At 33.8% G+C, this 54,101-nt stretch overlaps 9 protein-coding genes across 10 annotated transcripts; 3 read left to right on the top strand and 6 right to left on the bottom strand.

The window, feature by feature from the left end:
• Positions 1 to 3,274: 3,274 nt before the first annotated feature.
• Positions 3,275 to 5,419, bottom strand: LOC142552452 (UDP-glucuronate 4-epimerase 3-like). Its single transcript, XM_075662192.1, has one exon. It carries the CDS (start codon positions 4,929 to 4,931, stop codon positions 3,627 to 3,629), a length of 1,305 nt encoding a protein of 434 aa, XP_075518307.1. The 5' UTR covers positions 4,932 to 5,419; the 3' UTR covers positions 3,275 to 3,626.
• A 3,114-nt stretch (positions 5,420 to 8,533) lies between these two features.
• LOC142552436 (3-phosphoshikimate 1-carboxyvinyltransferase 2-like) lies at positions 8,534 to 13,075 on the bottom strand. Its single transcript, XM_075662191.1, has 9 exons — positions 12,915 to 13,075; positions 12,476 to 12,820; positions 11,057 to 11,301; positions 10,703 to 10,856; positions 9,982 to 10,196; positions 9,786 to 9,903; positions 9,225 to 9,435; positions 9,067 to 9,128; positions 8,534 to 8,925 (listed from the first exon to the last, which is right to left on the bottom strand). Exons 2-9 carry the CDS (start codon positions 12,806 to 12,808, stop codon positions 8,707 to 8,709), a joined length of 1,557 nt encoding a protein of 518 aa, XP_075518306.1. The 5' UTR covers positions 12,809 to 12,820; positions 12,915 to 13,075; the 3' UTR covers positions 8,534 to 8,706.
• A 1,060-nt stretch (positions 13,076 to 14,135) lies between these two features.
• Positions 14,136 to 18,100, bottom strand: LOC142552420 (transketolase, chloroplastic). The gene is made up of 7 exons (XM_075662189.1): positions 17,535 to 18,100; positions 16,867 to 16,957; positions 16,666 to 16,771; positions 16,282 to 16,564; positions 15,951 to 16,099; positions 15,724 to 15,877; positions 14,136 to 15,456 (listed from the first exon to the last, which is right to left on the bottom strand). Exons 1-7 carry the CDS (start codon positions 18,018 to 18,020, stop codon positions 14,497 to 14,499), a joined length of 2,229 nt encoding a protein of 742 aa, XP_075518304.1. The 5' UTR covers positions 18,021 to 18,100; the 3' UTR covers positions 14,136 to 14,496.
• Positions 18,101 to 19,355: 1,255 nt separating this feature from the next.
• Positions 19,356 to 22,893, top strand: LOC142552408 (protein GRAVITROPIC IN THE LIGHT 1-like). The gene is made up of 2 exons (XM_075662187.1): positions 19,356 to 19,511; positions 21,268 to 22,893. Exon 2 carries the CDS (start codon positions 21,324 to 21,326, stop codon positions 22,593 to 22,595), a length of 1,272 nt encoding a protein of 423 aa, XP_075518302.1. The 5' UTR covers positions 19,356 to 19,511; positions 21,268 to 21,323; the 3' UTR covers positions 22,596 to 22,893.
• A 1,230-nt stretch (positions 22,894 to 24,123) lies between these two features.
• On the bottom strand, positions 24,124 to 24,939 carry LOC142520161 (uncharacterized). Its single transcript, XM_075623161.1, has one exon. It carries the CDS (start codon positions 24,799 to 24,801, stop codon positions 24,274 to 24,276), a length of 528 nt encoding a protein of 175 aa, XP_075479276.1. The 5' UTR covers positions 24,802 to 24,939; the 3' UTR covers positions 24,124 to 24,273.
• Positions 24,940 to 27,097: 2,158 nt separating this feature from the next.
• LOC142552402 (vesicle-associated protein 1-3-like) lies at positions 27,098 to 31,429 on the top strand. Its single transcript, XM_075662178.1, is given in 9 exon segments — positions 27,098 to 27,335; positions 27,616 to 27,686; positions 27,793 to 27,874; positions 27,994 to 28,109; positions 28,189 to 28,269; positions 28,271 to 28,348; positions 28,429 to 28,473; positions 29,582 to 29,659; positions 31,067 to 31,429. Coding segments are annotated over 9 exon segments (714 nt in total). The 5' UTR covers positions 27,098 to 27,283; the 3' UTR covers positions 31,178 to 31,429.
• A 338-nt stretch (positions 31,430 to 31,767) lies between these two features.
• On the bottom strand, positions 31,768 to 34,056 carry LOC142552390 (flavin-containing monooxygenase FMO GS-OX-like 7). 2 transcript variants are annotated; one of them, XM_075662165.1, is made up of 7 exons: positions 33,482 to 34,056; positions 33,224 to 33,294; positions 32,981 to 33,130; positions 32,807 to 32,889; positions 32,566 to 32,701; positions 32,229 to 32,399; positions 31,768 to 32,027 (listed from the first exon to the last, which is right to left on the bottom strand). In XM_075662165.1, exons 1-7 carry the CDS (start codon positions 34,041 to 34,043, stop codon positions 31,860 to 31,862), a joined length of 1,341 nt encoding a protein of 446 aa, XP_075518280.1. In that variant the 5' UTR covers positions 34,044 to 34,056; the 3' UTR covers positions 31,768 to 31,859. The 2 variants fall into 2 exon arrangements, with proteins under 2 accessions (XP_075518280.1, XP_075518286.1); XM_075662171.1 differs by having other exon boundaries at positions 32,229 to 32,335.
• Positions 34,057 to 38,522: 4,466 nt separating this feature from the next.
• LOC142552385 (scarecrow-like protein 6) lies at positions 38,523 to 41,477 on the top strand. The gene is given in 3 exon segments (XM_075662160.1): positions 38,523 to 39,692; positions 39,804 to 40,474; positions 40,476 to 41,477. Coding segments are annotated over 3 exon segments (2,199 nt in total). The 5' UTR covers positions 38,523 to 38,956; the 3' UTR covers positions 41,268 to 41,477.
• A 7,112-nt stretch (positions 41,478 to 48,589) lies between these two features.
• LOC142520156 (putative expansin-B2) lies at positions 48,590 to 50,380 on the bottom strand. The gene is made up of 4 exons (XM_075623156.1): positions 50,156 to 50,380; positions 49,863 to 49,975; positions 49,574 to 49,761; positions 48,590 to 49,019 (listed from the first exon to the last, which is right to left on the bottom strand). Exons 1-4 carry the CDS (start codon positions 50,334 to 50,336, stop codon positions 48,695 to 48,697), a joined length of 807 nt encoding a protein of 268 aa, XP_075479271.1. The 5' UTR covers positions 50,337 to 50,380; the 3' UTR covers positions 48,590 to 48,694.
• Between the last annotated feature and the right edge of the window lie 3,721 nt (positions 50,381 to 54,101).

Raw genomic sequence — 54,101 nt, 5'->3', positions numbered from 1 at the left:
CCTATTTTGTTATTAAATGTGGGATAGAACACCGAATTGCAATTTTGGCTGACACGCAAGATGCAGTCCACGTATTGCATGGGGCTACGGTGAATATTTGTTATTTGATGATGTCTCAGATTTTGAATCAACACGAACCAATAATTGCCCATTTCAAAATTGATCGTTTTTTAAATATATTTTATGTTTCATTTGGTAAATCTAAGTAAAAAAACTTATGATAATTTTATAGATTAATTTCGTGAAACAAAACTTTAATTCAACTCGATATGCAAAAAATTATAAATTTTTATGTTAAATATATTATTTTTAATTGAATATATGGATTGAATCGACCAGTCTCACGAATTTATGTGCTTTGAGAGATGTATAAAATTTGCAAAGAAACATGTAGGGATGTAATCGAGTCGAGCTCTTGAATGTTTGAGTTTGGTTCGTTTATAATCGAGCCGAGCTCGAGCTTTATTTAACAAATATATGCATGGCTCACTAGCTTATTCAAGCCTTTATAGAGCCTAAACAAGTTTAATAAATATGAATTATACATTTAAATTTTCATTAAATTAATTAAAAAGTAAAATACATATTTAAAGAAAAATATATTATTCTTATTAAAATTTATAAATTTATTATAATAAATAAATTTAATAGATTTTTCTATATATTTCATAAATAATATGCAAAATCAATAAATCAAATATCAAAACTATTATTTTTTCATCTAAAAGATTACTCATGAACTTACCAACGAACATATTCACGAGCTAACGAGCCGAATACTGTAAAGCTTGAGTTTGGTTTGTTTATCTTAACGAGCCTCATTAAACGAACTCAAACGAGCTTTTATCGAATCGAGCTTCGAATAGCTCACAAACGATTTGATTCGTTTACATCCCTAGAAACATGATACAAGAAAATAAAGTTTGATAAAATTTGCAATCAAATATAATACGAAAAAATAAACTTTGATTTAAAATAATTACTGAAATGGTACTTTTCAAATTTAAATATGTAAAAGATTATTATAGCCGTTCGGTGCGACTAAATTTAATACTCGAACCATTGGAATCTGCATATATATTTTTATTTTAGTAATTTTTAAATATATAATATGGAGTTCTCGTTATTTTTAATATTCACCTATTTATCTGACAATTTTTTTTTTTATCCCGAACAACTCATGTTTCAAAAGTTTATCGCATTGGCTTAGGGTCTCCATCATTGTAAAAAAATTAGTGGATTGAAAACATATTTACTTTTTGACAAAAACTTATATGAGACGGTCTCACGAGTCGTATTTTGTGAGACAAATATTTTATTTGGGTAATCCATGTAAAAATATTATTTTTTATTCTAAGACTATTACTTTTTATTGTGAATATCAGTAAAGTTGACTCGTCACACAGATAAAGATTCGTGAAACCATCTCACAAGAGACCTATTATTTACTTTTTATTTCAAGTTAGATTAGCACAATACTTTACAAATCAGCGATATCCAAATAAAACATGACATACACCATCATTTTATTTATTACACATATTGGGCTGGATGAGAAAGTTTTGAGATTCCAAAATCAAAGTGATCAAGGAACATGCTCAAAATTTATTGAGTTTACATTAATCAACCCAATCATATCCTAACATTAAAAATAAGAATGCATTTTATGTATTTTTGTTTATTTGAAGATAAAATTGATGTCATGTCGCGTGTCTCCTTTGCCACACGATCCTCAAAAGCTAACGCACCAAATGCTGAAATGGTTGGTCCATGCCACGCGAAATCAATATTGTAACAGAGATATGTAGAAATTAAACAAAATTTAAATTAAATTTTTATAAAAAGAATATCTAAATACAAGAAGCACAATATAGTTTCATCCATATTTATTTAAAAGATCCTACTCGATTACATAAAGTCAAAAACTTACGTGAGAGTAAGACGATCTTACAGATCGTATTTTGTGAGACAGAACTCTTATTTGATTCATCCATGAAAAAATATTACTTTTTATATTAAGAGTATTACTTTTTATTGTGAATATTGGTAGGGTTGACATATCTCACAGATAAAGATTTGTGAAACCGTCTCACGACAGACCTACTCTCGTAGAAAATCTAAGTTAGAAAACTATAGCCTGGTTTCTATTTCTGTACTACATCGAGTAATTGGAGGACTGGGTGCTTTGGCCAAAAACAAAGGAGAAAAAAGGACTACTGCCACCTATTATCATATTTCTGAGTAAATATAGATAGCCTGTATTCATTCACATGTTCTTGATACCTGTATACAGTGATTTAAATGGTAGTTCACCACATTTAGAAATCCATCATAATTTAACCCTCTCGGTAAAAGAAACCGCGAGCACGGGGCCGGCACCAAACTTTCACAATGTCATTTTTTTCACCTCTAAAAATGTAAGTTTGGCCACCCCATATTGGACATGTTTTCTCAAGATCGTCACAAAAGAGCACTTTTATTGAAACTAAACTCGAATTCACCGACGATTTCATACTTCTTGCCATCACTTTCCAATACATCTTTCCTATAGGATCAATTAGCCCTTCATCACAGATTGATAAACAAAACATAGCATCCATGAGAAAGTAGGATGATTGAAGCCTAATTCCAGAATAAATCCTTCAAGCCTTCTGGTTTGTTCCCACAAATGCTCAACACTTCTTGACCATCTAGTACATTGCCTATGATTTATTAATCGACAATAATACACCTTGAAACCAACAGCATTAGATGATGTGTTCAAGGCATCTGATGATTGTCCATCCGTCCTGAGTCATACCAAATATTTATGTGTAACAATGTGGTAGCCATTACATCAAGATCCTATGGAGAATGTTCTCATAAGATGATTGTTTATACACAGCACATATTTCACTTATGTTCCTATGTATATGTAAATAGCTCATACCTGGCTATCAAAAAATGGAAATCTACTTTGTCTAATATAATGCATCAACAGATCTAACACTTTAATAAGAAATTCTCTGCTTCCAACTCTGATACTAACGAACGGAAAACATAAACAGATTACATAAACTCAAACATCAAATGTACCTAAATATGCAACCCTTTGAATCCATTATTAGTCCAAAATCATAGAAGTGAGTGCCCGAAGAGCAACTAATCAACCAGCATAGATTACCAATTATGGAAGAACAAGCAGTTAAAAAGCTGGCATGTACTGCGTACCCCCAAACACGATATGGAAATTAAATTACTTCATCAATAAATCCGCCGACAATAAACGGTAATGAATCTAAAAAAAGTTTGTAATAGCAAAACTATCTTGTGCTACTTTATTTAGATCGAATTCAGATGATACAAGTCCATGAATTAGCAAATTGCTCTATTGGTCATGAATTATACAAATTATATAAAACTACAACAATTACGATCCCATGAGTGAAAAATGGAACACCGGGGGAACCAATGGCCTCCAACCACAAAAGCTTCTTCACCATGAGAGAGGAATTTCCTCATTATATCACACTCAAGACTTGTGGAAACAAGAGAATTGCCAACAAACGGAAATAGCTTAAAACAATTGTAAGAATTGAAATGAACCAAGAATGGAATGATCCTACCGCACAATTGAAAAAATCGTATTACTGTGCGCTCTTCTTCCCGTTTGCAGAGTAACTGAGGTACCACCGAACAAATTTCTTCAACCCTGTCTGAAGATCAGTCGATGGTTTATAACCAAGCTCTTTCTGAGCTAAGCTTATGTTGGCATGCGTAAATTGTACATCACCATTCCTTGGCAACTTCATAACCAACCTCTTAGCCTTCACCTTGAGTAGCCTCTCTAAAATACTCACAAGATCCGAAACTGGTACGGGGGATGTGTTTCCCAGATTGTACACCCGCAATTGAGCCGGCCCCTTCTTCTTGCCACCACTGCCGGTACTTTTCTCTGCGGTATCTAATGCACCCAAACAACCTTTTACAATATCATCAACGTAGGTAAAATCCCTGGCCACCGTTCCATGATTTGCAGCCTCAAAGATTGGGATCGACTTCCCCTTCAAAATATCCCTAGTGAAAAAGAAGTATGCCATGTCCGGCCTACCCCATGGTCCATAAACGGTGAAGAATCTCAATCCAGTAAGAGAAAGCCCATATATATGATTATAAGTATGTGCAATCTCTTCACCGGCTTTCTTAGTAGCGGCATACAGGCTTGCAGGCTGATCAGTCCTGTCCCTCTCGGAAAAAGGAACCTTAGTATTCAATCCATACACAGAACTACTCGAAGCCCACACGATTGCTGGCTGCGGATTCGCATTCTTGCAAACCTCAAGCACACTAACTAGGCCGGCAATGTTGCTATGCACGTAGGAGCTAGGATTCTCCATTGCATAGCGAACACCGGCCTGCGCAGCCAGATGCATAACATGAGTAAAGGGCACGATATCAAAAAGTTTCTTTAATAGAGCAGCATCATTGATATCACCCTCCACAATGTACACCCCGATTCTGTCTAAAAGTGCTTGTCTAGCCCTCTTCAGGGAGGTATCGTAATAATCATTGAAATTATCAATCCCCAAGACACCGTCCCCCCGCCGTTTGAGGGCGGAGGAGACATGAGTTCCCACAAAACCAGCAGCCCCTGTAACCAAAACCGAAATCCCATTTGTAGACCTGGTTTTAGCAGAGGCCCTGACCCTTTTTTCGAAGTTAGGGCCTTCATAAGAGCTTCTAAGGGACCTTCTAGAGAGATCTGAAGGAACAGGGGATGAAGAAGAGGGTGATCTATAGAAGAACAAAAAGATCAAGCCAAGGAAAACAAATGACCAAAAAGCGAGCTTGGCCAGAGAAGAATGCAGCCTCACCCTATTGTACGGAGACTTCTCCATCTTGAACTTTCCTGGGGTTGAAGGGGCGCTGTCAATGTGCTTCATCTGTGACATTAACTGAAAACCCAAAAAAAAAATTCGAGATTTGACGAGTTCCCACGACCAATCTCCCTGCCTTTGCGGCCTATCTGCTGATTTTCTTGGATATTCTTGAAATCAGAATCCAAGGAATATGGCCTGGGCGTATAAACAAAATTTTGATAAATGCGGGTGCTGAGGACTGAGGATTACGTACCTAAAGATGGTTGTGTGGAATAGTTCTACGGTTTATTCATGGGGAATCTTTGGTTTCTTGTAGAAAATGTTAGATGGTGGCGGTGGACGGTGGTGATTGAATTATTTTATTTTATTTTTTTAAAAAATATCACTTTTCTTTCTGCGGGTTCCTATGATTTTTACAGTGGAAAAGAGATTTGAAAATTGATGATTGAATAAGAATGGTGATTGGAGAGAGGGCCAAGAGATTTGGGGCGGAACTAAACCAGAGGAGGGAGTGAAATGCGGTCTCAACAAAGTTTAAAATAGATCAAAGCAAGAGTGGTCTTTGTTTGGATGGATGGATGGATGGATGGATTCAGGGCTTGTCTTCCGATATCAGTTAAATTTATTATTTTTAGTTTAGTATGACTTGTGAGTTTAATTATTATTACTATTATTTTAGCTTACAAATATGATATTGTTTAGACTACAAAAATATAATATAATTGTGAGCATAAATACGAAACTTGCTTATCTCAGATAAACGTACAAAGAAACAATTAAATCTAACAAATTAGAAAACTACATGCAATCAACCACTTCAATTTTAACCATTGGACTAAGGTCTAATTACCTTCAATCACCAAGACTCGAACTTGAGACAAATAAGTTCAAGGCTTCAACCTTAACCATTGGACTAATGTCTAATCGTCTTATTATAGAGTAGATTTATTGTGAGAAGCTCTCACGAATCTTTATCTGTGAGACATATCAATCCTACCTATATTCACAATAAAATGTAATATTCTCAGCATAAAAAATAATATTTTTTCATGGATGACCCGTGAGATCGTCTTGCAAAATATGACATGTGAGACCGTTTCACACCATTTTTTGTCCTTATTTTATATATATATATATATTCACAATAAAATGTAATATTCTCAGCATAAAAAGTAATATTTTTTCATAGATGACCCGTGAGACTGTCTCGCAAAATATGACATGTGAGACCGTTTCACACAAATTTTTGTCCTTATTTTATAAATATATATGTATGTATATATATATATATATATACATACTGGATTAAATGAACATGTCATGAAATGAGAAAAAATATATAAATCAAATTATTAATATATGATAGCTCGTGCTAAATATCTAGTCAAATACATAATGGGGTAGTTTCAAAACATTGGATAATTAAATTTTTCTTGAAAATGGGGTAATTTCAAAAAAGAGTTAATAATTAGCTATGGTTGGTAGTAAAGGTAAAATTTTATCTCACATGGTCTTGAACCCATAAAATATTTTGTGGGGGTTATTTATTGTGGCGAGGATTAAGGTTGGGAATCTGTTGAGGCTCATTTGTGGAGGAGGTGGTGTGGTGGAGAGATTTTGGGGGTAATTATTAGGGTTCTTAACTCCATGGCCATTGGATAGTGTCAAGGGTATGACATTTGTGGGGATTTGTTTTTCTCTTCTTTTTTTATTTAAGTATTTATTTTATTCTCTCATATATATATATATGTGCGTGGTTACTTGTTTTTTTTTATACAGATTTTAAAAATAATTGAAAAAAAAAATTAAAAATGTTTCGGAATCTAGAAACTACATTATATGTTCAAGACAACTGAAAAATGTTATGTATGGAGTAGGTCTACTATGAAACAATCTAAATGATCTATATTCGTACAACGGGTCGACCGATTTTTAGTTTAAAAATAATATACCTCTTTTGACGGATTCGTATCACAAAATTGACAAATGAAATATTATTATAATAGTTTTTGTGATATCTGAGATGGAGGAAGTAGTTATTATAATTTCAAAATTTGTTAGATTAGATATAGTATCGATGTAAATTACGAAAACAATATGATAGTAATATTATTAATTCAAATCTAGAGCAATGATTATTTTTTTCTGATGCAAATATAATCTAAAACTGTGCCAAAGATTTAATAAAATTCGTTACAGCTGTGAAAGTGATTTTTCGATGTCCTTTTTTTTAGATGTTCTTTCGCAGGCTCCTTAGTCCTTACCGTAAATGCTACTGCATTGTTTTTCTCTATTATATTTTTTTATTGATAAAAAAACTTGTCTGAGATGATTTCACGAGTCGTATTTTGTGATACAAATTTTTTATTTGTGTCATACGAAAAAAATATTACTTTTTATGCTAAGAATATTACTTTTTATTGTGAATATCGGTAGGGTTGACCGGTCTCTCAGATAAAGATTCGTGAGACCGTCTCACAAGATACTTACTTTTTTTATTGATAAAAAATATTTTTATAATAATCTCTTCATTTTTGTTACACATTATTATTTTAATCTTAAAAAGATAGAATTACCTCATCAAAATAATACACTTAATGGTAGCTTTATTGAAAATAATGATATCGGAGAACAATCTTGTTAGTTAACACAAAAACTTATACGATCCGATCTATTAAAAAATATTAGTTATTATGTCAAAAATATTATTTTTCATTTTAGATACGAACTGAGTCGATCACTCACATTAATATAGATATGTGAGATCGTTTAAATAAAATGAGAACACTAACCATGAAGCAAAGGATAGATTTTGCTAGATATATACTTGTATTGCTAATTTTTTTTACAAACATTTTCTTAGCATGTTACGAATATTATTCAAAAACCTTTTTTTTATTATTGAAGTTTAATAGATAATCATTGAAATTAAAATGGTATATTGTGAAAAAAAAAGAGGAAAAAAACTAAACAAAGAAAGAATTTGCCTCCACATGTTTCTCAATTCTCATCATTCTAAAAAACAAAAAGGGTCCGGTCCCTAACATCATTTTGATTTGATTATAAAATTAAAAAAAATGACATAATTACTCAGACTGCATAAAAGTACATCAAGAAATTATAAAAATTACAGCTAGCAAATGGCACTAATTCTCATGTTCATGCCATGGTACAATCATGCACACATTTAGGGGCCATAGCAATTAATACTTGGTGGTGATTTTAAATGCTTGTAGAGGGGACGAAGTGAGGTGAGGGTTGGAGGAGTCACATTTACAGTGCAAACAAACTTCAAAAACAGGGCAACAGCCTTTTTCAAGAACCGCCCATGTCCCATGTTATTAGGTTTCTACATGTCAATCAATATATTTTTTTGTGTGTATGAACCTGCGACGGTGTATATTCGAAAAAGTTGGAAAAAAGCGAGAATTTTTTTTAGAAGCCATTTCAGTTTTTCGTGAAAACAATGTTGAAGACGTTGAAATGAAGAGGGTCTGGTCGAGAACAGTCAGAATTTGGGGTAATGAGAGGAAATCATAAACCCGTGTTCGAAACAGAAGAAGGGGAAAACATGTTTGATCATGGAATATAACATTTATGATTGACACACTTGATGATCAAGCAAATTGGAGCCTGCTTGGAGGGGAAGTTATTTAGTTAGTTGCAAGTAATAGTAGTAATATTCAAGAGTTGATCATTAAAACTTATCTGATATCACAACAATCTCAACAATCTTAATACACACAGTTTACTCAGAAAATTATGAAGGATTCCCATCCATCTCTTCCTCACATCAAGGATAGATTATTCGATCTTTCTGAATAATCGTGAATAACCACATTTTTTCTCAGCGCTGTGAGAAAGTAGCAAGAACGTCGAAATAATTAGGGAATGTTTTGCGCGTGCAACCAGGATCTTTTATTGTGACGGGAACATCAGCACAGGCAGCGAGTGAAAAGGCCATGGCCATCCTATGATCATCATATGTATCGATGGAGGTTATATTTAGTTTCTCCGGCGGAGTAATCACACAGTAATCTGGACCTTCTACAACTGTGGCTCCCAACTGAAGATCAGAACAAAAAAGGAAGAAGATATCAAGGGACAGCTTTGTAGATAAATATTTAATTGCTTACTTTTTTCAGACTTAATAAAGGTTCAAGTTGATGAGAGTTGAAAATGAAGTGAAAGCTAGAAAGCGAGGAACCTTTCTAAGTTCTGTGCATATGGCGATCATTCTCTCAGTTTCTTTCACCCTCCAGCTAGCAACTGCAAACATATGCATAAAAAATCGGCTTGCTTCCTTTTTTCTTTGCTTTTTTAGATAATGATGGTCAAAGATTATATTTTAAGTTGATGTAGTACCATCTCTTATAGCAGTCGGCCCATCAGCGAAAAGCGCTACAACAGCAAGAGTCATGGCAACATCTGGCATTTTATTCATGTTGATATCAATGGCACGCAAATGCTTCCTTCCAGATGAATCACGCGGAGGGCCTTTAACAGTGACACTATTCTCAGTCCACGTAACTTCGGCACCCATTTTTTCTAGAACCTCGGCAAATTTGACATCACCCTTCCAAAGGAAAAGTTTGAAGACAAGAAGTTACAAAAGATCACTTCATAAGAGCATAAACAATAACTGATTCCGCCAGAAAAATGTGGCATCATTCTACATAATGCTGTGAGAAATCAACTTCGTACTAGGTGGTTAACTTGTATAACCCTATTCTTAGAGTTCACGTTCTGATCTAGAAAATCTACTTTTCAGATGCTCCTGGGATTTCGGGTTGTTTCCGGTGCAATATTTAAGTGATGATGAGAGTCGCACACGTGGATAAAAGTGTCAAAAAACTAACTGAACTTCTTATGTCACATGGAGCACAAGAATACGTGAAAATTTGAGACTTCTGGAGCAATAGGTACCTGTAAACTACTTGTCCCACAACCTTCAGCGGTAACAGTTCCACCAGTAACAGCTGCACCAGCCAAGAAGTAACTGGCACTTGAGGCATCGCCTTCGACATAAGATTTTCCAGGAGACCTAATGAAAAATTGTCCTTAAACTTCCACGATACTAAGTTTATCGAAGCCTTAAAAACATTAGAGTATTGGGACTCACTTGTACTTTTGACCTCCACGAACCAAGAATCTGTCCCACTCATCACTGTGCTCTACAGAGACACCATACCTTTCCATTAACTTAATGGTCATCTCCACATAAGGAACCGAAATTAGTTTGTCAATTATCTCAATTTCCACATTGCCTAGCGCCAGTGGAGCTGCCATGAGCAGAGCAGTCAAGTATTGGCTACTGATGGACCCAGAGAGTTTCACCTGCCAAAAGAGATTAAACCATCACAAATCTTAGTCAAAGAACAGTATACATTTACCCCCATTTCATTTGGACTAGAAGGCAACTGTAGGGCCAGGGCCAACTAACAAATAAGTATATAAACAAAGATAAATTTTAAATCACCGGGCAATTTGACTGAACATCTTTATAACTTCTTCCGTTCCTGGAGTTAATGGGGGATAGCAAATTGGACTAAAGGCCTAAATTTTGGACGAAAGGTTAAGTTACATGGAGTATAATGGCAAATAAGAAAATTTCGGCAGAGACATTCTCCAGAAATAACCACCCATTCAATATTCTACAAGGCACATAGCTACTTACTCTTCCGCGAATTTGCAAGTTATAACTTTGCTTCAGTTTTTTCTTTAATATTTTCATTCAAAAATGAGTAATGCGGCAATCAACGTGCCTTGTGATTAAGCTGATATAACATTCATCTATCCATTGAAACCACCCACAGGAGCTCTTTAAAGAAAGTAAGACACACCTTTCCGCCTGGAAGACCACCCTTTCCAACAACACGAATTGGGGGACAATTCGTCCCCAGAAAGCAATCGACTTCTGCTCCAAGCTGTTTAAGTCCAGTCACTAAATCACCAATTGGTCTCTCTCTCATGCGAGGAACTCCATCAAGGACGTAGCTGACAATCAACAAGAATTTATGATTATAGATCACTTACTCTTATTTAGACTGTAAATTGTATTTTGAGGTAAAATAAATTGTTATAAGATCACAGAAAAAAAATCACAAGCTAATATTTTTCTTTAAAAGAATCACATCATAGTGCTTCAGGATTATGGGATAAATAAGAAAGAATCAACAAAAATCCATTCAGTATACCTTGCGTTTCCACCAGCGGCAGTAACTGCAGCAGCCAAAGGGCGCATAGCTGTTCCTGCATTTCCTAGGAAAAGCTGAATTTCATCTTTGGCATCTTTAGAAACTGGAAATAGACCACCACATCCTTGCACAACAGCTCGCTGATCTGCCTTATCTTCTTCCACATTCAGTCCAAGTGTTCTCAAGGCACCAAGCATATAATGGATGTCATCACTATTTAGTAAGTTGTCCACAACAGTTGTTCCCTAGAAAATCATGTGTATCATGTAATGTGAACTTGTGTAAGAATGCTGATTTAGAAAGGCATATATTGCTTAAATAATCAATTGTAAAACACATGCGCTAACAAGAATGTGAAATATGGACCACTGAGAATCCCGGAATATTGTTAACAGAAAACGGTGAAATTGAAAATGGGCATGATGTAAAATGCTAATAGGCTAACAAACTTAATAAGATACGACCAAATGTATGAAACAGTTTTCCAAACCTTATATCGTTGTTCTCACACCACAGAATTAAAAGTGTATGATCCTGAATCGAGAAAATGGAAGGAGATTCGAGCATACATTTGAAAGTGTGTTCTCATCTAGTTAAACAAATTTTCCATCGCTCACCATTCAATTAATTTGTGATAGTATCCTTGCTTTAAGTGATGGCATTAGAATTCTCAATTCCCAACCAATACTTCTAAGTCAAACACGTATCTTTTGTGCTAACCACTACCCTTGCTTATTTACATCCATTTACTCTATATTAAAACAAGTTCATCTTTAATCTAAAAAAATATTCAATTCAATCTCTTTCCTATGCAACTAATTCATTTTATAGCAGAAGGTTCATCAAAACATTATTCCATTCAAGGAACGTAGCGCCAGCATACTCTATAAAAACAGTGATTCTCATAAAGGTTCATAACAATATACACAATGAGTGATTCCTTTAGATATTTCAATTTAAAATAGCTGCAGATAGAATGAATTTTGACATATGAATGTCTTTGCAGAAAAGCACAGGCTTGTGTGTTTATTGATCAGTTTAAAAAATGTCCATCACACAATTGTACTTGGATCAAAGAATCCGGAAACAAGATTGTGCATACATATTTGCCAGCAGTAATATGAACCCAGGCTTATAATGTTATAGAGAGGCATTTGGGTCTGGATCTTAAATCTTCACAAGACTTGTGAACTCTTTCTTTCTCAATATTAATCATATTCATACATAAAGCTACACAGCATAGAATCAAACGAGGACGTGGCATTCTCAATTCGCACAACAGGAAAAATTTATCCATATTCATGCACAATCCCATTATATTCACACTTTCACAATCCCAATATAACAATACAGGCACTGAAAAATTGAACAATAATTAATAATCATGTACGCGTGATGTCGAACACACCACAACATTACCTCAGAGAGGGCAGCAAGAAGTAAAATACGGTTAGAGAGGGATTTGGAGCCCGGTAACTTAACAGTACCGGATATTTCTTTGATGGGTTCCAACACAATTTCCGGCAGCTTTGACTGCTTCTCCGCCGTTGCAACAGAAGCCGTAACCTTTAAAGAATTCTTCCCTTGAACTGTAAAGATTGAATTTTTATCCACAACCCATGAACACTTTGACGGGCTTTTCAGATTCTTTGCGCCAAAAAACAAGGAATTCGAAGTTGCGGCAGAAGATCTGGCATTAATGGTGGAGAATCTTGGGGAAACTTTGTGTGCCATGTTGCTAACGTGCGCCATTTCTCAGAAGAACTAAAATAGTTTAAACAAGATCGATCGGGAAACCAGTGTGGAGTTTTAAAACAACTACTTTTTTTTAAAAAAAAAAAAAACAGAAAAATCCCACCTAATTCTTCTTGGGTTTTAGGTTGAGGATGATGGTATAGCTTGGCGGGGGCGGTGATCAGGTATTCAGGTTAGGACTTACATGTGATTATGAACAAACTGGGTCGTTGAGATCCCATTTGTCTCACCAACCTCATTTGACCCCTCGAACAAATTATTTTTCTTACTAAAAAAAAAATCATGCAAGAGAAATAGAGAATACTGACTACTTATTTGTAAATTTTGTTTTCTTTTAGAATTTATTTACAATAACATCAAATATCATGAGAGGTAAATATGGATATAGGACCAAATTAGCATAAACAACGGTTTTTTAAAAGTGCTTTTCAAAATATTTTTATATGTGAATATAGTAGTTAATCTTTTTGTTTATGAGAATTGAAGCATAAATTTTAAAAATAACTTAGTTAAAAAAATTTTAGAATTATAATGAAAACAGTATCAATTATTAACTTTTATCGTAAAATTTAACTAAAACTATTGAAAACAATTGGTTCGGTCAACATGGGTGGCTCGGCCTCAAGGTCTTTGACAGAACAATAGTACGAACTGTATTCATAACATCTAGCCTTGATTAAAACTGTTGTGATGATTTCACGGATATACTATTTACAATTGTGAAACAAACTATGATGGTATAAATCCGTCTATACGTCAAATCGCATAACATATTTATGTCGATGATTTATAACTTATTTAACATCAAAATTCCAATATTAAAATGACATATGAAATTCGAGTCTCAATTTTAACAAACATCTCCCCCAACTCACAAAAAAATCCTCTATTTATAGTTTTCAAGGTCCCAACTCAAATGTTCCAATTTTGAATGCTCGTTAGAAGCAACAAAGACTCCACACGAACAAAAATTGAGAATAAATTAAATGCAAAGAGTGAGTGGCAATCAATGTCATACAAAAGAGTGGAAGTAGGAGAATGTGGATGGCCAAGTTTAAAGCATAAATCTCCCAACAACCACATCCAACACACACCTTCAACTACCACTTGCTAATTGGATGGATCCGTCTTGGATTCGGGGCTCCATCTCTATTTTGTACTTGCATGGTGCAACCTCTATTTTTTTAAGAAGAGATTTGGTTCACCCCATCAATTCTGACACATCAATGGTTTGAATTCATGTTCCAATCTAAAACAATAAAAATAATGATAATGAATATAAGTCAAGCTATCGTTGAAGGATCAAGCAATAGCTCGTGAGGAATGGTGCATGCATTCATATTGCCTATCTACTTCTGCTTACTGCTTATTAGAAACAAGAACCTTGTAATTATTCGAAACATGTTAACATACGATACGAAGACGGTGTTACAAATCAGGAGTATGATATGCCGAAGTCTCTCTTGTTGTTCTATTTAGACTCCAAACTCTGCTGCTAGATTTCAAAAACCAAAAAAAAACAAAGAAAAATTGCATGTTTTTGTGGCAAACTCTCGAGTACAGACTTACTTATCCTAAACCGAGTTTCTTATGCATTCGTCCAATACAGTTTTTACCAACCCGAAATCCAAAAGCACGTGGTCTTCGAATTCCACAAGGAATCAAAGAACCTCAGCCACCACAGCCTACAAGAGCTCTTTAGCTGCAGCTATGACGGCTTCCGCTGTGATGCCAAACTCCTTGTAAATTTTTCCTGCAGGCGCACTAGCTCCAAATCGGTCAATTCCAATGGACTTTCCTTTAGATCCAACAATCTTTCCCCAGCCGAATGTCGTTCCAGCTTCGATGCTTACTCTAGCAGTTACTGCGGAGGGCAGAACACTTTCCTTGTACTCATCAGATTGTTCATCGAAAAGTTCCCAAGAAACAAAGGAGACAACTCTTACTTTCTTCCCTTCATTCCTAAGTTCATCACCCGCCTTTGCTGCAATTTCCAACTCGGAACCGGTTCCAATCAAAATGACATCAGGCTTGTTATTGGATGAATTGTCAGATATGATGTAACCTCCCTTTTCAACACCTTCGATGGATGTTCCAGGAAGCTGTGTTAGCTTTTGTCGAGACAGGGCAAGGACTGATGGCCTCTTCCGATTAAGAACAGCCACCTTGTATGCACCAGCTGTCTCGTTGCCGTCCGCTGGACGGAGCATCAATATGTTAGGCATTGCTCGGAAACTTGCCACATGCTCAATAGGTTGATGAGTTGGTCCATCCTCTCCAAGCCCGATTGAATCGTGGGTCATCACGTAAATTACTCCAGCTTCACACAGTGCGGAGATCCTCATGGCTGCTCTCATGTAGTCAGTGAAAACAAAGAAAGTTGCACAGTAGGGAATGATGCCAGGGCTGTGAAGTGCTATTCCATTACATATGGCTCCCATGCCATGTTCACGAACACCAAACCTTATATTTCGTTCTTCTGGTGTGTTCTTTTGAAAGTCGTCAAACATTTTGAGAAGGGTCATGTTGGATGAGGCGAGATCGGCACTGCCACCTAGCAAACCAGGGAGAACCTTTGCAAGAGCATTGAGATTTTGCTGAGAAAGGTTTCTAGTGGCATCAGCTGGGCTCTCAGGTGTGTACGTCTGGAATGAAGGGACGTTACTCAAAAATAAATTTCGAGAGAATATAACAATACAACACAACATGGAAGCTTTTTTCATTTAATATGCATTTGCATGATCTGTTTTCTAACATTACACTCATTGCTCACACAGCCAAGCATCCGCAACTTTCTGAAATTGCTCTTTCATTTTAATAGAAATAACATATTCATTGATGTAGACGTTGCATCTTTCAAAGTCATAAACGAGGTTAAAGATGATTAAAAAAATGGGGGAAAAACTACTCACAGGAAGAGCCATTTCCCAACCAGCTGGTAGTTCACCAGTGATGATAGACTTCAACTCAGCTGCTTCCTCTGGATACTTCTTCTCATATTCAGCAAACTTGGCATTCCATTCAGCTTCAAATGAAGCACCCTCAGGAACATGTCGGCTCCAATGACTGCAATAAAGAATGTCCAAAATCATGAAGCCTAACATAAATTATTAAAATCAAGAGGAATCCAACTTCTTACTTCTTCACATCTTCGGGCACATGGAAAGGCTCGTAAGGCCATCCAAGATTCTTTCTGGTTGCTTCAACTTCCTTGGCACCCAGTGCACTTCCATGCACACTGTATGAGTTGGCCTTGTTGGGGGACCCAAAACCAATGGTAGTTGTTACCTGATTGGGAAAAAAAAGACGGAAATTATACAATTTTACCTTCAACAAGATGCAATGAATTCAAGGAGAAATAAGAATAATAATATACAAGTTTAAAAAAAAGGCCAGTGACTAGTACAATTTCCATGTGTTTGTAGGAACCGAGGTATTCAATTGCCCCAAAAAATGAATGAATATCTGACCTTAATCAGAGTGGGCTTGTCTTTTACTGCCTTGGCTTCCTTGATAGCGGCACTAATTTCATCATAACCTGTGTTACCATTCTTCACCCAAATCACATGCCAACCAAGCCCCTCAAAACGAGAGTCAACACTCTCAGTGAAAGCAATTTCAGTGTCACCGTCAATAGAGATGTGATTGTCGTCATAAAAGGCAATAAGCTTTCCCAATCCCCAGTGTCCTGCAAGGGAGCACACTTCATTTGATATACCCTCCATTTGACACCCATCACCGACGATAACATACCTAATAAGGAGCCAATACCATGAGGCAAATAAGTCAAGAACATGAACCAAATCAATCATCAAAGAACACGAATGAAGAGACGAATTTTGAAGTTAACTTACGTGTAGTGGTCAACAATTTCGCTATCTGGTTTGTTATAGCGGGCTGCCAGGTGTTTTTCTGCAAGAGCCAAGCCCACTGCATTGGCAATGCCTTGACCAAGTGGGCCTGTGCAAAGAAAACGTGTCAACCGTAATCAGTTTCAGAAAACCCATTCAAGTGTATGGAAGCAAACAAATCGAAATTTCATTATTAGATTCTACCAGTAGTGACTTCAACACCAGGTGTCTCAAAGTTCTCAGGATGACCAGGTGTTTTGCTTCCCCACTGGCGGAAACTCTTCAAATCCTCTTCCTGTCAAGTTAATGAAGTTTGCCCAAGAATCATATGAAATGCTCACGAGGCATCGAATATGCATATGTACTTTCTATAACACTCGAACTACCCCTAAAATGTGCTCCACAGACCAATAGAACACAAAAGAGCAGAAATAACAATTTTATCCCCCGGCTGAATCTGAACTCTCTGAGAATCCAGAAAAAGCACCAGAAAGTAAATTCGAAAATCACCGGAGCTGTACAAAGCCATGCCGAAATTTTTACAACAATTCCCAACAAATCTGAAACTTAGTTATCACTCAATCACAGAAAACTACATTAACAGTAGAATCTCAACAGATTATCTCAAAGTTGAATCTTTGCAATTTTCTCACGGACCATCTTTAAAACAAAAAAGAAGATCAATCTTCCATCACCGAAACAAAAAAGAAGACTAACCTACCAACTCAGTATGCAAAAGCAATCCCACTAAGATCCATCACACCTACCACGCGCACAGTCTAATATCAAAGATCCTAGTGCATGTCGTATATTTGATCGGAAATAAGATTAATAAATTAGTTAATATTGCGAAAAAAAACCAAAGATTTGACCTTGACGGAGTCATATCCCGCGAGGTGAAGCAGCGCGTACTGTAGCATACACCCATGTCCAGCGGAAAGCACAAAGCGGTCACGATTAAACCAATAAGGATTCTTAGGATTGTACCTCATGATTTCATCGTACAACACGTGACCCATCGGAGCGCATCCCATGGGCAGACCAGGGTGCCCCGAATTAGCTTTCTCGACGGCATCGATTGCCAAGAATCTGATCGTGTTGACGGATTTATCGATAAGAGCAGTGTCAGTTTTCTTTAAGGTTTCAACTGCTGCGGAAGCGATAACTGGAAGGCGGATGGTGGCGGGGATGCTGCGGCGGCCTGAGATGGAGTACGTGGTCGTGGAGGTAGATTTCAAGCCCGAGAAGGAAGGAAGGAACAAGGACGGGGAGGAGGTGGTGGTGGTGGAGCCATGGCGGGTAATGGCCGCGCGCGATAGCATGGCTTGGGATGGTACAAGGGAGGAAGAAGAAGCCATGGCTCTGCACTGGTTTCTGTGTGAGAAAAACAATGCAAAAAAATGGAGAAAAGATAAAAGAAAAGATGAGGTATAGGCTATTTGGTTTTACTTACAGTTGTTCTACTATTTTAGTTATAAATAATATATTTTAAATTATAAACATGTTAAATATATATACACACACAAATAATAAAAAAAATATAATTATCCAAATACAAAAGGAATATTTTACATTTGGTATCGTTTTAAGAGGGAAAAAAAAATCCTTTAATTCAGATATTTTTATATCTAAATAAATTCACTTATATAAGTAACAGAATTGCACTGAATAAGAAATTCGCACCCACCGTGGTAGGTGAACTTTTAAAATAGAGAGTTCACCGATGGCTTGTTATGACTTTTTGTCTGACATTAGGACAAGGGTTTAGCTTTAAGATTAGAAATTTTTTATTTTAGTTTGATTCAGAATTTTTTGATCTGAGATCTCGTCTTAAATTTGAGACGTTGATATCAAATATATTAAACATCATCGATAACATGTATTTTTTTCTTTAAGCTCGATTATTATGTTTGCAACATGTTTATTTATTGAGCATTCATTACATGTTTAATGTTTTACCACAAAAAAATAAACCAGTATATAATCAGGTATAGTGAAGTATGGTAGGAAAAGTCGGTAGCTGCTCAAAAATATTATTTTATTTATCATTTTCATGAAACTTGCCGTAGGTCGAATAATTTATTGTTGAAATTATGGAGTTTAAGTTAGGAAATTACCATACAAAAGGAGATTAAACTTAGAGGTGTGGACACAAGATTGTGAGAGGGTCTAGTTAGGACACAAATGAACTTAATCGGGATAAATATAAATAAAATTTTAGAGCTCAAATTTATTTAATCGAAAGTCGAAACTCAAAAATTTTAATATTTTGATTCGAATTTGATAATTTTGAATATGAATCAAATATTTTTTTTTTGTGTCGATTTTCGCTTTGTTTGTATCTTATATGTCTAATGTGTGAAACCATATATACTTTTGAGGATAAGCTTCGTAAAAAATAAATAATAATAATAATTTAATAATGTATCATGAAAAGATGCTGTAATTATATTTATATAATATAATATTTTATATGGGTTATTCTTCCTGTTATAAATTAAAGTCATTAGAAAAATTATTTTAATGTATTTCATGATTTTTAAATAATATTGTGTTAGTCATTTTATTTATCCCCTATTAGTTTTCCATAATTTCTGTATTATATTCACCATATTATTAATTTTCTGGAATTTGCATAAGAATTAGATATTTTGAAATTTTTATTTATTTTCTGTATTATTTATTTCTTATCTGATATTAATTTCGCTTTACCTTTAATACTGTGTGGAGTGGTGGCAGTGATCTTTGTCGGAAAAAAAGATTTCATCTTGGCCTCGAAGTCACTCTATTCTCCGAAGTCCGAACTACGGTAGATTATCGCCTCAATTGCCGGCGGGATCTCCGAGGAGGTAGCTTCAAGCCTGTCCATTATTTTATGTTTTTTTTTTCCGCTCAACTTTACGTGTTTGATTAGAAGATGTCAAAAAGGTTCCGTTGCTTTCATTTGTTCGTTTTTCTAGGGTTTGGTGATGAGGAGTTTAAGAGTTTATTTATGTGTAGTTGGAGGCGATTCTTCTTTTACTTAATTTGGTAATGGATATTAAAACGAATTTTTGTTTAGTATGTGTGAAGCGAGGTTTAGAAACGGTTGATGGAAGTTTTAGATAAATGCTTAAGTTAAGGAAGAGCTGGTGATGTCTTTCACATGGTATGTTCGTTGGTGTTTTCTGCATTTTCTTAAAAATGGGAGGCAATGATCTTTTTGTATTGAATTCTATAATGTGTTACCTTCGTCGAATTGTGATTGTCAAGTGAGTGTTATTGGTTGTTATGGGGGTTGGATTTTGATTGGCATGAATTGAAGTAATGTTTACTTGTTGTGGTATTTGTTTACATAGATTTTGCCATTCTTTTCTGTATCTTTGATCTTTGTTTTTTCTTCTGTCTCTTTTTCTTTTTGCTGGGAGACTATCTTTGACTTCTTGGTTTAGTAAAATTTTAAAGTCCCTTGAGAAAATTTAAATTTATGGTCAGTGGCCGCTGGTACACCGTTGTTGTCCAATGAGCTCTGAGTGATCGAATCTCCATATTATATTCACTTTGAGTTTTCCAAATTGCGGTAAATGATGTAACTTCCATTTCTGATAAGAATATTATGCCTTATGTTGACTGTAAGTTTTGTTGTAAATGGAATACGATTATTCTTTGCAGTAATCCAACATTTTGCATGATAAGTGATTTCCAATTAATTATCAAGAATAAAAATTTGTTATGCAATTACTGCATATTAATTAGCCTAGTATATTTCCCCCAGTGTTTGAGAGGAACCTCTTAAATCCCACCCAAAATGTCAATTGACTCTTCTCGGTGCCTTTGAAGCTTAATGAACCTTGACATAACATCAGCGTAAATTGGAGACTCTCTTCATTTTTAATTGACGTCTATTATGAAGATTACATGTGGGCTATTTATTAATGTGTTCTCTCCGTGGCTTAGGAGAGTAGTTGAAACAGGAATGTTACCTTCTAAATATCAATATTATTTCACTTGTTTTATCTCAACCTTCCATGATTGTCCTGGATTGTTGCAAAGAATAATAAATCAGAATATCAAAATTTAACTATGGAAATTTTACCAAATAAGTGAGAGGTGTTGATCATACAGCAGTTATTCAGTTTATTAATATTTGTTTACCCGTTCAATGTTTTGGTCATAGCCCAGTGGGTGGGGTGTATTAAACGATTCTTTACTCGAGTTCATGTGCTAATTAAATAGCATTACCATTTCTTCCGTCTAATCAATAAAGTTATCATGCCTCTGGACACACATTACTGGTTTTATGCGCATGTTGGTGAAACAAACATACATATTAATACATATACCAATAGATGTGCATGTAATCTCATGAGATATCATTCTCTTTCCATAATTTTAAAATTCTCATTAGCTAGCGAAGCGTTGTTTAGAGCAAACATAAGCTTGCACTCTTAGAAAGCTGTTATTTCAATGTTGATGGTGTTGTTTCACAGTATTGGAGTGGGACGTGCCTCTTAAGCTTGACAGTTTTTAACCATGATTTTGTGTTGGTTCTGTTCAAGCATTTCCGAGATTCAGTTGATACATCCCGTGTAACTTATCTATTTATATTCGCATTTCCTTATACAGTATTTACCTTCCGTGCAAAACTATTTTGGTGAATTTTGCCATCACCAAAAGAAGATATGCAACACACTGGTGCGAAAGATACCCAACTTCGTGAAAGCAGCAACCAAAAGGTTCATCCCCAACCAATGGTAGATGCCACAAATCAAAATCCTGAAGCTATGGAAAACCTAGTATCTAAGATATTTACAAACATATCTTCTCTGAAGTCAGCTTACATTCAACTTCAATCTGCTCACACTCCTTATGACCCTGACAAAATTCAAGCTGCTGATAAACTCGTAATATCGGAGTTGAAAATTTTATCTGAACTCAAGCACTTCTATAGAGAGCACAACCCCAAACCTGTCTGTGTTTCTCCGCAAGACTCCCGGCTAGCTGCTGAGATTCAAGAACAGCAGAGCTTGTTAAAAACATACGAGGTCATGGTGAAAAAGTTTCAGTCTGAGATTCAGAATAAAGATTCCGAGATCCTTCAAGTACAACAGCTTATTGAAGAGGCAAATCAGAAACGTGTAAAACTTGAGAAGAACTTAAAGCTCAGAGGCTTGTCAACCAAAGAAACTGAAGGGGGTGGTAATGAAAATAGATATTCATCATTGGAGTTGTCACCGGATCTTTTCAGGTCAGCAGTGGAAGCTGCTTCCAGGGCCATCCACGACTTTTCCAAGCCATTGATTAACATGATGAAAGCAGCTGGATGGGATCTTGACGCGGCAGCAAACTCCATAGAGCCAGATATTGTTTATGCAAAGCGAGCTCACAAGAAATATGCCTTTGAATCTCACATATGCCAAAGAATGTTCATTGATTTCCAAGATGAAAGCTATTCCATAAAACCAGAAAACCCACTAGAGATTCCGAATGACAATTTGTTCCAGCAGTATGTTGCCTTGAGGGAAATGGATCCTCTAGATGCCGTATGCCAGACTCCAGATTCAGCTTTTGGAAAATTTTGCCAGAACAAATACCTCATACTGATCCATCCAAAAATGGAAGCCTCATTTTTTGGAAACCTAGACCAATGGAATTTTATAATGGGAGGTGGGCATCCTAGGACTGCCTTTTACCAGGCTTTTCTGAAACTTGCCATGTCGATTTGGCTTTTGCACATGTTGGCACATTCTTTTGATCCTCCCGTCAAAATCTTTCAAGTGAAGCGTGACAATGAGTTTTCGGAAGTTTATATGGAAAGCGTCGTTAAAAAGTACATTACAGAAGACGGTGATCAAAATCCTAAAGTCGGCCTAATGGTTATGCCTGGCTTTTGGATTGGTGGTGGCGTGATCCAGTCCCAAGTCTACCTTACAGGTATAAAAGTGACTGAATGACCGTTTTTATCGTTCCGAAATTTTGGAGCATCTGTGTATTTCAGTGCTTCGTCTGAGAATGTTTTCTGTATTATCTTCTTGTGCTTTTATCCTCTTGGTAGCATTTTCACTGTTGTTCGCGCAGCATTAGGGAATCGCAGGGAAAATGGAACTGGAAGAATGTTATCCCATAATTTACTATTTTATTTTATCCTTGAGGATGTATTGTAATTCTAAAAAATTCCTACTTTAGATGTTACAATTCAAATTTCTCTTGTATACGTAACCGCATGCATGCGAGTTCAAATTTGGTTTCTAATTCTTCGAAAGGAAAAAAATGGTTTCTTATTAATAGAAAATTTATTTTTAAAAAAAGTAGATCAACTTTCACTTTAGTCATGTAATTTACCTATGTATTATATATATTTATTATAAAAAAAATGCAGTCTCTATAAAAACTATTTCAAGTTTCTAGTAATATAATTTTATTTTATTTTTTTGACCAAGTTTGTATATAGTGATATAATTAATAGTTTGGAAAATGGCTTTTGGACCTTCTTCTGAAATATTATCATTGAACTTAAGAGATGAAAATTAATTATAGAGAAAACTAAAACTAAAAATTTTCAATTTAAAACAAAGGTCGCAGTTTTGCATTGACATTAATTAGAGATGGCAATGGAGCAGAGCGGGTTTGTCATCCCCGTCTTTGAATTTCATCTCCGTACTCGTCCTGATCCCCGCTTTTTTGGCGGGGATCAACTTCTCATCTCCTCCCCCATCTTCGTTTCAAAATTATTAATATGGCAAGACGACGACGGATTCGGAGATTTAATCAAACCAAAACTTATTATTATCTATTATTATTAGTGAGAATATTAATAGTAATATTAATATCAATATTAATGATAATATTATTATTATTTTAAAAATAATATTATTATTATATTATTGATACTAATTATACTATTATTTTATAATTGATATTATTTTCGGGACGGGTTCCGGGACGAGGATAATAATCTATACAAATCCCGAACTACATCGGGGATTTAAAAAAATCCCTAAATCCGAACCCAAACCCAAACCCGAAAAAATCGGGAATCTCCATTTTGTTTCGGGCTTTTCTTGTGAGACCCCAAATTGGTGGGAAAGTTTTCATCCCTAACATTAACCCATTAATTACTTTATAGTAATCGCTGCCTCAATGTTTACGACACATTTGATTAAGAGAGTACACATTTGTTCAAGAGATTGTTTAGCAGAGATTATAAATTTTGAAATTTTGTTTGATAATTTAAGAAGAAAGCATCCTATAAACTGTCAAAATAAAGAGTTTGTCGGCTTATAAATTGTTTAAAAAATTGATACCCCTATTTTTTAAAAAATATCGTGTTTTAAAAATCAAATCATCTTCACGTATTTTATAACATTTCAAACATATCATCGTCAACATAAAATTCACAATGTTAAGTCCTTCTGGTGATTATCGTTAAATAAAATGGTATATATCATCATAAAAAAATAAATCTTATAATATCAAACAAATAAAAAACTTTAAACTTTCATCGTACAAGAATAAATCTTATAATATCAACACATTAATAACTTTAAACTTTCATTTTATCCTTACAGATTATATAATATATACAAATTTAATATATATTAGTCACAATTTGTATCTGTCTAAGTATATACGTTAACCCGTTAAACTCCTTTTGGATCTTTTCCGAACCTGCAACTTCCGGGTACATTGAACCGCCTTGATCCGGGTCTGGACACGCTCAAACTCCGAGATCCGACAAGGTATCGTTATTCCACCCGGATGATTGAACCCGTATTCCTTTTCGGACTCTTTGAGCAAATCCACAAACAAAGGGTGATTAATATACGCTAGGGGAACCAACATCCTCTGAGAATCCCCATCTTGTTGACCCACGTAGACCGCAATATGCCCTTTAGGAACCAGCACGGGTTTCTCCAAAACCGGGTCTCTACCGACCCGGAGGTATCTGTGTCCCGCATGATTATTTCTTGATACCACTGCCTGCGCTTTTGTTCCGAGATGCCGTGTCCAGCCGATGAGCCTTGAAACAGCCTCAGGCGCATCAGTTTCGATCGGGTTTAGCCGGAGGTACGCATCCGATGAGCGGTTTCTCCGGAAGAAATGCCGGAAAAGCGTCGTTAGATGGTGTTTGATCAAGAAACCATGTCTCCTGCAGCTCATGACGGCTTCTTTCCCTGGAAATTAAAATTTTCTATAACCTCAGCTAGATATATAGCAAGTGTGAAAATGAATCTATATATTCACAGATGGGCTACGAATACTAGGAGAAAGGCCACGGATCATCTTCAGACATGGCTAAACGGCAGGTGCGGTCCTAAGAAAAAAGAGGCCTGGGCGAATATCTGTGTGACACTAGTTGTCACATCAACATCACATTAAAAAACGACTAATAATATATTAAAGACAAAAAATTGTATGAAACGATCTCATATGTCGTATTTTATGAGATGAATATCTTATTTGGTTCATTCTTGAAAAATTGTTATTTTTTATTGTCAATATGTGTATGATTGATTAATATACAGTCTCACAAGAAACTTGCTATATATTAAAACTGAAATTTGATTACGTACCAATCAAAATCGCAAAAAAAGTAAACTTATGAGACAAAAAATGCAGTTTCCTATGATACAGAGGGATTGAGTTTGAAAAGTCGAGTAAAGTTTTGGTGCATTTTGTGGTTAGTTTTGATTTGTGGTTTGGAATTTATCACGAATGAGGTGTTAGCATGTGATTAGTGGAGGAGATTTTTATTATTCAAAATTGGGTGGCTGGAGCCTCAAGAGTTATTTGAGCTTTAGAATACGAAAATTTAAAAAATTATTGTATTGTTATGCTATTTTAAGTTCTTCCTAAGTAATTTATTTTTTAAACCTACTTTTATAAAATTAATAAAATATTTCAGCATGCATGTTATTCAAATTTTATGCTACCTGGTACGATGTTGCGCCACTGCCCTAGTGCAAAACATTTTTTTATTTTATTTTTTTTTATTTGTTTAGTTTTCATTAATTTAATTAGGAAAAATCATTTAAATAAGAACTTCAATCATGCTGATTGTTTTACAATCAATTAATATATTAATAAGAATATATAATTATTTTTTAATTTGTTTATAAACTCTAAGTTATTCAAATACTGATTATATATTCATACAAATGATTATGCGAATATAAGTCAATGAAGTATGAATAACACGACTTGGAAAGAAGCAGGCATCTTCGACTCAATCAGAATTGTCAAAAATAATTATAATGAATTTTTATTGAATATTATCTCTCAAAGTAATTATTTATTTATAACATAAATGTGCATGTATTAAAACTTGGTTGCAACGGGTAGCTACCGCAATTAGTTTATTTATTTATATTATTAATTGATTTGTTCCATTTCCTTTGGAATAGTTTCTTTGAATTTTTTTTAGTTGACAAGTATGGTTGCCTTGTTCAAACTTTTCAGTGCAAATTGTAACAAATGGAGAACATACAAAGATATTTGAGCCACTATAATTTTTTATGATTTTGTGATTTTTAAAATTTTGATTTTTTATGTTATCAAATTTTAGTTTTAGTTCGTTTATTTTTATTTTTTTGCAAATTTGATCATTTTCGACATGATGTTGATGTAACGATAATTTTAAATTTAGTTATAAAATGTCAAATCAGCACTCTCGATTTTAAATATAATTGTATAAAGTCTAATGTGAGACAGATGAGGTAGGTCGAATCGATTCATACATACATTGAAAAGTAAAATTTGACATATAAGTAGTATTTTTTCATGAGTCGATGATTAATTGAACAAAATTAATCTATGAAACTGTCTTATAAGAGTTTTTTAATTTCGTAAGATCAAATTAAAGGTTTATCTATATTTTAAAAACAATAATAAATAATTGAAAGGCAATTTAAATGACCTTCTTAAAATATCCCAAATTATTATCTTGTTTTATAAATATCTTACCAATAATAATGTGACCAGAAAACCTGTTTACAATCGAATAAGGCCCACCAGAAACTATATTTGGGCTCCATGGATACATACAGCCCACTGGAAACCAATTGTTCTTTTTCGAATTGTTACAAAGACTGATTTTTTTTCTTCTTTAAAATATATATATATATATATTTCATCAAAAAATTGAAATGATTTATCTCTGAGTAGGAGCTTTTGTGATAATGTCGTTGCTTATTGAGGAAAAATAACGATTAATCAAATTCTTTAGGAAATAACATTTGTAATAATTTTTTTTAAGAGCATGTAACTTGTGAGACGATATCACAAATCTTTATCTCTGACGGATCAATCTTATCGATATTCACAATAAAAAATAATATTTTTAGCAAATAATATTTTTAATCTATGACTCAAATAATAAATATATTTCACAAAACACGATTCCTGAGATGATCTCTTGTAACTGTATGTCTTTTTTTTAAAAAGGGTTGAAGGGTGATATAATCCATATGTACTGATTAGAAAAACTCGCAGCCTTCATTCCCTCGTGGTCCAAACAAAACCAGACAGAGAAATAATTTTCTCAGTATTCATTTTGATTGTTTTCCCATTTCATTCCATCAATCTGTGAAATTTTTTGTTCAGTATATACCTAATTGCTTGATACAATCAAAGATTTAGAAACATGAGTATGGGCGATTTTATCAATATTCAACCTTCAGAATTGAAGTTCCCATGTAAGTAAAATACTGGATTTTTTTGTTTGTTTTTCAAGTCAAACCAATGAACCATGAATTGGAATGATGCTCGCTTTATGTGAAATTTTTGTCAGCTTTCAGAGATGCGTTTTAATGCTCTTGGTGTTATTCGTTTACAATTATATGGAATCATTACCCAATTTTATTGGAATGGATATAAAAAGTTTCTTTTTTTTTATTTATTTCTAATTTAATTTATTAATTTTGAAGATGATATTTCGTGTGTTTTGATTGTTTTGATGTGGGCTTGTGAATAAAGTTGAATTGAGGAAGCAGAGCTCATGTTCTTTGCAGTTGGCCAATAAGACCGATCAGTTTATTGCATTTAAGGTAATTCTCATTTTAGTTTCAGAACGGCAAGACCTGTTTTATCCTTTTATAAGATATTTGGCATATGTTACTTTGCGATCGATAACTGTATTTTTTTAATCAAAAGGTCAAAACGACCAATCCCAAGAAATACTCGGTTCGCCCGAATGCTGGTATAGTTTTGCCCAATTCTGTGTGCAATGTCACAGGTGAAAACCCTCGGATCTTTCTGAAGATATTGCTGGTGGTTACGTTTTTTCGTTTTGAATTTTGTATGTCTTGTTTTTTTTAAAAAAAAATATTTGTTCTTGTTTCTTTTGTCTGTTAGTTACTATGCAAGCGCAAAAAGAGTCGCCCCCAGACATGCAATGTCGGGATAAGTTTCTGGTGCAAAGTGCTGTTGCTCCTAATGGTTCAACGAGCAAGGATGTCACTCAAGAAATGGTGGGTTGAGTTGGGTTATATAACTGATGTTAATTAAAACAACGTTCTATGATTTTTACTCCTGTCAACTTTTTATCAGTTCAACAGGGAGGATGAGAAGGTTGTTCATGAGTTTAAATTGAGGGTTGTTTATATCCCTGCTAATCCTCCCTCCCCAGTACCCTGAAGGAGACGAAGAGGGGAATTCTCCTAAATCTTCTGCTGAGGAGGAGATCAGAAAGTCTTCATTGCCTGAGGCTGTAAGTGTGCTTAAAATGTTTCTTAGTATTTACCTGCCTCAGCTATGATCAAATTGTTTATTTTAGTCACTAAATTTCAGGTTGCAAGATCGATGAAACAATCAATGGGAAATTCTTCTTCTGAGGTGGCTTATCTTTGTTATTTTCCCCAAAATATCGTTACATCGTATGATCGTTATATGTTTGAAAATATATCTGATGGTTTGTGCTCTCAACTTATGATGTCTGTGAGGGACTGAGGGTGCTAGATATTATGTTATGGGAAATATATCTATTATAAACGTTGAAGGGCCTTTCTTCTTGTGCTGTTCCCGAGATATAAGTTTGTGTACAATTAACGATATAATAAGATGCACTCGAAGCATCAAGTTATTGGCCATTACACCACCCCTAAGAGCGGAAAATATTAATAAAAATTCGATTTGTCATAGGCCACACATTCTGTGATTTGTTTTTCCCATAAAACATTTTGTATTACCCATCTTAAAGGAGGTCTGGAAACCTAATATAAACTTATCAAGAGTCAATCTAAGAAATGCATAATGATTTAAGGACGGATTGAGCTTGTATCGAACAATTTCAATTTTAAACTGCATTGTTTGTACTGCAGTGTTAGATAATCAAAAGGGTGAATTAGGTTCTTTGCTTAGTTTAATGCTTTTGAAATGATTGTTAACACACTAATTGTAGCTTGTCCAATGATGTAGAGTGTCTGCAGGATGTAGTGGACCTTTAGTTGCACTCAAGTGCTTTAGTCCCTCATGTGTTGGCAACGGACATGTCCTGTAATCATCCGGTGCTCAGAACATGCTTTTTTGTTCGATCCACCTGATCCTCTTGTATGCCTAATGCTTGACAAGTTGATTTTTTTTGTTAATGGCAACTTGTCCGAGACACAATTGCTTGATTTTGATAAATTTGGTTTAAAAAAAAGAGCACAAATATACCAGTTTTGTTCTCATAAAATCCATCTCAAGGACCTACAGAATAGGTGAAAAGCACACGACAATGATAAGTCCATAATTACACAAAACTCATCCAGATGCATGTAATTTTTTTATAGTATACACATCTTGGTTTGAATTATATCAAATTAATTGTCTGACTAAATGAAACAGATTATGAAAAGGTAAAAGATGAAGCTAATTAATTCAGCATACTTGAAAGGTTATTTACAGGTGAAGTTAGTGATGATTTTTGATATCTAACTCATAATAAAATAGTGTATTTCAGGAATGGTCTGCTGTCTCCAAATTGAATGAGGAGAAAGCTTCGGCTATTCAACAAAATAAAAAGCTCCAAGAGGAATTGGTAACACGTTTATAGCTTAATTCAAAGCAATTATTTGGCGTCTGTTGATATTTTACCTAGTGATTCAACCCCTATTGAAAATTGTTGGCATTACAATATAAATTCCGCTGTGCACTTTATTTAACCGTGAGAATGTGCCCTTGCATTTTAAAATTGTTCGGGTTGAAAAGATGAGATTTAAAGGAAATAGGGAGATGATGCCATAATTTTTTTTACCAAATTATTTTGTTATTAATACTTTTTTTTATATCCATTGCTATTCCAACCAGTTCATTAAAACATGTCATGGATTCAGGCATGTGGCATTTGCATATTACCAGGGTGGTATGCTTATCGAAGGGTGGTTTTTAATATCCGTAATTCTAATCCCCATAATCTTTTCACCAAGTACACTGGACTGAACATGCCTGTGTAAGTTTCAATCATGTAGCAGGCTTGAGCTTGAAAATGAAATACTTTAGGCTTGAGTTTGGTTTGACTTAGAGTTTGGATTCAAGCTCGATTCATTTGGTCCGAGTATAATTATTGAGTTCTATTAAACAAAGGCCCAAGCTTGTGAATTCATTTACATTTAAGTTCGCGAGTTCAGACACATTTGGGATTGGATTCGACTCAGAATCTATTCGAAATTGTTCAATCTTGACTCGAGTTCATGATAATTTTGAACACGAACTACATGATATCTAAGTCAGCTCAAAAAGCTCGCGAGCTGATCAATTCATATGCATATATATGATCTACATTGACGAAGGAAAAATATAAGTGTATCTTTTGGAATTGGGGTGAAGAAAGTGATTTCATAAGCAATAAATGTGGGTGAAAGTAGTGTGCATGCTGTGGATCTTTGAAGTTGAAACTGTCAGCTCAAACAAACTCAGACGAAGGGACTTGCATTGATTGTAATTGTGCTAATTAGATTGTAAATATGAACTTAATCAAGGATGCAACTACAATATGACATTTTAATTTGATGCATAGACCTACAGATTATATGTAAATAAGGAAGCGAATATAGTGCCTTTTCATATCTCTATCATATTGCCACTCTATATTTTTTAGAACACTCCAGAAGCCTGTGTTTTACACTTCATGTTGGATGCAAATGTCATTTTTGGAATTTAAGGTGAGATTGTGGATCTCTCTATTTCTTATCGGTTAGGGGGTGAGCATGATAAACCTGATAGTTTTCCTTTATTGGGTAGCTTTCTAATTGTATTATTTGGGTTCGTGGAACATACTGGCACAAACATTTTTAATGCAACAAATCTTTTAATTCAACGGAAAACTTGAGCAAGTCTTTTCTGTTTTAAATCTGTTAAAAGTTTCTTCACGCACAGTGAATCAGTGATACATTTGCAATTCATTAGTTTTGCTTTAAGTTTAGCCTTACTCTACTTCTTTGGCCAGGACTTGTTGAGTAAACAAACCAGACATGGCCAAGGTGCTCGTGTGTCAACCATTGTAGTGCTGTTCTGTCTCTTGCTTGGTATTTTGTTGGGATACTTCATGAAGACATAAGAGCCAGTGTAAGAATGTGGGGTCGTTCTTTGTTCGGATGCTGGTCCATTTGCGTGACGGCGTGAAAATTCAACGAAAATTTAAATGCGGAGGCTTGGGATTTTTTCCGTCTGTGGAATTTTTTCCTATCAAATTTTGGACATTGATATTTGAGATTTCAGATTGTAGCTTGCTTTTAGTGGTGGTGGAAGTTAAATTTACTTCACCTCTTCCGACTTTAGCAATAAAGAACTGATGCTTTTGGTTGCTATATATATTGTGCTGCTCTCTTTATTGTGAGATATGTTGCACACATCCATGATGAACATCGGATTCATATAGCGGAAGATGTATAATCGTAGCCAAAATTTTAAATAAGTGGTTTGTTTAACCTTTGAGTTCTAAAGGATGTGGCAATAGATGTAGATGAAGGAGTTTAACAATTAAAACTAGTGATCGATCTTCATATAAAATAGTTTCAATTTGTCGAAGTTAGTTCAGTTTTTATTTGGAATAGTATTCCGTTTTCTTGGTGTTTATTTGTTCGATTCCGCGAACAAAATTTAATATAAAAATGACATCGCTCCTTGATTACCTTTGCATGAACCAAATGAATAAATAGTAATCCGTTTTGTTGGTATATTAATCCGAACCCTATATGTTTGTATATGCAACAACAATTACACTCATGATTAGAAGCAAATTAATCAACACCTAGAGATTCTTTGATGCCATTGCCAGGTTTCCAGTCTTTGGCCTTCAATAAACCATTATCAGCGGCAAATTTGTAGTAGCTACTGCTTATTATTTTGACCCTTTCACACACTCCTTCCAATCCCACTTGATTAACTAGCCAGTCCAGGTACTCAAACTGCAAAAACAATAAGTGTATGCCATGAGATATGAGGCACTTCATTTTATCCAGCGAACAAGTTAATATCTGTATAACTTGCATGCTCTTGATCATCGTGCAAACGGATCCGAAACTAGTTAGAATCATGAGCAACTCGATATGGAAGTATATAGTGTGATAGTGAAAGATCCAATAACAGTGTGAAGATTACTCTTTTACCTTAAGATGGAGGCAATGCGTGTGGTGTTGCGGTATCCCTTTGGCCTCCATCTGCCTGTAGTGCTCTTCGACCTCAGCCACCATCTCTTCCTTCGATGGTAGAAGTCCTGAACCCGATAAAATATGGGAAACCCACTTTGCTTGTAAGTCAATATGCAGAAACACAACTGTCTGCAATATTTTTAGAAAGAAAGGAAAGAATTTTAGCTCAAATATTGGTCTTGTTTTAAATTGAATCTAAAGCAAACAATTTATTTCTTTGACATATTATGTGAGATTTGAGACGACCAAATACAGTCCGTACAGAAGAGAAGCAATTAGGAGTCGGATAATTCACCTGATAGGGAAGTCCGACGAAGGAGAGGTTAGGAGCAAGCTTCGGAGGAAATATATGCTTGTAAAGGGGTCCAACACGATTATCTTCCACATTTACAATCCCATCCGTTTTCAAGAATGGGAAACTATAGTTGTACCTGTTTTTTTCAAATAATATATATTATACTGTCCAAAAAAGTTCATAACAAAATCACACAAACACCATATAAGAAACTAATATTGGGACAATATAATATACGTACCCTGTACAATGGAGGATGATATCTGCCTGAACCAAAGCCCCGTCTTGAAATGCAATTTCTCCATTTTCATTTACATAATCAATCTAAATTTTAAATCCCCAGAGAATATAATTACATATATGTTCATATTAAAATCACAAAGGGATGGAGTGAGTGCAATTTATAAAATATCACCTTTGAATGCTGCCACATATTATTCCCAGAAACCAACTTGGAAACTTTAACATTGGGAGATCTTGATGAAAGATGAACTTCTCTGGCAACATCACATATGTCTCTAGAAATGTCTAATGCACTAGGTCCTTCTCCAATAACCACAACAATCTTCAACTCCAAATATAGAATCTTGTTATATTCATCTTCCAGATATGTTTAAATATGATTGTAAATTATAGGCAAATATTGGCCCTCGATCACCTGATCCTCAAATGGCTCGGGAACTCGATAATTGTGACTGTGCATCTGTTTCCCTGGCCATTTTTCTATGCCTTGCAATTTGGAAGTCAACCAAAAAAATCATATCACTGCACAATCTGGGAGTGAGTGTGTGTGTGTGTGTGTGTGTGTGTGTGTAACCATATATTTTAAGGAAACTTTCTGGTTTCTCATCCAGTCTCTTCAGAAATTGAGTTAATGATGTGATGAATATATTTACACCGATTAGTTATTACGTACCTGGTAGAGTGGCCACTCTTGGTTGAGTATGATGACCATTACAAACAACGACCGCATCAAAAATCTCTTCCGATTTCTGATTGCTACATATCGACTCGATTAGCCACCGATCATTCCTCGAATCGACCAGCTCGACCCTGACAACTTCACAATCAAACCTAATAAGCTCAACCAGTCCGAACTCCGCAGCGAAGTCGTTCAAGAACTTGAGCACCTCTTCATGACCCGGAAAATTATCGCCCGAACACCCATTTTTGCTCTCGGGAAATGGGTAATCCGAAAATCCCATGAGTTGCCTGGGAAGATTGGTGCAGAGTGACTTATATAGGCTGCCATGTACAATTTCTCTGGTGGGGTCGAGGCCTAATGGATCGGATTCCACTCGGGGATCGAACGACCATGTGCCGCCGAGTTGGTTCAGCTTTTCGAAGACCACAATGCGGTGGCCGGAATTTTTGAGTGCTCGGGCGGCGGCCAGGCCAGAGACACCGGCTCCAATCACGGCCACCTGCATATGGAATTTGTTTAGTGTAATTGGTGGGGGATTTTGATCCAAGTTCATTGTATTTGTATTTTTTGACCGTACATATTTAACACGTTGTAAACGATTAACGAACTTAGTTTATTATAAATATTAGTCATACATTTTTAAATTAATATAGATATATAATTTTTTCATAAATTATTCATAATAAATTTTATTTCACAAATTATTTATTATTTCAAATAATCCTAATTTAATTTCTCTAATATTTTTTGATTTTAATTATTTGAATCATTAGACATGTTTTTCGTTTCTTTTTAAATTTTTTTAAATTATTATATTATATATATATATATAATGTTATTTTAATAATGAATAATAATTATTCTATTTAGTTTTTTTTTTTTACATAATCCTGTTGGACGTGTTACAAACCGAATTAATGGGCCAGATCATGCATTATGGGCGTTCATCACAAAAAATCTAACATGAATTCACTTCATGTTGAACATCCTTCAATCCATGGGCCAAAATCTAACGAAAATTTTGTAAAATTATAAAATTTATGGAGATTTTTTTTAAAAAAAATTTAAATTCAATCTTAGAAAATATTTTTGAAAGTAACTCAAATGGTTTTGAATCCATTTTCCCATAAAACAAATTAATAAATAAATAACAACCATGTTATATAGTACCAATGTTCTAAAAAAGGGGATTACACGCGGATTAAACGAGATTAAATTTGAAACGTGGTGAAAAATCTACGATTTGGAAAACGACCGGAAAAACGATCAAATGTAGGCTGACAACATTAAGCGTCGTTATTCGCGATTAAACATGATTTTTTGTTTCGATTTTAAATTAGTTTATTTAAAATTAAAACCCTTTCAATTCCATCAACTAAAAACTCGAAAAAAAAAATTCTCTTCAAGCAAAAAAATTCATGGGTCATTATTCAATGGAAACAAATCAAACTCGTTTAAACTTATAAGACTTAAAATTTAATCTCAATATTTCGTCACCTTTCACGTTTTTTAAAATATTGTCTATTATTCGTATCAAACTCATTTAAACTTATAAAACTTAAAATATAATTTCAATATTTCGTCACGTTTAACGTTTTATCAAATATAGTCTATTACTCGTTTGAACGAGAATAATTGTATCGACCGCAAAGGCCAGTAGCCCAACGGCATAAGTATTACATGATCAGGTGTCAAATTTAAAATTCCACTCTTTCCTCGGCCCAGAGTAAAGGAGAAAAAACACTACAACCACCAACGATAATTTAAAACGAAAACAACAGCAAAGCTACACAATTTTATGTATTTTCGAGAGAAAAAAAAATATTTTAAAGATTTTGAGAAGAAAATGATCGAGTTGGACTTACAAGACATAAATATAAAATTATTGGCATATCTCACGTTAAAAAATAAAAAATATAAAAAAATCACGAGTTAATAAAATGTAATGATGTCTTGATTTGGTACGATGCTTTTGAGTAAAGTGCAAAAGTAAAACCATGAGAACTCAGACTCAAAATGAACAATATCATGTTATTGTAGAAATACGTGACTTCCATGTTTCAAATATATTATCTTATATATATAACATAAAAATAAAAGATATTATACAGTACGAGTGACAATTCATCTACGTTAGACGTTGTACTTAAATGTCAAACCATCTTATGTTGCAAGACGAAATCAATTTCTATGTGCAAAACGTACATAGATCGAAACGTATTATAGCCCGTTATCAAATGTTTTTATTTATTTCAAATACAGTCAAGATATATGCAATAATAATAAATAATTCGAAAAACGTGTATATGGCATGATATTGTGTCGTTATAATGTCCATTTCGGCTACTTTTTTCTTTTTTGCCACCTAATAACAAGAAAGAGGAATCTCCAAGAACGAAATCAAGTTCAATTGCGTCGAAGCAAAAAAAGGTTTCTTGTACATGTTGTTAACATGTATTTAGTTAAAAGCTAGGATTTGTAGGGGTGCGTACCTTGAGATGAGAGAAAAGAATTAACAGTCCAGACCATCATACTTTTCAGCCACGTTAGATTTTGTAGTTTGTACATAATCATCGCGAACCTATACGATGGTTTGCTTGTTTTTGTTTGTTTGTTTGTTTTTTTAATAAAACAATCTAAATTTTATGTATAACTTTTCAAATTTTCTCGTTGGAAGATTTCAATGGCGCTTATATTAATATATGTATTGCATGTGTAAATAATTATACAGGGAATGCATTGCCAAATTATTATAGACATGAATGGTGGAGATAATTATAGATAAAGGACTTTAATCACGTACACTTTCCACAGTCATTGAATATAAAAAATAATAATAATATGGCCCTTCACATGGGTCCTAATTAAACAAGGATTTCTTGCACTTTTATCTAAAATCAAAGTTACGTTAAATTTAAGCGTTTCTCTTTTGCGTTCGGATTAAATTAAAATATTTTTTAATGGATGACACAAATAAAAGATTAGGTTCTTATGAGATGGTCTCACGAATCTTTATCCATGAGACGGGTCAACCTTACCGATATTCAGAATAAAATGTAATATTTTTTTAATAAATGACCCAAATAAAAAATTCGATCCATGAAATTGATCTATGAGATCGTCTCTACTAAATTTTTGTCTAATATTAATAGAAGGGGAGTCTAATGCGTAGACCTGGACCTTACCAAACCAATTACATCGAGACAGAGCAATCTCTGGCCGTCTATCCTCATAGTCTGACGAGATCCTGTACGTTGATCTGCCTCGTCTAGTGTCGCCGATTCGGTTCGATGATGTCTGAAAGTACGGAATTGCCCTGACACCGATAATCGAGGCAACTTGACAGTAAGCTGTAGGGCAAGGACAATTTTGGGAGGCAAGAAAGGACCCCATCTCCTCCTTCCACTGTAGTGTTTTGTTGGTCCCTGTCCAAAACCACTCAACCGATAACGCTCCCTCACCGCGCGTGTCTCTCACTTTTTCTATATTTTCTGGTGAAATAAATTGCGAAAATAAAAACAAAATTTAAAAGTATTTTGTTCCCTCGTACAAAAAATAAAATGATTGGTAGACAAAGAGACAAAATGGAAATTAAGTGATCATGTCTTTCTCTGTACCAATAGTTTACACATTATCTATATTTTATTTATTTTTTTTAAAAAAAAAAAACACACTCATTATCGAAAAATAATTGCAAAATCTAACAAATATTCTCAATACAATTGATCATAATTTTATATAAAAATTAGCTAAGCACGAAATATTTATTTTTAAAAAAATTCAATTATACAAACACACGTCACGTACACAATACATAAGTAATTGGATATAAAATATGAGATTGAGGTGCTTTGAACTATTTGCTAATACATTGTACTAATTGAATCAATTGTCTCACAAGATGAGTCAACGTACATTATTGTGACATGCATCATTGAGCTAATGGAGTTAATAAATATTTAGATATTCACTTCTTTGTTTATTTATTAAAAGAATATTATGAATGTCTCGATGCATTTAATGTCCATTCAGTTCTTGGTATATCAATAGCTGAATTTACCATTTTATCGAACATAAGTTGGTAGTTTTTTCAGGTTCTCATGTGAAAATTATTAGTAAATGCAAACTCACTTTTTGCACGCATAAAATTTATAACAATTGATTTTGTTTATTTTTTGTGCGCATTTGAGTAAGTTCTCGGGTTAACACAATAATCTGCTAACTACGTTAATCAAATAAACTATATTGGACGATAGGTTTGCCCGAAAAAATATTTTAGCATGAATCAAATTCTTGATCACTTATCAAACATTCATTTACTTTACTAACTCGAACACTAAGACTTTTAACCATTTTTTTTAGTCATATTAATTATCAATTTCTTTTTTGGCTTTTGTAGTGTATGCGCATCTCAATCCGTTTATTTTAACATGCAGCAAACATTTTACATTTTAGTAATTGTTTTATTTATTTCGAATATATTTCATTAAAAATAATTAACTATATATTTTAATTTTAGTTTTAATTTTAAAAGACTAAAAGCCCACGTCTTCTGACCAAGCCAGCCATGAAATAGGCTACCCTTCTACTAATTTTTGAATTGATCATATGTGTAGATATAATTTATTCGAAATTTTTATCAAATCATTTTATATGTCAATTTTATGAGATATAAATCATGTCTGACCACAAAAAATATTATTTTTGTTATCAAACTTATTATTTTTTATTTTTGATATAGATCATATTAACTCATCCTGTATTGATAAATCCATGAAATAGTATTTAAAATTCAAATAATTTATTGAATATTATGATAAAAAGGAATTTTACCAAGCTGAGAATATAATGCGTGACACGCGGGAGGTTGTGCGTATGTGGGTTTGGGTAGAGCTGTGAAACCCCAGCAAGAAAGATAACTAAAAAATTAATTAACTAAAAAGGGTAAAAAATAAATAATAAAATAAAAATAAAAAGGAAGAAAATAGAGAGGGATTAGGAAGGGAAGGGGGGGGGGGGGGGGGGGGGGGGGCGCACTTTTCTACTTTTTTATGTTGTACGCATTGATGGAAGAGAACGCAAGATAGGGAGACTACTCCTTCAAAAGAGGAGAAGAAAATATATATAAGTTAAAAGAAGAATACATCAGGACCCCCTACCCATCCAGTCTATTGATTGATTTTCCCCAAAGATAATTATAAAAAAAAGTTTTAAGCTAGCGGAGGATAGCTAGCAATTACAACTGAGTATATACATACATGCATGCATAGGCTTGTTTGTATGTATTATTGAGTTTCCGGGATTTGGGGATATGAGTAGGTTGTGGTTTTGCTGTAAAGATTGGATTTTTTCTTGAGAATTTTCGGCTCTGCGGTTTGTTGGTGGGTAGTTTTATTACTTTTTTGTCGTAAAAGCTGGAGTAATTGAAGAAAGTGGTGGATATTGGGTGTTTGATTTGGTTCGTAAATGAGGGGGATGCCCTTACCCTTTGATTTTGAGGGGCCGGGGGTGTTAGATTTGGAGCGGGTTGTGGAGAAAAGTGGTTTTTTTACTGATTGTGGCACCCTTTCGTTTGATTTTTTCAAGAAAAATTGTTTCTTGGATAGCAGTTTTGTTGAGCCCACATCTGTCCTGGATTCTGCAAGGATTTCTAGCCGGCCCACATCTTCCTCAACCCTGTCTTCTTCTTTCCGTGGCGGTGCCCCATCTACCGACACGGCGGGGGTGGCGGCGGTTTCGGACACAAACCCATCTCCCAAGTGGCAGCAAGATTCGACTACTGCCACCAGCTCCAATGTCGCACGAGTTGATTCTGAACTCCTCCCTGTTCCGACGTCTATTGAGACCGGAATAGCCTGCGGCGGCGGTGTTGTAAACGCGGAGAAATGTGCTATGGAGGATTGGGAGAGTGTGCTGTCGGAGTCTGTCGCTGTTTCTCCGACTCGAGAACAGTCTATTCTCCGGATGATCATGGGGGATGCGGAGGATCCTGGAATGGGAAATCTGAATAAGGGTCTTCAATTTAGCGGTGGTGGCAGTTCAGCTGCGGCGGAGTTTGAGTTCAGTGCGGGGTTTGGAGCTGTGGATCATAGCTTTGGTGGTGACCAATTTGGCGCACATTTCATGCCAACATTTCAAAATTTCCCCAATAGTAGTAATAGATCCAATGCCGAAAATTTTGTTTTGTCTTCAATCGTCCCAAGTAATTATAAGTTTCCTCCTAACTCTAAAAATCTTGTGCATCCTTCTTCAATATCGAACAATCTTGGAGCCGTTGGTCTGAATCATCAAATTACGTTTGATTCTTGTGCAGAAATGAAGCCTCCCATTTTCAATCCCCAGCTGATGATGAACCAGCACCAAACTCAGCAATCTCAGAACCCCTCGTTTAACTTACCTCTAACGTTTGTACAACACCAAGAGCAGAATCTTTTTGTGGCTCCTCAGTCGAAAAGGCTCAACGCGGGGACTATTTGTGGTGGCCTCGATCCCCGTGGCCAAATATTGAAAGGTTCTTATGAGGATACAGGGCAACAAGAGTTGTTCATTAGTAGACAGCGGGAAATTCCTCATCAGCTTCAGTTACTTCCCCAATATCTGCAACATAGGCCCATCGGTTCAGGGCAGAAACCAAAAATTGGCGGTGGGGATGAACCAGGACATTGCCTCCAGCAACAACAGCAGGCAATAATCGACCAGCTGTACAAGGCGGCGGAGCTGGTCCAGACGGGGAATCCTGTACTCGCGCAAGAGATATTGGCGCGGCTCAATCACCAGTTCTCTCCCATTGACAAGCCTTTTCATCGGGCTGCTTTTTATTGCAAGGAGGCGTTGCAATTGCTCCTCCAAACTAACAACAATCTTGACCTGTGTACCACCACTTCTTCCCCATTTAGTCTCATTTTCAAGATTGGTGCTTATAAGGCCTTCTCTGAGATTTCACCCCTAGTACAATTTACCCACTTTACTTGCAATCAAGCCCTTCCTAGAAGCCTTTGACGGATTCCATAGGATTCATATTGTGGATTTTGATATTGGATATGGTGGACAATGGGCCTCTCTCATTCAGGAGCTAGCACTAAGGAACGAGGGCACACCTTCTTTGAAGATAACTGTACTTGCCTCACCCTCGACTCATGATCAGATAGAGCTCGGACTCACTCGGGAAAATATCGTCCAGTTTGCTAGTGAAATAAATCTAGCACTTGAGTTCGAGGTTATGAGCATCGATTCTTTGAATTCCGGTTCATGGTCTCAGTGTTGGCACACATCCGATGGTGAAGTGGTTGCTGTGAATCTTCCCGTTGGTTCCCTTGTCAATTACCAGTTACCGGTTCCTTTAGTCTTGCACTTTGTGAAACAATTGTCACCAAGAATTGTTGTTTCTGTGGACCGAGGATGTGACAGAACCGATCTTTCATTTGCCAACCATATGATTCACGCCCTTCAATCGTATTCCAACCTCCTCGAGTCACTGGATGCAGCTAATATGAATGCGGATGCCACGCAAAAGATCGAGAGGTTTTTTATCCATCCGGGAATCGAAAAGGTTGTCACAGGCCGTTTTCGTTATCCTGAAAAGACACAGCATTGGAGGACTATGTTTCTATCATCCGGCTTCTCCCCAGTAACATTTAGCAATTTCACCGAATCACAAGCCGAATGTCTCATAAAGAAGACCCCCATAAGAGGATTCCAGGTAGAGAAGAGACAGTCGTCACTCATCCTATGTTGGCAACGGAAGGAGTTGATCTCTGCTTCGGCTTGGAGATGCTAACACGATTCTTGATCCAGTTTCACGAACAAGGCGTCTTTCAAGCTTCTGACCCACTGAACTTTAATGAATTTTCTTACCTGAATTTCTGCACAACTAATTCACTCTGTGGCTTAGGCAGATTGTTCCCAACTTTCGGAAAGAAAGAGGTACATTTTAGCACAAGATGTTCTAATATTATAGCTCTATTATCCAGTCTATTGTGTTGGCTTTCGTTAGTTTTAATTTAAACATACACTAGACAGTATTTATGAAACCAGGAATCGAAATAACAAAATAATTTAACCATTTGAATGAAATTATGTTATGGAAGAAATACATTGTTGAAATTTTTGCCTATTAGCACAGGAAAATCTTGATCGATGGAATGGTTTTTCAAACTTTGGTGGTCGAATTGAAAGTTAGCATGAATATTTTGAATCTTATCTAGTGGAATACAAGTTCATCCATGTTGGATCTGCAGAGCAGCAGAGGGATTGCTTGCTCTGTCTCTCTCAGCAAAATCAAATAATGTATTTAATGACTTTTTATTAGATAATTAATATAGTATTAGTTTTGCGGCTTTTCATAATGTTTTGGAGTGTGTTTTTTTAATGATTCAATCGTGTCTGATTGAATGGCAGTATTTGTATTATAATGACGTAGTTAAGGGTCAATTAGTTTTTATAATTTCTGTCCTAATCAAATCACGTGGGGCCTCGTGATTAGCTTTTCATTTCCTTAAATTAATTATTATTCTATTCATTACTTTAATCCCTTGTTGAAATGGTAGTGATACAGGAATTTTAGGATCTTAAATTGCATTTGGATCAACAGAAATTTTATAGACTAAATTTACTCGCTAAAATTGGCTGATTTAATTTTAAAAATATTCAGCCTGTACACTATAATAAACACACTATAAATCGATAAAAATAAAATAAATTAACGGACAATTTGGCAGAACAGACTTGTTAAATTAACTCGTTACAGAACAAACATGGATTGAAGAATCTAAGAATTTTCGAAAAACTTGGTTCATTCAAAAGATTTAGTCAGTTTCATTTATTTTTTTGGAAAAAAAATAGTTTAATTTGAGCTTGGTCGTTATTTTCAGGTACTAGACAGTTGCCCTGGAGTAAACTGTACTGTGGCATGCGACCTATTGATGATCAAAATATAAGGTCAATATTAGCTAAGATTCACAGAAAAAAAAAAAACTAAAATAATAATAATAAATATAATAATATTGGCAAAAACTTGTGTGAGACGGTCTCACGGATCGTATTTTGTGAGACGAGTCTTTTATTTGGATCATCAATGAAAAAGTACTTTTTATGCTAAGAGTATTACTTTGTGAATATCGGTAGGGTTGACCCGTCTCACAGATAAAGATTCGTGAGACCGTATCACAAGAGACTTACCTGCTCAATAATATTTTATCCGTCCAAATATATAATCCTATTGTTTTTCACATAACTTAAGAAAATAATTGAAAAAAATAAAGTTTACAAAAAATTTATTCTATTTATATTTAAATCATTCAAAAAATAGTTGTACATTTTCTAATACCCAGTTAAGAGTTAAATAACAAATAAAAAAAATAGCACTAAATTTGAAAATCAGACTATATATTTACAATAACCGAAAAAAGAAATGAAATTTATGCAATTGAGACGGAAGGCTGGGAAAAATAATATTAATATTGGTGGTTGTGTACATTGTATTTGTCACAAAGAGGTGCAATTGGAATTAAAATAGTTATATAGAACTAAAAAAGGCAACCAAATTGAATGATTGACAGCCATTAACGAAACTTGATGTCGACACTCATAAAATTGACAGAGTCCAAAAACTAAAAGCAATTGAGATATATGGGAAGGAATTTCACTTTTGTCTAAAAATATGTAACTTTCAACGAGTAATTAATACTAAAGATACAACCACATTTATAATAATTAAATAGTAATATTTAATTATTACATCGTGATATTTTACATTGAATTTATCATGAGATGTTGATAAATGGAATTTTGATATTGAATTTTTTGTGTTGTAAGAATTGTTGTACAAATTTAATTGTACACTTAGCATTACTCACTTTCAATAAAGGGAAAAAACTTTCCAAGCTTCAAAAGTTGCACGGTCAACGTAAATTGGACGAAAGACGAACGCTTACATTTTAATTTAAAAATATGAACTCAATTTTTTAAAATCATACGGTTTTAGTTATGTAAATTGACATATTTTGGGTTTTATTTTTGGAACTTGTCGATATTTATTCTTCATTCAATAATTTGGATTTTTTTGTTTTGGACTTTTTCGTATGAAATCACTAAATCAACCAAATATTACACCGATTATCTCCTATGTGAATCACATAACGAGTTGTATTATACAAAATATAATTCTTCCAAACAAAATAATTAAAGAGAAACAGTAAAAAAATTTCCTTGTGTCGATCGTTTTGTTTTATTTATTCCCATCGTTTTTGTTATAGAATTATTTTAATGTGTGCAATAAGGTTTATCGTCGCCACAAAAACTACGTGGGATGAACACCCGTACCAAATAAATATTAATACTAGTTTAAGTGGCTTCTAACCAAATTGAAACCAACAAAAAAATCCAATTTATGTTAGATGAAAACCAAACATAAACAATTTACCAAAACCCAACAAGTTTACGTGAAACCGTAGATTTGCCGAATGTGGTACAAATTAAGACAAACTCATATTCACGTTGACACGAATGCATGTGAAAGAAGGAATGGCCTGAAGAGATAGATATCCCACAAAGCCAAAATAAATAAATTTATATATATATATATGACTTGAAAGTAGATTCTGAAGGAGGGCACCAAATGTAAGTGTCATGTAGTTATGCTTTATTAAAAAAGAAGACCACCCCCACCCCACCCACCCACCCACCCCTTCGATGCATGGAAAGTATGCATGCAACTTTCTCGTTAAGGAATTTGGAAAGTAGACGGGGACTTTTGTGATGTATAAGCCTCCTGCGAGTGCGGGAGATTTGGGTCTTCTTATTTATTTTACAAAAGAAAATTCAGATTTGCTCCAACAATCCATAAATCTTTGACAGCTTTTGTCCTCTTACAACAAATATCATGTTTTCATGCATATACACGTATATGAATATTGTTTCAAGTTGTGTGTTAAAAAATGAATATAGACAGAAAGGTGAGCCGTACGATACGAGCATCCAAGGCAAATGGGCATATATAAAGCAATGTGGGAAAAGGGTGGTTATTGTAATTTGTGTTACGTACACGGGTGGTGTGAGTTTGCCAAGAAACCAAATCTTCTCCCCATCTCACAAAAATAATGTTATTTTCCAGATTCTGCAACGGGACAAGCTTCTCAGTCGATCACAAAAAAATATATTCATGAATATATGTGGTGGATTTAATAGATATAATTTAAAATTTTAGAAAGAAATTATGAAATGAGGAAAGTACGTAGCTTTTTTGTTTAAATAATTACTTGCATTTATTGCTTATAAACAACGCATTCCTTCCTTCCTTTTCTACACTTATTTATTTTTGTTTTCTTATATGAATACCAATCCCAAAAGTTAGCACTTTTATGAATTGTCACTTGTTGTAGGACCCTAATTTATTAATAGCTACACAAAACATATATACTCTCATTGGTCTAATTTTTCTCATCCAACTCCTACAACCCTTCATTCATTGGTTTGGGATCGTTCATTTTTACACAAAAAGTCATAAAGGTAAATATAACAAAAAACAAATTAACATGAAAGTCTCTTTTCTTTTAGACACAAAACTTCCAGAGATCGTCGCACAGATCAATCTTGTGAGATAGATTTTTTATCCAACTCGACTTATTAAAAAAATATCATTTTTTATTTAAAGTATGGATCGACGGATATAGATCTATGAGAGACCAAATCTTTGTTAGATTAAGTTTTTTTAACTAGCTAGTTGATATATATATATATATATATATATATATATATATATATATATATAATATTAGTCCTTTAATTTATAATTAACCTCGTTTCGTTTCATCCATCATCCATCGTATACAAAAGAGTGATAACTTCCCGTACTATACATATATGTTCTTTCAACTGTCAAAGTTATGGAAGAGATTTTGGGAAAGGTTACGGATATTTTAGGGTTGGACCTCTAGGGCTCACTATAACCAGTATATGGTCGGGTCATATATATATATATATATATATATATATATATATATATATATATATATATAAAGGTCAAACCTTAATATGTACCACAAGACACGATTGACAAACCATTTGGTGGAAGTTACATTGCACTAAAATATCTTGTGCCAGATTAGTTTTAAATTTCTTTTTTCAATTAAATAAATTTAATATTAGAGACAACGTCAATTGAACCAAATATGCAAACACCTATACATGCTGTTGCTACAGTTTTAGTTTGTGTCATCATATTTTTCGCTTAAAACTGGAATTTTTTTTTTTTGGGCTTTATTGACATATATATGGTGGTTTTTACCATTTAAACAATAGAAAATATGTTAAGAATGAGATTTGTTTCTTCCCTTTTGAGTAGGTTGAACTCAACAAAGTAAACGCCGCCAAGAATTGGCAAATTGGGCTTAACACATCAAAGGGTACTTTTGCAGGATTTCGAATTATGCCAAGTTTAATAGAAAATTTTATTAAAAGAAACTATTTTTTTTTTAAAAAAAATAATAATATATCGTGCATAAACTGAGATTAGACAGTTTTAGCACATGAAACCTTTAATATTATCACTAATCATAATTCAGTTGATTTATTTACCACGTATATAGATTCCTCTAATAATTTTTTATATAAAAAAATTGAAGTTTCGTGTATTTTATCAATAATTAAAATTAAAAATAAGTATTACTTTTTATACTAAGAGTATTATTTTTTATTGTGAATATCGGTAGGGTTGACATGTCTCACAGATAAAGATTCGTGATACCGTCTCTCAAGAGACCTACTCTCACATGAATAGTTTGGTCATTTTCATGGAAGTCGAAACGAAAGACTGTTGAAATTTCACTAGAGCTTTTTACTGAGTGATTGAGCTAGGATGAGATTAATTAAATAAATCACACTAGATTCACATGTAATTTACATGATACACTCAAAATTAAATTTTTTATTCAAATATTATTATTATTGTTAATCTATTTTTAATACGAAGGAGTTGGATTGGCTCCAAATTAAAAACTTAATTCATCAAACCGATCTACCTCGTGCGTGCGTGTATGCATAACATATGAATTTTATTTTTGTTATTATTTACAAAATGCTTATTTGGGTTATATTTCTCCAAAAAAATGCAATTTTTAAAAAGATTCAACCAGATTTTTGGGCCCGACATAATTCAAACAAATTAATTGGGTGGGGCTACACTCCTTTTACTTGGATTGGACTTTGCAGTAACACTTGTACGTTAGTGGCATTGGGCTGAAAATCATGCAAAAAGCCTGGTTCACCTAGCTCGTTTGACACCTAGATCCATTTTGTAATGTTTTGATTCCATTCATTCTAAACTTTTAACATGGATAAATATTTAATTTAGATTTTTATATAATTTATAAAACTTTAACGATATTCAATATGATATTCAAACTTGACTTTTACATATTTACAAAAATATTTAGGTATTCAAAATATCAATATAGTTTTAACGACTTCTTGAAATTCTATTAAGTATAAGAATTAAAGCCGACATAAAAATATAAATTGTCAAAAAATATATTTTATTCAACCTAAATATTTGAATGGATATTTAATTGAGAATTATATCAAACTCACATATTAAATTTTATTTTTATTAGACATAATATAAATACAAACACTAAGTAATTCATTCTTTCTCATCCACGTGTTTTTTATTTGGAATTTTTAAAATCATATTTTATTATTGTTAACAATAGTTTAAAATCAAAATTATTAGTATTATTCATTTTATTTTTTTAATTTTGGTATTATATTACATTATTTATCGCTTTTATCAAATTATATCAATAAGTAAAAATTATTTATATTGATAGATAAAAATATTTTAAATAAATAAAATATATCCGTGTTCAAATTTTATTATTTTAAAAAGATGTAAAAAAATCACAATCATATATTGTAAAATCCACATTCTTTTATAAAAAAATTTTCTACAAACATCATGCAAAATAAATCAACAAGATTCTGAAACAATCTTTAGAAATATGTAGGATTCTACGAACAGCAGGTATCTTGTGAGACGATTTCACGAATCTTTATCGGTGAGACGGGTCAACTCTGCTCATATTTACAATAATAAATAATATTTTTGGCCAAAAAATTAATACTTCGATGGGTGACCCAAATAAGATATATGTCTCACTAAAATTGACTTGTGAGACCAGTACACAAAATTTTTTATTTTCTACAAAAGTCGGTAGAAATCTATCAACTCTACAAAAAAGTTTTATTTAACCCTTTAATTGGTATTAATGCAGTTAATTTATAACTATTAGTGAATCGTGAATAAAATAAATTATGAATGAAATTATTCTAATATAGTAAAGTCATATAGTTTAGTTTGATAAGATTGATGGTGTTTTATACAAATCCAAAATTACACTATATATATGACTCTATATAATTAGTGAAGGATACGTTGAATTATATGTAGTAATGATATATAAATTGCTCATTAATTTTTTTTTTGGAAGCAATAATACTAAGAGTAGGTCTCTTGTGAGACGGTCTCGCGAATCTTTATTTGTGAGACGGGTCAATCCTATCGATATTCACAATAATAACATAAAAAGTAATATTTTTTCATGGATGACGCAAATAAGAGATATGTCTCACAAAATACGACCTGTGAGAGCGTCTCACACAAGTTTTTAACTAATACGAAATACTTTTAAAAATCAAATTGTGTGTTGCACAGTAACACTTTCAATTATCTTTCATCGGTTTCTTGTTCATGTATATTTGTTGCTACTTACGATAGCCAGATCTAATGAAATCATCTCCAATAAAAATATTACAGCATAGATACAGTTTGTATGAAAATAGATAATTTTCGCGTCGAACTCCAAATTCATCTTGAACTCATTTATCGCAAACTTTGCACGTAAAAAAATATTCTCAAAGTATATTTTTAATAAAAATTAAACACAATGAAGTTTCTTAGGAACTTGGTTGTATTAGACACAGCCAAAGCACCTTCACAATTCTTGTTGTTGATCATTATCTCGATTTTATTTGGGTTATAATTCATACTACCATAAACATAGTATTTTAATCCAATGGTCTAAATCGATTTGGACACGTGGGATCTATAAAAATACTACTTGGCTGCATTAGCTTATCCATAATTCAAATTTCACGTTACATTTTGGAAACTTATTTAATTCATTTGAAATTTAGTAAACCAAACAACCCTCAAAAGTTGACCCTGGATCTATAAGTCTTTCCCATATTATAATCAGCAGGTATAACATCAGTAGCCACAATAGTCTTGCCGGAACCCCCTCCGGAAGTTAACCGCATCGAAAACGGCGGCTGCAGGCCTGATCCCACGTTCAACCTCCACACAGAACCCCAAGATCTCTGCATGGAAAGCCACGCGCCACCGTAACCCGCCTGCTTCAGCTCGACTTTGGAGAGACCGTACCCGTTTTCAAATAAAATGAGTACCGCGAAGTAATTTTGGTTGGAGCCGGCGTCGACCCGAAACGCCACAGATACGCCAAAGTTGCATGCTACTCTGCAAGATTCAGTGTATGTTAGAAATTAATTTACTTGTTCGATAGACCAAACAAATTTTTTTATATGTATTTTATTATGTTTTCTCAGATGTAACATAGACCTTAAATTAAATATATTAATAGACATTATATATTGATAGCACAGGTACAACTTACAAGCAATACATATATTGCTTGATTTGTTATATGATACTTGGACAAATTCTATTTTTTCAATAAAAAAAATGTTGAATTATTTAGTTAATAGAATATTATGTAAAATCGAGGCACTTTTTTTATGGAGAAAACATTATCATTGTAAATCAAAACTTAATTTAGTAAATAGTAATATAATTTGTGAACAAAAAATATTTTGTTATATTTTAATTCTTAAATTTTAATATATCCATGCGTCAATTAAAATTGTTCTTATAATTCAAGGGGTGGAAAAATTTGAATGAATATTTGAGTATCGAAATGTTAAAAAGATATTAATTTAGTCAAAATCATCAAAGTTATTCGGCTAAAGGAGATTTTAATTCTCAGACATGCGCGTATTTGAGGAACTGATAACCTCTTATATTGTATATCTTGAATTCCCACATTCCTAAGCTGACCAGCTTCCCCGGAATTCGACATGGTTCCAAACGAAGTGCCGCTTAAATCAAATAGAATCGACTGTGGGTCACAGCCGGGGCACTCGTCCGTTACAACCACGGTCACGGGGTTCCCGGAGCAAGCTCTATGCGTCGTACATTTCACCTGAAGAAATGAAGAAAATAATTATAATAATTTCTTTCACACGCACTGACACACAGGAGGACTTATTTTACTTTGAATGAAGTTTATGGATTGGGAGAGACCTGATAACATAACCCACATCCCGCGCCGGAGTTGAAAAGAGAAGAAGCGGCTGCCGTTATCAGGGAAGAATACGGCGGCGTCGAAACATCATTTTCGTACCCGCATGCACCCCCTAATTATAATATTCAAATATGAATAATATGAAATTAACAAAAAGATTGATCAAAGTATACACGTTAATTATAATCGGAAAAATGTATGATGAAGTAAATAATTTTAAATGAGGGGGGAAACAAACTTCTTCGAGGAATACGTTAATTTTATTAATTAGGGTTTCCTATTAAGGGTTTACCAGTACTTCCTGCGCCATATGGATCCCCGTACCAACTAGCTCGCGCGGTAGACCATCCCGACTCGGTCTGAATTCTCGACACATTTAGGAGCTTTGGATTGAAACAATAGCACAAGTTTGGTACAACAAATAAGATTGTTGCTAAGTATGCTAAAAGAGAATATCGCGAAGTTAAGGCCATGAGATATATTCAAGGATCGGAGGGAATACGTCGGATATAGCTATAAGCTTGATCATTGTTGGTGGATGTCCAAACCCTATTTATAGCGACTCCATATTCACTTTGCATTCACAAATAGTTTAATATAAAAAGTCAATTCATACAAATTATCGCTATAAATAATTAATCAGATGTCGGGCACATGTGCATTCCCGATAGGAAATAGGATTTCGAGTTCGTGTAATTAATTTGGCTGTTTGCGCGAACGTACAGTGAACATAATTTCTCTGCATAAATATGCCATTTCTGAAATTGAAATTTAACATGTTCTTGGTTTTGAGCACGAATTAAGTAATTTTGAAATGGTTTGGAACTTTAATTTTCAATAACAAAACTTACTAATTTGTCTCATTATTTAGCCTAACTTGTGCTTAGAACCCGTGCAATACTATTAAAAAAAAAGATATTGAATTTTTGCAGCATGAAAAGCTTAATAATGTTGGGGCCTTGTGTTTGTTACTTACACGGCCCATTTTAAATCGTCATTTTGGGCCCACAAAGAATTTTTCCAATACAAAAATCATTTTTTTTTCTCGGAAGGGGTACAAAATTTGAGCCATCGACGTAAAGAAATCCGCCGTTGAGTTGGCCGTTAATGTCGTTTATTGACCGTTGGTCATTTAAATAATCTCACGTGTTCGCCCCGTTACGACGGTTAGAGGTTTGAAATTGGTACAAAGTCCACGTGGACGTCGCATTCGAAGTTAAACATAGAAGCCATAATGTAAGGCGAGAATTAGGGTTTGTATTTTTCATCTTAATCACGTATTTTCCACGAGTAATATTTTAAGATAAAAAAGATTTAAAATTTCAGCAATAAAATAATTATTTAAGAATAAACAGAAATTATTTATATTTCCATAAATAAATATATATATAGAAATCTTTTCGAAGGCATATTCCTATAAGTAGAAACATTTTTGGGTAACTCTCGGCCAAGATTTGAACAATGGTTTGTTACAATGTCATCATCATCTCCAAATATATTTAATTTGGGTGTAAGATTATTACTTTTTATTTTGAATATTAGTAGAAACATCTTTGGGTAACTCTCGGCCAAGATTTGAACAATGGTTTGTTACAATGTCATCATTATTACAAGATTTGAACAATGGTTTGTTACAATGTCATCATCATCTCCAAATATATTTAATTTAAAATTTCAGCAATAAAATAATTATTTAAGAATAAACAGAAATTATTTATATTTCCATAAATAAATATATATATAGAAATCTTTTCGAAGGCATATTCCTATAAGTAGAAACATTTTTGGGTAACTCTCGGCCAAGATTTGAACAATGGTTAAATACAATGTCATCATCATCTCCAAATATATTTAATTTTATGGTAAGATTATTACTTTTTATTTTGAATATTAGTAGATTCGATCCGTCTCACAGATGAAAATTTCTAAGATCATCTCACAAAAGAATTATTCAAAAATGATACGTTGTGCCAACACCTCTATTGGTGTAATAACATAAACATATTCCAATTAGAGAAAAATGTAAGTTCGTTTTCATGTTATATGCAATTTCAGTGAAAATATATTTCATGTTTCCATGATTTATAATAAATTTTTCATATACTTTTGCACAAAATTGATCAATGTCATATAAAATTTGTTGAAGAAATCTCTGATAGCAGACAACACAAAATCTTTGAAAATGTAGATTGGGAATCGATTAATTTGTCCAGGGGATCTGCACATATCCACGGATATGATTATACTAATATAAACATATGGTTTAGAGTTTTTATATAGATAAATGTGGAGTAAAGTCGTCTAATCTCGTTAGCAAATTAAGCCTCCAATTCACATGGCTTTCATTATCAATAAGAGATCGACCGTGACTAATTTCAATTTTTTTAATTTTTTTTTAATTTTTGTTCTTAATTTTCGATCAATTTGTCATAAGGGACTTTCTTTTTGGGGGGCTATCAATTGAGGTTTCATATTAACATATATGGAATCCGTATAAATTTCATTTACGGCCGATTTATAATTATACATTCAATAATTTCACAATTACACGAGTACGTTAAAGTTGAGGTTCTAAGATTTGTTGGTCTCAAGTTCGACTCTCGCTGATTGCTGGTAGTTTTCCTAATTTATTGAGATAAATTTCTTTGTACTTTCTTTGCCCGAGATAAGCAGGTCACAGGTTTATGCTCAAGTCTTGTCAGTAGTGTAGGCAGTTCAATTATACATTTATAGTCTGGAACAAAATCATACTTTGTACTCTAAAATATATATATATATATATTTTTAAAATAAGTAAGAAACTTAATTGATGTGCGTACCAAAAGCTTTGATTTTGAGATTCTTAAAAATCCAAAATTCCTGTTATTTCTTCATTAATCCAAATATCAACAAATTATATAAAAACTCAATTACTTAGAACTTGAGATTTTTTAATTTACAAAAAATGAAAAATGATGTTAGTATAACGATATGGGCTGAGTTAATTCAACTAGCTCAAGAAAACGCCCTCATGGCAAAACCATCGGGCTAGACTGATTATAGGTCGCACTGTTCTCCAATCATGTGTAGCCCAATAATGTTAGTCCAAGAATGTGAGCCTTTGGCCCATTAATAAACCCTAAATCTGTCGTTATTTGTAGTATATCTATATCATATTATTACGTTTGAGACTCTTAGAGTATCTAATTTTTGGTGTCATGATTTGTTTTAATAACTATATATATTAATAAAGTGTTAAAACTTTAGTGTAAATCAGATGTAGTTTAATGGATAAAGTTTTTGTTTCCTAAATATCAAGTAGTATGTTCAATTTCTATTATGATTTTTTTTCTCTTTCTTTTTTATAATTTTTTTAATTCATATATCATTACAATATATAATCTCTCACTATTTCTTATAATTACATTTCAATCATCATTTAAATATAAACTAAATTAATTATAAAAAATATTGCTCATGCAAACTACACGTGCGTCGATGCACTAATATACAAGATTAACAAACGTGCGTACAAGTGAAAGTCAGATGTGTCAGTTTAACAAACTAACTTTGGTAATGATTAACAAATTGGAGTATGTATTTTGTCAAACGGTCTTATAATTTTTTATTTACGATATAAGTATTTTTTAGTAAGTGTCCAAACTAGAATATTCGTTACACAAAAATGACATATGAAACTATTTCAAATAAGTTTTTGTGATAAAATTGTTTTATTTTAAAAAAATCACCATTAAGTTTGTTGCTTCTTCAACGGCATCGCATGTATTTTAAAATTAATATCTCGTTGTTGGTATTTTATGATTTTAAGATCAACAATATGTCGACTAACAAAATACCAAAATCTTTTAGATTTTATCTTTTAAAAAATACCCAAATACCATATTTTTTTTAATATGTAACTTAACTCAGATTGTATTAGAATCGATGAATTTCAGATTATTCGATTTATTTAAATGGACAAATTGAAATCATTTCCAAAATCAAATGTATTGATCCAACACAACCTAATAGTTGAATTTTACTGGGGGAAATTGAGCAGCTCCCAATAAAAGTTTGAACCGTTATGTGTTTCAATTTTGAAATTTAATGAATGTCATTGTCAATTTTTTGAGCAATCCTTTTTTGAGACTGTCAGATCTATATCTTTGAGACGAATCGACTCGATTCATATCTTTCGTAAAAAAATAATACTTTTGGCGATAATCTAATCTTGTATATATTCTCCCTTAATTTAAATC

This window comes from Primulina tabacum, chromosome 1 (genome assembly GCF_025594145.1).
Source record: "Primulina tabacum isolate GXHZ01 chromosome 1, ASM2559414v2, whole genome shotgun sequence".
NCBI classification, from domain to species: domain Eukaryota; kingdom Viridiplantae; phylum Streptophyta; class Magnoliopsida; order Lamiales; family Gesneriaceae; genus Primulina; species Primulina tabacum.
Note: the sequence above shows the minus strand (reverse complement) of the source record. Positions and strands in the feature narration are given on the sequence as shown.

Excerpts from the sequence above, each read along its gene's own strand:
- LOC142552452 (XM_075662192.1), bottom strand. The coding sequence starts at position 4,931 with ATGTCACAGATGAAGCACATTGACAGCGCCCCTTCAACCCCAGGAAAG.
- LOC142552390 (XM_075662165.1), bottom strand. The coding sequence starts at position 34,043 with ATGAACTTGGATCAAAATCCCCCACCAATTACACTAAACAAATTCCAT. Across the intron at positions 33,131-33,223 it reads CCGAGCCATTTGAGGATCAG|ATTGTTGTGGTTATTGGAGA; the intron begins GTGATCGAGGGC and ends TTGGAGTTGAAG. Across the intron at positions 32,702-32,806 it reads ATCATCCTCCATTGTACAGG|GTACAACTATAGTTTCCCAT; the intron begins GTACGTATATTA and ends TGAAAAAAACAG.
- LOC142552436 (XM_075662191.1), bottom strand. The coding sequence starts at position 12,808 with ATGGCGCACGTTAGCAACATGGCACACAAAGTTTCCCCAAGATTCTCC. Across the intron at positions 10,857-11,056 it reads GCCGCTGGTGGAAACGCAAG|CTACGTCCTTGATGGAGTTC; the intron begins GTATACTGAATG and ends GTTGATTGTCAG. Across the intron at positions 9,436-9,785 it reads GTGGGACAAGTAGTTTACAG|GGTGATGTCAAATTTGCCGA; the intron begins GTACCTATTGCT and ends TTCCTTTGGAAG.
- LOC142552420 (XM_075662189.1), bottom strand. The coding sequence starts at position 18,020 with ATGGCTTCTTCTTCCTCCCTTGTACCATCCCAAGCCATGCTATCGCGC. Across the intron at positions 16,772-16,866 it reads TGGTGTTGAAGTCACTACTG|GCCCACTTGGTCAAGGCATT; the intron begins GTAGAATCTAAT and ends TTCTTTGCACAG. Across the intron at positions 16,100-16,281 it reads ACAAGCCCACTCTGATTAAG|GTAACAACTACCATTGGTTT; the intron begins GTCAGATATTCA and ends TTTCCCAATCAG.
- LOC142520161 (XM_075623161.1), bottom strand. The coding sequence starts at position 24,801 with ATGAGCTGCAGGAGACATGGTTTCTTGATCAAACACCATCTAACGACG.
- LOC142520156 (XM_075623156.1), bottom strand. The coding sequence starts at position 50,336 with ATGGCCTTAACTTCGCGATATTCTCTTTTAGCATACTTAGCAACAATC. Across the intron at positions 49,976-50,155 it reads ATATGGCGCAGGAAGTACTG|GGGGTGCATGCGGGTACGAA; the intron begins GTAAACCCTTAA and ends TATTATAATTAG. Across the intron at positions 49,020-49,573 it reads CAAGATATACAATATAAGAG|AGTAGCATGCAACTTTGGCG; the intron begins GTTATCAGTTCC and ends TGAATCTTGCAG.
- LOC142552408 (XM_075662187.1), top strand. The coding sequence starts at position 21,324 with ATGCAACACACTGGTGCGAAAGATACCCAACTTCGTGAAAGCAGCAAC.